The sequence below is a fragment of the Magnolia sinica genome, chromosome 5, assembly GCF_029962835.1.
Source record: "Magnolia sinica isolate HGM2019 chromosome 5, MsV1, whole genome shotgun sequence".
Lineage (NCBI taxonomy): Eukaryota > Viridiplantae > Streptophyta > Magnoliopsida > Magnoliales > Magnoliaceae > Magnolia > Magnolia sinica.
In genome coordinates, this window is record NC_080577.1 from 80,984,254 (window position 1) to 81,045,201 (window position 60,948).

The 60,948-nt window shown below is 36.3% G+C and overlaps 2 protein-coding genes and 2 long non-coding RNA genes across 8 annotated transcripts; 1 reads left to right on the forward strand and 3 right to left on the reverse strand.

The window, feature by feature from the left end:
* The first annotated feature begins 23,688 nt into the window (after positions 1–23,688).
* Positions 23,689–28,908, forward strand: LOC131247074 (cytochrome P450 71A1-like). The gene is made up of 2 exons (XM_058247517.1): positions 23,689–24,597; positions 28,285–28,908. The coding sequence occupies exons 1-2, from the start codon at positions 23,689–23,691 to the stop codon at positions 28,906–28,908; spliced, it is 1,533 nt and encodes a 510-aa protein (XP_058103500.1).
* Positions 28,909–30,157: 1,249 nt separating this feature from the next.
* LOC131246189 (uncharacterized) lies at positions 30,158–36,605 on the reverse strand. Of its 2 annotated transcripts, XR_009171232.1 has the most exons (8): positions 35,108–36,605; positions 34,910–34,952; positions 34,248–34,513; positions 33,549–33,585; positions 33,356–33,444; positions 31,564–31,649; positions 31,095–31,228; positions 30,158–30,338 (listed from the first exon to the last, which is right to left on the reverse strand). It is a non-coding gene; the product is annotated as an uncharacterized LOC131246189 (long non-coding RNA). The 2 variants fall into 2 exon arrangements; XR_009171231.1 differs by lacking the exons at positions 30,158–30,338; positions 34,248–34,513; positions 34,910–34,952; positions 35,108–36,605 and adding an exon at positions 33,725–33,854 and having other exon boundaries at positions 30,361–31,228.
* Positions 36,606–39,596: 2,991 nt separating this feature from the next.
* Positions 39,597–43,685, reverse strand: LOC131247362 (uncharacterized). 4 transcript variants are annotated; one of them, XR_009171677.1, is made up of 4 exons: positions 43,517–43,685; positions 40,922–41,031; positions 40,251–40,829; positions 39,597–39,995 (listed from the first exon to the last, which is right to left on the reverse strand). It is a non-coding gene; the product is annotated as an uncharacterized LOC131247362 (long non-coding RNA). The 4 variants fall into 4 exon arrangements; XR_009171678.1 differs by lacking the exon at positions 43,517–43,685 and having other exon boundaries at positions 40,251–40,589; positions 40,750–40,829; positions 40,922–41,066; XR_009171675.1 differs by lacking the exon at positions 43,517–43,685 and having other exon boundaries at positions 40,922–41,066.
* An 8,131-nt stretch (positions 43,686–51,816) lies between these two features.
* Positions 51,817–57,801, reverse strand: LOC131246190 (pentatricopeptide repeat-containing protein At5g50280, chloroplastic). Its single transcript, XM_058246097.1, has 2 exons — positions 56,713–57,801; positions 51,817–53,613 (listed from the first exon to the last, which is right to left on the reverse strand). The coding sequence occupies exons 1-2, from the start codon at positions 57,513–57,515 to the stop codon at positions 52,308–52,310; spliced, it is 2,109 nt and encodes a 702-aa protein (XP_058102080.1). The 5' UTR covers positions 57,516–57,801; the 3' UTR covers positions 51,817–52,307.
* Positions 57,802–60,948: the final 3,147 nt, after the last annotated feature.

Sequence of the window (60,948 nt, forward strand, 5' to 3'; positions counted from 1 at the left end):
TACGTGTCATGATCGTAAACACACTTCAAGTCCAGTGCATGCCGCCTAAACTCAACATTAATAAGGAACCGACTTAACACCTCGGGAGACAACGATCAAACCTAACCGAGTCCGACCTACTTCTCAAGCCTACTTTGCAGACTAGGAAGTAGGGGACTTATTGTTATGTGGAAAATGGACCGACCAATAAGAAAAGGTCAAGTCGAAACCTTATGTGCTCAACCGAGCCATGTAATAACAAAAACTCCAGACCCAACCTTCGACTCCGAAGCTAAAAGGGGGATGAGGTAGAGCTCGATGTCTTGTCAGTAAGCCAAAGGGATCACAAACCTCAATAAAAGGAACCCAACTGCCCGACTAAGAAAACAGGTCAGGATATCCCAGTTCAGAATACTCCAGGTCAGCTCGCACCGCCTCCTATCGAGGTCCGATCTCGCCCGCCCAAGATGCTGGCCGAAGATCTAGTAAGCCCATCGCAATACGGATCTGCTCGAGATCTCAGCTGAGAATCTGGGGCGGTTATTACGACTCCTAATAGGATTGTAATCCTACTACAAGATATCCTACTAAATAAGGAGACTCTTCCTACGCCACCGCCTCTCCTCAACTATAAATAGGAGCACCACTAATGGAGAAAGGTAAGCACAATCTCTAGCCTTAAACCCCTTACTCAACTAGACCCAGATTCCCTACCTGACTTAGGCATCGGAGGGCCCCCTGTATAAGGCATCGGAGGGCCCCCTGTGCAGGTACATGAAGGTTCAGGTAAGGCTAACCAGATTTCTACATCCACAATGGTCTATCAGTTACAAGATATAACCATAATCTAATAATGAACTATCACGCAATAATAAGGAATCACCCTTACCGGCACAGTTGTGAAGATCATCGATATAGCTGGATACTGACCTACTCTGTACGGCCTCCAATTCAGGATATGGAGAATTCGAACAGGAGGCCTTCTTATGACCCATCCCTTGTCGCTAGATAGTTACAGGAATTGCTTGAATGCCCATATCTGTTTGACTCATAAAATGATACATTACACATTAGTCACGACATGTATTGAAGATTTAAAATTTTGAAAATAAACATCAAAACACCTTTAATTAATGAAGACTACAATAAGTTACCTGTAGCACATATGCGCCTCCGCAAATGTTATAAGACTTGGGGCGCTCACCCTTTCTAACAGTAGTAGCCACTTCTTTCAAATACTAGTACCCCATAGTGCCTCAATGGTATATATTGAACTCTATTAAATTATTAACCATTTGTATGTATTTATCTACATAATTATTCTTACTTTGAGATCCAACTACCAAATTCTCCATATAAATCAAAAGTACCAATTTCATTGCATCCTCATGCTTATTTCTCCCGTGGAGCAGGAGAAAAGCATCTCTCAAATGGTCTTTCTTCATAGGTCCTAGCAGCAAATATTTCTCTCTGATAATCTTGATGTTCTTTCCACCTACTTTCTCTATTGATTGACCCACTTTAGAATCCTTTGATCTATAGAGTCCACACTTAAGTCACATAATTATTAAAAAGTCTATCTCGGTTAATTTCATAACGGTGTCCTAAATATCGAAAGTCATGTCACCAATATGCCCCTACATAAGGAAATGGATTATTTTACTATGGGCTTTCCACCTATCCACCAGAAAATCCAACAAATATTTGAAAAAACTCTTCCTAAACATCTATCTTCTAATAGAAAAGTTGGTAAAATCTTCTAACATGTACTCCTTACAAAACTTGACAGATACTTTGGGGAAATTGAATAAATACTGTTGCCTATTTTTTCAGGACCTGTAATCATTGGTTCAATAAGTACGGGTTGAAAAAATAGTAATGTGGGTAGAGGATGTCATCTACTAAGGGTCGAGGGTTAAGGTTATCATCCACTACAGGTTGAGGTTATCATCCACCATAGGTCGAGGGTTGAGGTTATCATCCACTAAGGGTTGAGGTTATCATCTACTATAGGTTGAGGGTCGGGGTTATCATCCATTACGAGTCAGGGTTGACAATCTGTTACAAAGGATCGAGATTAAACATAATATAAGGGTTGGGGTTGTCACCCAGACAGTTTTATAATCTCAATCCTTATTGGATGATAATCTCGACCCTTGCACCTTTAACCTCAACTATCTCCTTCACCCTTACACAAACCAACCTCGACCATCTCCTTCAACACCTCCATTGAAAAATCACTACTCTTCCTTATCAAAATCACTTGTCCGACTATAACAACCTTGACCGCCACCATCAACCCACAACCACAACAAAATCTATATGAAAATTAAAACAATAAACAAAATAAATCAATTTTAAATATGCTCCACTTATTGGTGGTCACCATCCAATAAGTGGTTCGATGTGTTAACAAACACAGAGAAATATAAATTCAACCATTCACCACAAAAGATAAAAGCATTCATCACAAACACAGAGAATTATAGTGGTTCGATGTGTTAACAATTGTTCTTAAACAACCACACCTATTCCACTCGCAAAATTACTCTCCACATAATCTTGGCTTTCACTGTGAATAAGGTTTTCTCAGGGTCACCTTAAAACCTAATACAGTTGTGATTTTACCGGGCTACCACAAACAAAAATCCTTATTGAGATTTTCTGTCTATCTCATAAATACCAAAACAAGAAATGAATGTATACTTATCTTCACCGTAAAAGAAGCTATAGCCGAAGAACCGCTTTTCTTGAATGTCCAATGTTCAATGTTCAGTCATATAGAAAAGGTCCAGGCTTCTATTAATTTTAATTAAGTTTAAACCAATGACTACTTAAGTTAATTCTCTTGAATCTCAAAGAAAGAATAGTAGAATTCACTCTCTTTAGAATCAGAATGACAGAGTCTGAGAATAAAGGAATTAAACAAAAGCTATAAAATAATTTATAAATACCGTACAATATCTTTAAAATAAATGGAGCTTCTCTCTCACTTGCAGAAGGATTTAGATAATCTTGAATGGATTTTCGGATTGAGAAAGAACCTCAATTTATAGGCAAAGAAGTTGAATCTTCGACTGCCCTGAGACAGTCTTCAACTAGCCCTAGTACCGGATTCTGTTCCAACGGATTTTCAGATTTGAGTGGGATAAGATTTATCCAATCTTCGACTAGTCAAAGGCCCTGTTTGACTGGTCGAAGAGCTTTATTTGGCTGGTCGAAGTTGGTCTTCGACTGGACGAAGTTGCCAAAATCTAAACTGATTCAGTTGTTAGACTTCAAGTCGAGAAACTTGGGGCTAGTCGAAGAACCTACTTCGACTAGTCGAACAGACCACTCGACTGGTCGAAGGTGCAACAGAAAAACAATGTTACTTCAGTTTGTACTAGGATTGGTCGAGAAAAACTTAAGCTAGTCGAACCAAGCCTTAAGCTGGTCGAATTATAAGCAATCACAAGTATAAAAATCCAAATTAAATAGTTTTTGAAAGCACCTAAACCTAAGATATTTCTAGGGTTTATCATACCTGAAATGACTGAACTTCTTTGTCTTGAAGTAGATTAGAAACTTCAATTTTTCTTTGGAGCTTGATCTTCTGCTAGAACATCAGTTAATCTTGACTTCATTTTGAGCTTGATCTTCTACTAGAATTTGAACCATGCTTGAACCTTGATCTTGAACCATACTTGAAGATCACTTGACAAGATCTTCTACTAGAAGACCAGGCTTGAACCTTGATCTTGAACCATACTTGAAGATCACTTGAGAAGATGTTTTAACTAAATGAAATTTTACAACTAAAGTATGCTTTAAACATTATAGCATTTACAATGCCCCCCTTTGTCAATTTCGTGACAAAACACATAATATTACAAACATCAGAATAATGAAGCCTTGTACTCTTGTTGTAGAAGATTTTTGAAGATTTCAAAATATTACTACTCCCCCTCAATTAGTACTTCCCCTGTATCATGACATAAACATTCCAACATTCCATAGCATATATAGCATTCCAAATAAACATAACATGCATACAGAGATATAATTCCTATGCATTCATGCATTCTCATTCTCCAAGTAACTTCTATCATTCTTCAAATATATATAGCATGCATTATTCTTAAACTAACTCTCCCCCTTTTTGTCACAAGTTGACAAAGGAAGAATCAGATAACTATCAAGTAGATTATAAAGATAATGAAAGAATCAACAAATAAATTTAATAAAAGAAGAAATAGGCACATGCAGAAGAAGTATATAGTAAGGAGATAATAGAAATCATCATATGAAACTGTTAAAGTTAGGGAAATAACATAAAAGAATTAAAGAGAGTGTAAAGAAATCATCCAAGAACAAAAGTAAGGATTAAGTTTACATCTCCAAAAAAAACATAAGTTCTGATATAAAAAAAATAGATGATCACAATCTGATCCAGATGATGAAGGAGCAGGCATAGACGTGTCAAGTTGATATAAACTCCGGCTGATGCGATGGAAGTACTTCTTCATGTACTTCATTGTAGATTTTTGCATTTGAACCAAGTTATCCTGTGAGACCTGCAATGCCTCAACCTTCTGCTCCAAAGATTTAAGATGACCATCTACCTGAGAAGGCTGATAGTCTAGACCTTCTGGATCATCATACTCATCTAGTTCAATAAAAATATTATCCATAGAAGTGTCTTCAGGTGCATGTGCTTCCTCCTCTTCTTCACTTTCGCCAAGAAGAGGTTTCAGGTTCATCTTATTCAAGTTGGTATTATTAAATGGTAGTTCCGATTCCGGTGCCTTAGACGTAGGACGGTGACATTACAATGCAAAGCGATACAAGCCATGAGGTAAGCAAACGGAATCGATCCATGACCAGGATGCAAATGAAACTGAATAATGATATAACAAATTAATGAAGGAAGATAGATTTGAATACCCGACATGACAGAATGAAGAACACGAGTCATAAAGGGAGTAAGTTCAGACTTATTCCCGGATCTAGGATAAACGTTGGACGTAAAAATCCTATGAAAAACTCGATATTTTGGGAGCATTTAGTTAGCAGGGAGGGCAGTACCTGACTTTCATTCGACATTAAAGTGACATAATTTACATGTAATCACTTGTCACTCAATATTAGTCATTTTATCAGTTAGATTGGCAAGAGGAATTGCATCTTCCGCAATGGCAATCTCAGTCAATGTCGAAATAGTATATCGATTAACTGTGAAGGTCCCTTCCACGAATTTAATCGTGAACGTGAGATCATCAAGGGACACGTCACAAATGGAAGCGTACATTCCTTATGTAATGGAATGGTAAGCCATTCCGCCCCAACCAAAGATGTGCTCCCAACCGATTTTGGTCAGAATTGGAATAAGACCAAAGAGTGCAATGTGATCAATATTGACTTATATCTCTATGATTATATCTCTTGTGTGAAAATCCTTGACGTGCTCCGAATCTTCTTTGGTGACCCGTAGGGTTCTCACACCTAATGGAGTTGATCTAGAAGAAGAGCTATCACGACTCTTTCGTGTTGTCATTCTCTTTAAACGATGCTCCATTAAGATTAGCACAAGAAAGAAATCAAAGAGAATGAATGGACTGAAGCTAGATCAGATTTAGAGCAAAACCCACTACAAAGAGGGTTTGAAATGTAAAATACAACTCAAAGATGAGATTAACTAGGAAAGATATACCCAATACTTGAAGGAAATTAAAAAATAAACACTTACAACTAAGATTGGGTGATGCGTTAGTCGAGTGAGGCACCGGCTAGTCGAGGAAGATGATGAAAAATTAAATGAAAAAGTGGTTTTCCTCTTTTTAGAGTGAAATCGCGTGTTCCTTGGCTGGTCGATCATGTACTCGACTGGTCGAAGGTTTGGCCAATCGAGTGTGTACACAACTGGTCGAAGATGCATAAAATCTGAATTTTTTATTTATTTTTCTTATATTTTATTTTTAATTTTCTTACCAAGTTATGCATTTAATTAAAATATTCATAAAACAACAAAAGGAAATGCATAAGCAAGATAATTAATTAATTAATTATACACAAACCAACATCATGCTTTAAATTGGAAAATCTATTTCTGTCGAGCGGTTTAGTCAGTATGTCTGTAAGCTACTTCTTAGTTTGAATGTACTCAAGCACAATACTCTTGTCTTCAATTAATTCTCGAACATAATGGTATCAAATATCAATATGTTTTGTACGAGAATATTAGATTAGATTTTTTAAAATATTAATTGTGCTTGAATTATCACAGTATAATGTCATTGTATCTTGCACAAAATATTCTTTTCATCTAAATAAGTTGAGTGCAAGCATTAACAGCTGCAATGTATTCAGTTTCAGTTGTTGAGAGAGATACTGAATTTTGTTTCTTACTGAGCTAGGAAACTAAACAGTTCTCTACATAGAAATATCCACTACTGGTAGATTTTCTATCGTCAATATTTTCTGCCCAGTTTGTATCGGTATACCTGGTAATTTGTACAGATGTATCATGCAGATACCAAAATCCCTAGTTAGTAGAACTTACGACACATCTGATTATCCGTTTAACAGCAATTAGATGTGATTCCTTAGGATTAGATTGATATATAGCACATATTCCAACACTAAAAACAATATCAGGTCTACTAGCAGTTAAGTATAGAAGACTACCAATTATACTTCGATATAAATGGGTGTCTACACTTTTACCTGATTTATCCTTTAAGAGTTTAAAAGTTGTACTCATTCGAGTATCAAACTTTTTTTCATTCTCAAACCCAAATCTTTTTACAAGTTCCAAGGCATATTTGGTTTGTAAACGAATATACTATCTTCAAATTATTTAACTTGTAATTGAAGAAAATAGTTTACTTCACCAACCATACTCATTTCAAACTTGATTTTCATTAGATCCGCAAACTCAATAGATAGGTTAGCGCATGTAGATCCATAAATGATATCGTCAAGATATATCTGAACTATCAGTATATGTTCATTATATTTTTTGACGAATAAAGTTTTATCAACAATGCCTATAATAAAATTGCGATTAAGTAAAAATTTAGTCAGTTTTTCCTACCATGCCCTGGGAGCTTGTTTCAAACCATAAAGTGCCTTTTTAAGACGGTACACATGATTTTGAAGTTTGGGGTCTTCAAGACCCTTCGTTTGTTCAACATATACTTCCTCATATAAGTCAACATTTAAAAACACACTTTTCACATCCATTTGATAAATTTTAAATTTTTTATTACATGCAATTAAAATAAATAATCTTATGGATTCAAGGCAAGCAACTGGTGTAAAGGTTTCATCGTAATCAATACCTTTTATTTAAGTGTACCCTTATACAACCAGTATAGTCTTATTTCTAATAATATTACCCATTTCATCAGTTTTATTCTTAAAAATTCATTTGGTTCTAATTATGTGTTTGTCAATAGGTTTGAAAACCAAGTACCATACATCATTTCTAATAAATTGATTTAATTCTTCTTACATGGCTATTATCTAACTTTCATCAGCAAGTACTTCATTTACATTTGCCGGTTTAATTTGGAAAGTGAAGCAGACATAATTACAAATATTTTCTAATTGTCTTCTTGTCTGAACACCAGTATAAGGGTTACCAAGTATTTGATTAGTTGGATAGTCTTTGACTAATCTTATTTCAGTATTCACCGATTTAGATGAAGAATCGAATATATCAATTATATTGACTTCATCATCATCTTGACTTGGAGTGGGTGTGATTAGTTGATCATCAATCACTACATTTATAGATTCCTGAATCACTTCAGTTCTTTTGTTAAGAACTCATATGCCTAACTGTTTAGAGCATAACCTAAAAATATTCCTTCATCGCTCTTAGCTTCGAATTTTTTCAAATTTTCTTGATCACATAATATATAACATTTGCTTCCAAAAGTTCAAAAATATTTACCTGAGTGCTTCTTATTAAACCATAATTCATAAGCTGTTTTATTTTTAGCTTTTCTAATGTAAACACAATTTGTAATATAGCATGCAGTACTAGCAGCTTCAGCCCATAAATATTTTAGTAGATTCATGCTAGTTAGCATTACACTAGCCATATTTAGTAAAATTCTTTTTTTTCTTTCAACAATTCCATTTTGTTAAGGTGTTTTAGGAGCAGAGAATTCATGTGATATACCATGATCATTATAGTACTTCTCAAAATTGTTATTCTCAAATTCAGTGCCATGATCACTTCTAATTTTGACCACAGATATCTCTGTTTCAGTCTATATATGCTTTAAAAAAATTTTGACTTCATCGAGAGTATCTGATTTCTCTCTTAAGAAGGCTACCCATGTATATCTAGTATAATCATCAACAATGACCAGAAAATACTTCTTTCCACCTCCACTCTCCATTCTAGTTGGTCCTACTAAATCCATATGGAGTAGTTCTAGAAGTTTGGTTATGGCTAAGGAGTTCACTTTCTTGTAACTACTCCTGATCTGTTTGCCAACTTGACATGCACCATAGACTTTTTCTATCTTTTTCAACTTGGGTAAGCCATGTAAGTTATCTCTTTTACTCAATTTATAAAGATCTCTATAGTTCACATGTGCAAGACATTTATGTCAAAGTTCAGTCTCGTCAGTTTAGACCATGTAACATGAATGGTTTGATGAGCAATAGTTATCAATTATATAGCAATTCTCAGATGTCCCACAACCATTTAATATTACACTACCCTTCTCATTCATAATCTCACATCCATGATCAGAAAATTTCACACTATATTTATTATCACAGATCTGAGATATGCTTAAAAGGTTATGTTTTAATCCTTCTACATAGAGCACATTTTCAAAGAGAGGTAGATTAGGAAGTTGTACATTACCTTAGCCTATTATTTTGCAGTTGCTTCCATCTCCGAAAGTGACTAAGCCGCCACTTACTTCTTTGATATTCGTGAATCTCGCCTTATCACCTGTCATGTGTCTAGAACATCCACTATCCAGGTACCATCTTGAGTAGCTAATACTTTGAAAGCTGTGTGGGCAACAAGACACGTAACCTTTGTAACCCATTTCATCACAGTTCTAGGTTAGGAGTATCTCTTAACTTTCGTTGCATTTGTGAGTTAGGATTTCTCCTTTTTCTATTAACTCCAATTTCATCTAAGTTGGATTTCATAAGCTCTTTAAGCAAGTCCACAATTTTTTCAGCTAAGGGTGATTTATTATTTCTTTGATGTTTATAGCTGATGGCATTATTATTGTTTTATGAACTTGAGGAGGTTTTGAGTTTTTGAAATCATTACGATTGAAATCTCTTAAAGTTTTACCTTTAGAGTTCGAGGATTCTCCTCTTACGAAGATATGAGCAGAATCCTTGGATTTCAAAGAATTATCTTTAATATAGCCCAGACCAAACTTGTCACCACATCGTCTCAATGAAGTTAACAATTTTTTAAGGTTTTAGTCACCAAGGACATATTTCCAAGTGTCCTTTGAACTCAGAAAGGAAGAAACTTCTAGTTTTAGTTTCTCGTTTTCTGTTTTGAACTTTTGCAATTCAGAAGATTTAAAATTTAAATCTAATTTTATTTTTTCAAAATAATTGAAAAAATGAGATTTTTCTAAAACTATTTTTTCAAGTTCTTCTTTTGGTTTAACATATTTTTCTTTTTGAATTTTCAATTTGACAGCAATTTCACAAGTCTCTCTGTATAGGGCATTGTAGGCATCTTGAACATCATCTTCATTTTCACTTTCAGGATCACCTCTGAGATTTTCATAGTCAAATATATTATAGCTATCTGAGGAAGTGACTCTGGTTATAGTCATAAGGGCTTTCACATCATTTGTATTTGCATCTTCTTGGTCTGATTCATCAAACTCAGAAATACTTTCATAATCAGATGATTCATCCCAAGTAGCTATCATGCCCTTTCTTTTTGACTTATCCTTTGTAGTTCATTTATTAGCCAAGTGCCCATATTCATGATAGTTGAAACATTGACTGTCCTTTGTTTTAGATTTTCAAGAATTAGATTTTCCTTTTCTTTTATCAAATGGTTTTTAAAAATCTATTCTTTTCTTATTTTTGAAAATTCTATAAAATTTCTTAGCTAACATTGTCATATCATCTTCATTTTCTTCAAAATCAGAATTAGTATTATTTTCTTTTGAAACAGATTTAGAAGATTGAAGAGCAATGGACTTAGCTTTATGAGCCATAAAATTCAACTCATATGTTTGAAGAGAGCCAACTAACTCTTCAACCTTCATAAGATCAATATCTCCTAATTCCTAAATAGCAGTAACCTTAGAATTGAATCTGTCAAGAAGTGATCGTAGTATTTTTGCACAAACCTTACTTTCTGGGATTTCATCTCCTAGATCCCACATGGAATTTACTATGTCATTTAGTTTTGTATAAAAGTCCATGAAAGTTTCATTTTCTTCCATACAAATTTCCACAAATCTAGTAATGAAGATTTGAACTTTTAATGATAATAGTTGTTCCTTCATGTGTCATTTCGAGAATGTCTCATGCTTTCTTAGTTGTATCGCATACAATAATTCTTTTAAATTCATCAGGTGATAGAGCGCAAGTTATGGCATTTAAGGCTTTAACATTAGCACTGCTTTCACTTTTCTGACCTGCAGTCCATAAATAGAATGCAGTTTCTCTCATAAATTTGGATCCATCCTCAGCTACTACTTCAGTCATAGGAGGTTTCCATTTAGTCACAGTAGCTTGCCACACACTTTCATCCAAGGATTTTTTTAAAATCCTCATTTTGGCTTTTCAATATGAATAATTAAAGTCATCAAAAGGATGTGACCTGGTAATAGATAAACTGTCAAAATTTGACATAATAAAGCTCTGGATCTTAACTCAAGGAGGTTAATCCAAAAAATAGAGCAACCCTCTCTGATACCACTTGAAAAGGAGAGATAAAGAAGTCTTAGTGGAGGGGTGTATAGGACTATACCAAATAATCGAATAACGTACTAAATAATAAATAAATCAGAGATCTCAATTGCTTAAGTATTGAAGCGTTGATTTCAATTGATTCCAAAGACAACCTTCACCTAAAAAGTTTAGGCAAGATAACCTTATTTCATGAATACTATTAAAATCAAAATCTCAAACTTTACAAGAGTAAATAAAATTAAATATTACAAACATTCACCTCTTCAACAAAAATGTAAATACAACCACTCACCACATAAAAGATAAAAAGCATTCACCACAAACACAGAGAATTCTAATGGTTCGGTGTGTCAACAACTATTCTAAAACAGTCAAACCTACTCCACTCTCAAAATTACTCTCTATGTAATCTTGGCTTTCATTATGAATAAGGTTTTCTCAGGGTCACCTTAAAACCTGATACAGTTGTAATTTTACCGAGCTATCACAAACAAAAACCCTTACTGAGATTTTCTGGCTATCTCAGAAAAACCAACACTGAGATTTATTGACTATCTCAGAAAAACAAAAACAAGAAATGAATGTATACTTAACTTCACCATAGAAGAAGCTGCAGCCAAAGAACCACTTTTCTTAAATGTCCAATGTTCAATGTTCAGTCATACAGAAAAGGTCTAGGGTTCTATTGATTTTAATTAAGTTTAAACTAATGGCTACTTAGGTTCATTCTCTTAAATCTCAAAGAAAGAAGAGTAGAATTCACTTTCTTTAAAATCAGAATGATAGAGTCTAAGATTAAGGGAATTAAACAAAAGCTATAAAATAATTTATAAATACTGTACAATATCTTGAAAATAAATAGAGTTTCTCTCTCCCTTGCAGAAGGATTTAAACAGTCTTGAATGGATTTTCGAATTGAGAGAGAACCTCAATTTATAGTCAAAGAAATTGAATCTTCGACTAGCCTAAGACAATCTTTGTAAGGGCTATAGTTTATATCCCTGTCTGTTGTCAAATTTGTGGTGCCAAAATTACTGTTATATATAACTTGCATAAGTGAAGTTCTCTCAAGGATCAACATTCATGAACAAGCTAAGCTCACAACAAGCAAAGCTCACAAGTATAAGGATCAATCTTGAATGCAAGAACTGCTCACAAGACAAGACTCAAGCTGTAAGACATCAAGAAGAGTATAAGGCAGTTTGTAAAGAACTCAAGACACTTTCAAGATTGAGCTACATCAAGATTTCAAGATTGAGCTACATCAAGATTTCAAGATTGAACTATATCAAGACTTCAAGGCTCATACTTCAAGGTCATTAGTTCCTAATGTTTCAATGTCCTTACTTCATGGTTGAGGTTTGACTGACCTTAGGTTGACCTTAGAAGTAGGTCACTTTGGATACATAAATCGAATGTTTATTTTACATAAGTTTGGTCTGTTCTTCAACTAGTCCTAGGCCTTCTTCGACTAGTCCTAGATTTGCTTCGACTAGTCTAAGAAATTCCTCGATCAGTCGTGAGTTTGTTACAAATTTCGGATAAAATCTTTTAGGCTTTGACTAGTCCAGGAATCTGTTCGACCAGTCGAAGGAACAGTGTCGACTGCATCTTCGACCAATCGAAAATCTTCGACTCAAAATCCAGCGATGTTTTTCAGGTTCTTCGACCAGTCGAAGGAGACCTTCGACCAGTCGTAGAACGATCAAAGCTTATCGCGCCTGATTTTTCAAATATCTATTATTGCTTCGACTAGTCGAAGAGCTCCCTAGACCAGTCGAAGATGTGATCTGCTCACCTATAAATAGTGCACGAATCTCAGAAGAAATAATCGAATTAATTAATCCATTCAACCCAATCTTCGTCGAACTTCTGAGAGATAATTCTGTGCTCCATCTAAGCTAAGTGTGCTTATTTAATATTCTCTTTCCTTAGCTTTATTTAATTGATTTTGTTTCTGCTATTCCAATCTAATTTGGTAAGAGGAATTGTTATTTCCTTTCTATGGAATCAAAATCAATTAAGGCAAACCCTATTTGGTTTAATTTAAAATCTATTAAAATTAGAACCATTGTAATTGAGTACTGGATATTGAACTTGGACATTTAATCATCTACTCTGATTTGGTTCTACCGGGCTGCTACAACGAAGGAGATAATCAGGTATTTTACATTTAATTGTAAATTCCTTTCTGTTTTGGTTTCATTCAAGATTTGCCAGAAAAATCTTGTTGTATTGGTTATCTGAGGAGAGCCAGGAAAACTCAGAAGTGGGGTTTTTTAATTGTGTAAGCCCACAGACAAAGACACAATTGTAAAGGTTTTGGGTGAACCTGGGAAAACCTATTTTGTTAGTGAACGCTAATATCCCCTATGTGAGGATATTAGGAGTGGAGTAGCATTCTGTGTGGCTGTTATTTAACAGTTGGTGAACACACAGGCGAACCATTATAATCCCTTGTGTTGTGAGTGAATGATTTATACTTCTGATCTTTAATTATTCTTTTGTGGGATGTATGTATGGTGGTGAATGTTGTAATCATTTAATTCAAGCATTGTGAGAATTTTGTAATAGTTTAGAATTTATTTTCTGTTATTCCCTTATCAGCTTGATATTCAATTTCCTTTAAAAGTTGTTCCAGCAAGGTTGCCCTGCCATTTTTATGGGGTATGGTTGTCCCTAGAACAATACATTTGTGATTACAATTTATTTCAATTCAGTTTGTATTTATTTCTGTATTCCTCTTTGGTTTGAGATTTGATACAATGATCTTTCTAAAAATAAGGTTGTCCTACCATAAACTCTGGTTTTTGGTGTAAGGTTGTCCTTAAAACAACATTTGTATCAACCTCTCAAGATCTGAATTTTGAGGTTATTTTACTTTCTTGCATTGTGATTTATTTTGGTTATCATATTCTTTTTAATTCTGTTGTTATAAGTTTTATTTGGCATTGTCCTATTCACCCCCCTCTAGGACATATAGCTAGGCCTTTTCAAGTGGTATCAGAGCCTAATAGCTCTTTTTTAATTCTTGGATTTAATTCCTGAGCTAACGATTTAAGCTATTTAAGATGTCAAATTTTGATAGTCTTTTAGTCACAAGGCCTCCACCCTTTGATGGCTCCAACTATGCCTATTGGAAAGCTAGAATGAGGATCTTCCTCAAATCAATGGATGAAAATGTGTGGCAAGCCACAGTGACTGAATGGAAACCTCCTATCATGGAAGTTACTGGGGTTGATGGTTCAAAATCTATAAAAGTCACACCATATTACCAATGGACCACTCTTCAGAAAAGTGAGAGTAGTGCAAATGCTAAAGCACTAAATACAATTACTTACGCACTATCACCGGATGAGTTCAAAAGAATCATTTCTTGTGATACTGCAAAGCAAGCTTGAGATATATTAGAAATGACGCACGAGGGTACTACAATTGTCAAAAAATCTAAAGTCCAACTCCTCACAACCAGATTTGAAGAAATTCATATGGAGGAAAATGAAATGTTTATGGGCTTTTACACTAGATTGAATGACATTGTAAACTCAATGTGGGGTCTTGGCGATAAAATCCCAGAAAGTAAAGTGTGTGCAAAAATATTATGCTCACTTCCTGAACGGTTCAATTCTAAAGTAACCGCGATCCAGGAACTTCGTGATACGGATAATATGAGGGTAGAAGAACTAGTTGGTTCTCTACAAACCTACAAGTTAAACTTTAAAGCTCCTAAAGGTAAATCTATCGCACTAAAATCTTCTAAATATAATTCAGAAGAAAATTCTGATTCAGAAGATGATATGGCTCTTTTAGCTAAGAAATTTTACAAGATTTTCAAAAGCAAGAAAAGGGTTAATTTTCAAAAATCAAATGACAAAAAAAAGTTTAGACCCAAATCTCAAAAATCTTTGAAAGATAGTCAATGTTACAACTGTCAAGAATATGGTCACTTAGGAACAAACCCAAGAAGAAGGGTATGTTGGCTACATGGGATGAATCATCTGATTTTGAAGGTTTTTCTGAATCAGAAGATTCTGAAACTGAGTCGGGCAATGAAGTTAAAGCTCTTATGACTCTAGCCAAATTCACATTTTCAGATAATGACTCAACAAGTGAAGAAAATCTGAGTGGTGAATGTGAAAATGAAGATGATCTTCAAGACGCTTACAATGCCCTATATAAGGAAAGTTGTAAAATTGCTATCAAACTTAAACTTCAAAAAGAAAAGTTTTCTAAACTCAAAAAATGTTTTGAATCACTTATCTTAGAAAAATCACAAATTTCAGATTGTTTTGAAAAATTAAAATGTGATTTGGAATTCAAAAACTCCCTAATTATTGATTTAAAATCTGAAATTGAGAAACTTAAAACTGAAGTATCTTCTCTTCTGAGTCTAAAGGACACATGGAAATATGCCCAAGGTGATCCAAAGTTAGAGAAACTTTTATCCGGATCAAGAAAATGTGGCGATCTATCCGGGTTGGGCTATGATAAAAATCTACCTCCTAAACAAAAGTATACTCCTCCTATGTTTGTTAAAGGAGAGTCCTCAAACTCAAAAGGGAAAAGTACTTATCAAGATTTTTCTAGAAATTCAAAAACTTTTCAAAAACCTAGAAGCAGCCATGTCAACTTTAATCAGAAACGAAATCCACTAGCTGAAAAGATAGTTGATTTACTCAAGGAGCTCTTAAAATCTAACTCTATAGGTCATTCCTACAAATATATACAAAAGAAGACCAACTATGTTCCTAAACCCAAAACAGTTATGAAATGGGTTCCTAAAGTTACATGCTTGGTTGCTCACACTGCTTTCAAAGCAACAAGTCATTCAAAGTGGTACCTAGACAGTGGATGCTCCAGGCATATGACAGGTGACAAAGCTTTATTCACGGATCTGAAAGATATGACTGATGGTTCAGTCACATTTGGTGATGGTAGCAATTGCAAGATTATAGGCCAAGGTACGGTTCAACTTTTTAATCTTCTTGTGTTTAAAAATGTTTTATATGTTGAAGGCTTAAAACATAACTTGCTTAGTATATCTCAAATATGTGATAATAACCATAGTGTTCGGTTTTCTAATCAAAGCTGTGAGATACTAAACAATAAGGGTTCTGTAATATTAACTGGACGTAGAATGTCTAAAAATTGCTATATTATTAGCGAATCCAGCTCATCTAATCAAACATGTTACATGGTCCATACAGACGAGACTGATTTATGGCACAAACGTCTTGGACATGTACATTATCGAAATTTATATAGATTGAGCAAACGAGAACTTATAAGAGGTTTACCCAAACTTCAGAAATTAGATAAAATATGTGGTGAGTGCCAGATAGGCAAACAAACAAAGAACTCACACAAAAAGGTGAATTCAAATACCACATCAAGACCACTCGAACTTCTCCACATGGATCGGATAGGACCTAGAACAGAAAGTCGTGGTGGAAAAAGTATATCCTGGTAATAGTTGATGACTTTACCAGATTCACTTGGGTAGTCTTCTTAAGGGATAAATCTGAAACCCTTGAAGAAGTAAGAAAAGTTTTCAAAAGGATTCAAACTGAAAAATCTTCTCAAATCAGTAAAATTCGTAGTGATCATGGATCTGAATTTGAGAATAGCAATTTTGAGAAGTTCTGTACCGACCAAGGAATATTACATGAATTCTCTGCTCCCAAAACTCCACAACAAAATGGAATTGTAGAAAGAAAGAATAGGATGCTTCAAGAAATGGCTAATGTCATGTTGAATAGCATGAAGCTCTCTAAAAATCTTTGGGTCAAAGCCATAAACACAGCTTGCTATATTATTAACTGAGTCTACACTAGCAAAGATAATAATAAAACGGCTTACGAATTGTGGTTCAATAAAAAGCCTACTGTTAAATACTTTCGAGTTTTTGGCAGCAAGTGCTATATTTTACGTGATCGTGAAAATTTGAGAAAATTCGATACGAAGAGTGATGAAGGTATTTTTCTAGGATATTCCTTAAATAGTCGAGCTTATAGGGTTCTGAACAAAAGGACTGGTGTGATTCAAGAATCCATTAATGTTGTCATTAATGATCACTTAAACACGCCAATTTTTAATTCAGATAATGATGAAGTACTAATCATTGATAAACCTGATACTTCATCGAATCAGACTGATTCTGAGTTGAGGACTGTTAAAGATCATCCAACCACACAAATTCTTGGAAACCTTCTCATGGTGTTCGCACCCGTAGACAACTTGAGGATATATGTAATTATGTATGTTTTACATCCCAAATAGAACCATCTAATGTAAAAGAAGCTCTTGCTGATGAGAACTGGATTGTTGCGATGCAAGAAGAACTCAACCAATTGTAAGAAATGATGTTTGGTATCTCGTACCAAGACCTAAAGATAAACACATCATTGGAACAAAATGGATTTTCAAAAATAAGTCTGACGAGTGTGGAAATATAATTAGAAACAAGGCTAGACTAGTGGTACAAGGTTATACTCAAATTGAAGGGATTGATTTCGATGAAATTTTTGCACCAGTAGCACGTCTTGAATCTATCAGACTATTTATATCCATTGCATGTTTTAGAAAGATAAAGATCTACCAGATGGATGTGAAAAGTGCTTTTCTAAATGGTGATTTACATGAAGAAGTCTATGTTGAACAGCCAATGGGTTTTGAAGATTCCAAAAATACTGATTATGTGTATCGGCTTAAAAAGGCACTTTATGGATTAAAACAAGCACCTAGGGCATGGTATGAGAAACTAACGAAATTTCTTTTAAGTCATAATTTTCAAATGGGATCTATTGATAAAACTCTATTTGTTAAAAAACATAATGATCATATCTTAATGGTGCAGATTTATGTTGATGATATCATTTATGGATCAACTTGTACTGACTTGACTACTGAGTTTGCAGATTTGATGAAATCACAGTTCGAAATGAGCATGGTTGGGGAATTGACTTATTTCCTTGGATTGCATGTAAAGCAACAACCTGAAGGAATATTCATTTCTCAATCTAAGTATGCTTTGAATCTAATCAAGAGATTTGGATTTGAGAATGGCAAGAATTTCGATACTCCTATGAGTACTACCCTGAAACTCTCAAAAGACTCTAATGGTAAAAATGTTGACTCAAAACTTTATCGGAGTATGATTGGTAGTTTGTTATATTTAACTGCTAGTAGACCTGATATTTCTCTAAGTGTTGGTATTTGCGCAAGATATCAATCTGATCCAAAAGAATCTCACTTGATTGCTATCAAGCGAATTATTAGATATGTCGCAAGTACTGTAAATCTCGGTCTCTGGTATCCTCATGAGACCAGTGTCCAATTAGCTGGGTATTCGGATGCTGACTGGGCTGGTAATCTAGATGATAGAAAATCAACCAGTGGTGGTTGTTTTTACATTGGAAATTGTCTAGTTTCCTGGTTTAGTAAGAAACAAAATTCTATATCACTTTCAACAGCTGAAGCTAAGTATATCGTAGCTGGTAATGCATGTACACAGCTTGTTTGGATGCAACGAATACTAAGTGATTATAGAATTAAACAGGATTCTATGTTATTACATTGCGATAATTCCAGTGCGATAAATATTTCAAAAAATCCTATTCAGCATTCTCGTACTAAGCACATTGACATTAGATTTTATTATATAAGGGAATTAGTAGAAGAAAAAGTTATATCTCTAGATTGTTTACTTTTCAAGCTTTAAGCTTTGTATTATGAATTTCATTAAGATTTGGAGTTTGGATTTTGAAAAATCTGTTTTAAGTAAACCCACTTCTCAATCCTTTGCAACTTCTTAATTCCTAGATATTCTTGTTGCAAATGGCTTCTAGAGGTAGAAAAACTACTTCCCGTGGTCCTTCTTCTTCCTCCAGATCGTCCATTATCTCTAAGCGTCATCTTCTTGTTCTCAATGATGATCCATCATATGTTAGGGACATTAGATTACGTAATGTTATTGTTGAACATCCTGTTGATGTTAATCATATTGCACCTTTTGACATCCTTCCTATTCTTGAAGCTGTAGGTTGGGTTAACTTATTACATTGGGGTGGGCCTGCATACCGATCCATTGCCCAATCCATGTTTACATGTATTAGTGCTTTCTCACAGGATAATTTAACTTTTAAAATATCTACTAGAGAAGGGCCTTTTGACATTGATCGTCATTTAATTTCAGCCCTTATGGACATTCCTGTGAATGATGAGGGTATTCTTATCCATACCTTAACTGATAAACTCTCAATGTCTGAAAAACGCATGCTCACTAGAGACTTGTGTAACATGGATGTTCAATGGACACAAAAAGGGAATGCGCTTCCCGCAAGGTATTTGTTACCCAAGTACAGAATTCTCCACAAAATCTTTGTGTCTAATCTGTATCCTCGTTCGGGTAATAAAACTGCTTGACTTCGTTTATGGTTCGTGTTATCCATGCTATTTCCAATGGTACTCAGATTTGTTTACCATCCTTAACCTGTCATTTCATTCTTCAGTTTAGACTCCATCCTGGTCATAGTGACATTCCTTTTGCCTATTTAATGACTATATTGGCTACACATATGTTAGTCGATATGCCGGTTGATGAGGCACCAATCCATCATCTGATCTTCAACAATACTAATATCAATAAGATGAAGCTGGATCTACTTCCTGAACAAGGTGGTGGTGGTGGTGGTGGTCATGAAGAAGATGGTGATGACATTAATATGGATGACATTTTTGAGGAACTGGATTCTAACTCAACAAATGATCTAGATTTTGAACCATCTGATGTTGATGCTCGTCTTAGTGCATTAGAGGATAAAGTTGAGAATATATATGTAAAGATGGAAAACATGTCTGTTACTCATGATTTACAATTCAAGTACATGCGCAAATATCTTAGGCGATTGAACAAAGGCATGCACCAACTTGATCCCTCTATTCCTGCTCCGTCATCTGGTTCTGGTTCTGACTAGTTTATATGAGACTTCTGGTCTGTAATAACTTTATAACTTAGCACTTGGTTGACTGATTTTGAGTTGGATACTATCTATGTTTTATGCTGGATATTTATTCTATGTGAAGCTATGCTGAGTATCTCTATCGCTGTTTTGCTATACTCTCATAACTCCTCATGTTTACTCTCATATATCCCTTTATTTAGTTCTCCTTTATTGTTGTTTCCTTTGTCATATTGTGACAAAAAGGGGGAGAATGGTTTGTTCTTAACGATGTGATTGTGAGAGGAGTAGCATTGGTTATGTTACTCAGGGGGAGTATGTTTGAACTAGTTGAATGAAACTGGTTGAATGTTGAATGTTGAATATTGAATATTGATTTGCAGGTAAGCCAGTTTATATGACCTGGTTCATAACTCTTTAACCAGTTGTTTTACTTTATATTTATCTTGGTTATGTGTTTTGTCACTAATTTGACAAAGGGGGAGATTGTAAGTGCTATAGTTTATATCCCTGTCTGTTGTCAAATTTGTGGTGCCAAAATCACTGTTATATATAACTTGCATAAGTGAAGTTCTCTCAAGGATCAACATTCATGAACAAGCTAAGCTCACAACAAGCAAAGCTTACAAGTACATGGATCAATCTTGAATGCAAGAACTACTCACAAGACAAGACTCAAGCTGCAAGACCTCAAGAAGAGTACAAGGCAGTTTGTAAAGAACTCAAGACACTTTCAAGATTGAGCTACATCAAGATTTCAAGATTGAGCTACATCAAGATTTCAAGATTGAACTACATTAAGACTTCAAGGCTCATACTTCAAGGTCACTAGTTCCTAATGTTTCAATGTCCTTACTTCATGGTTGAGGTTTGACTGACCTTAGGTTGACCTTAGAAGTAGGTCACTTTGGATACATAAATCGAATATTTATTTTACATAAGTTTGGTCTGTTCTTCGACTAGTCCTAGGCCTTCTTCGACTAGTCCTAGAGTTGCTTCGACCAGTCTAAGAAATTCCTCAATCAGTCGTGAGTTTGTTACAAATTTCGGATAAAATCTGTTAAGCTTCGACTAGTCCAGGAATCTGATCGACCAGTCGAAGGAATAGTGTCGACTGCATCTTCGACCAATCGAAAATCTTCGACTCAAAATCCAGCGATGTTTTTCAGGTTCTTCGACCAGTCGAAGGAGACCTTCGACCAGTCGTAAAACTGTCAAAGCTTATCGCGCCTGATTTTTCAAATATCTATTATTGCTTCGACTAGTCGAAGAGCTCCCTAGACCAGTCGAAGACGCGATCTGCTCACCTATAAATAGTGCACGAATCTCAGAAGAAATGATCGAATTAATTAATTCATTCAACCCAATCTTCGTCGAACTTCTGAGAGATAATTCTGTGCTCCATCTAAGCTAAGTGTGCTTATTTAATATTCTCTTTCCTTAGCTTTATTTTATTGATTTTTTTTCTGCTATTCCAATATAATTTGATTAGAGAAATTTTTATTCCCTGTCTTTGGTATCAAAATGAATTAAGGCTATCACTATTTGGTTGAATTTAAAATCTATTAGAATTAGAACCATTGTAATTGAGTCTTGGACATTGAACTTGGACATTCAATCATCTACTCGACTTAGTTCTACCGGGCTGCTACAATGAAGGAGATAATCAGGTATTTTACATTTAATTGTAAATTCCTTTTTGTTTTGGTTTCTTTCAAGATTTGCCAGAAAAATCTTGTTGTATTGGTTATCTAAGGAGAGCCAGGAAAACTCAGAAGTATGATTTTTTAATTGTGTAAGCCCACAGACAAAGACACAATTGTAAAGGTTTTGAGTGAACCTGGGAAAACCTATTTTGTTAGTGAACGCTAATATCCCCTGTGTGAGGATATTAGGAGTGGAGTAGCATTCTGTGTGGCTGTTGTTTAACAGTTGGTGAACACACAGGCGAACCACTATAATCCCTTGTGTTGTGGATGAATGATTTATACTTCTGATCTTTAATTATTCTTTTGTGGGATGTATGTATAGTGGTAAATGTTGTAATCATTTAATTCAAGCATTGTAAGAATTTTGTAATAGTTTAGAATTTATTTTCTGTTATTCCTTTATCAGTTTGATATTCAATTTCCTTTAAAAGTTGTTCTAGCAAGGTTGCCCTGCCATTTTTATGGTGTATGGTTGTCCCTAGAACAATACATTTGTGATTACAATTTATTTCAATTCAGTTTGTATTTATTTCTATATTCCTCTTTGGTTTGAGATTTGATACAAAGATCTTTCTAGAAATAAGGTTGTCCTACCATAAACTCTGGTTTTTTGTGTAAGGTTGTCCTTAGAACAACATTTGTATCAACCTCTCAAGATCTGAATTTTGAGGTTATTTTACTTTCTTACATTGTGATTTATTTTGGTTATCATATTCTTTTTAATTCCGCTGTTATAAGTTTTATTTGGCATTGTCCTATTCACCCCCCCTCTAGGACATATAGCTAAGCCTTTTCAATCTTCGACTAACCCTAGCACTGGATTCTGTTCCAACAGATTTTTAAATTTGAGTGGGATAAGATTTACCCGATCTTCAACTAGTCGAAGGCCCTATTTGACTGGTCGAAGAGCTCTGTTTGACTAGTCGAATGTGGTCTTCGACTGGTCGAAGGTGCCAAAATCCAAACTAATTTAGTTGGTAGACTTCGAGCCGAGAATCTTAGGGTTGGTTGAAGAACCTCCTTCGATTGGTCGAACAGACCACTCGATTGGTCGAAGGTGCAACAGAAAAACAGTTTTACTTCAATTTGTACAAGGACTAGCCGAGAAAAACTTAAGCTAGTAGAACCAAACGTTAGGCTGGTCAAATCATAAGCAATCACAAGTATAAAAATTCAAATTAAATAGTTTTTGAAAGCATCTAAACCTAAGGTCTTTTTAAGGTTTATCATACCTGAAATGACTGAACTTCTTTGTCTTGAAGTAGATTAGAGACTTCAACTTTTCTTTGGAGCTTGATCTTCTCATAGAACATCAATTGATCTTGACTTCATTTTGAGCTTGATCTTCTACTAGAACTTGAACCAGGCTTAAACCTTGATCTTGAACCATGCTTGAAGATCACTTAAAAAGATCTTGTACTAGAACTTGGACCCGGCTTGAACCTTGATATTGAACCATACTTGAAGATCACTTGACAAGATATTTTGACTAAACGAAATTTTACAACTAAAGTGTGTTTTAAACATTATAGCACTTACAACATGAGATTGCAACATTTTATCATGGGTTGGTTAACTTGATCTTTATATACGATTACGTTTGAGGGTACTGCATGAAAATGAGCTCGTAACATGGATGGACAGTGAAGATGAGAGACTTAAATCACAATGGACACCACGAAATTGAGTTATGTAGTACAATTCCAAAGCCCCAAACATGGATAAAATTGTCTGAATTTTTTTTTTCAAAATGTGTAAGAAGATTACTAGGCAAATTTGTTTAAGATTACTGATTTTTGGGGTATTTGGCAACACCACAAGGCTAGTACGGTGAAAATCCTTTTCAATTATTATTACCAGCTTATACGTACCATGAACGGAAATAATACCCTTGTTTGATTTTCTCACTTTCGGTTGGTGGGAATTTATTGGACATGCGGTTTTTTAAAAAAATCCAATGGCCCTATTGACAGAGACAAGTGTTTCTATCAACCCCCAGTATACATTACGGATGCTCTAGATGGACAGTCAATGTCCAATATTCCAGTAGTGTGGGACCTACTAGGCCTCGTATTATTTAGAAGAGCTTAGTCTCTCTCTCATCCATCACTCCATCCATAGAAAATATGGCACTGTATATTCCCTCCCATTTTCAATGGTTTTCTTTTCCGGCCATTATACTTCCTTTTCTCCTTTTACTGCTCCTCATGCAGAGAAGTAAGACAGGAAGAGCCTTGAAGTTCCCTCCCGGTCCCTTCCACCTTCCCATTCTTGGCCACCTACTACATATCAACCTTAGCTTGCCTCACCAATCACTATGGCTACTCTCCACAAAACATGGACCTCTCATGCATCTACAGCTGGGCGTTAAACCGACTGTAGTTGTTTCATCTGCTAGAATGGCTAGAGAGGTGTTGAAATCTCACGATCATGCATTCTCTCATAGGCCTTCTCTCATCTCCAACAGAACGCTCAGTTACAATTTCATGGATGTGGCTGTTTCACCTGATAATAGCGATTATTGGAAAGACATGCGCAAGATCTTGGTTCGCGGGCTCTTGAGTGCAAAGACTGTGCGGTCGTTCCGGTCCATTAGGGAGGAAGAGGTCGCCCGAATGATCACGTCAATTCACCGTTCTTCTTCTTCTCCTCTGCAACCTGTTAATCTGAAAGAGATGCTGATTACTCTCACCAACAACATAGCCTGCATTACAGCTTTCGGTAAGAGTTATGAAGGAGGAAGTGAGAATGAGAAGGCCAAAATGCGTGGAGTTCTTGCGGAAGGGGCATACTTGTTGAACCATCTCTTCATTGCAGACTTCTTGCCGTGGATGTGGTGGATCGATGCCGGCGGTGGATTGTATGCCAAGCTCAGAAAGAGTTTCTTGGAATTGGATGACCTTTATGAGCAGATCATTAAGGACCACCTTGATCCCAAGAAGCCAACGCCAGAGCGGGAAGATTTTGTAGATGTCTTTCTTCGACTCCAGAAAGATTCACGTCTCACCAGAGATCACTTGAAGGGAGTTATGATGGTCATCTTCACTTTCCTTTCTTTCCATTTTCCTTCATTTTGTTTCGTTTTCTTATGTCCCGGCTTAGCAGCAGGCATCACCCTTGGCCTAAAATGTTGACATGGTCAGGTGATCGCAACTGTCCACGTTCTTAATGCTATGCTACATGGACGGGTTATTAGAGACCAACACTCAAGACCGGCCTTGACATGAGGGAAAAGAAAAGAAAACTCAAAAGTTGTTTTTTTTGTTGTTTGGACCTTTTTGTGTTGTTTGGATGGCAAGGAAATAGTTAGATTTAAAGGGGCAATTATTAGCATTTTTCCTAATTAAATTCTCATGCATAAGATAGGAAGTGAAAATTACAAAAGGAGTATGAGATTTTCATCTGCTGTCCAAATAATACCAAAAAGTGATATCCAAGGGAACTTATGTTTTGATAGTGCTCATGAATTTATACAAATTCATTGTTGAACAATCATTACACTCTTCTTTTCTTTTCCCAAAAGGAATTTTTGAGCGGAAAAAAAAACATTGTGTTATTCCCAAATGCTCCATGTATTAAAAGGATTAAACAAATGTCTTACCTAATCACCCGACACCATTAAAAAAAAAGTTGGGATGAAATTGCCCCTGGCTGCCTTTTCCATTAAGCCAACATGCGACAGCTGTGGAGGACTTCAGATGGGTTAAACATTGTGGGGCCTACTATGGTGTTTGTCAGAAATCCACACCACTCATATGTTTTGTCAAATCATTTTATAACATGAGCCCAAAATGAGGTAAATCCAATGCTCAATTGGGCGACACAACAGAAACCAGTGGAGATTCTACACCCACAATTGAAACATTCATGGGGCTGCGGAGGCTTTGGATTAGGCTAATATTTTATTCTTTCAGTCCATCCCCATGGTAAGGAGTTTATGAGCATTCGGGCCACTTTATGAACAGTTTAGATTGCATATAAACATCGTAGTGGAGCCTAGAAAAGTTTAAATAGTAGGCAATTCCTTTTCACTATTTCCGATCATGTGGTCTAACTGAGTTTCAAATCTGTCCAATTTCTTTCTTATGTCTTGACATGATCTTTCAAAATGAATGGATGGAGTGGATTTTCTACAAATGTCACAGTGGACCCAACATAGCTTACGGTAGTAGAAACAACTAGGGTTGTACACGAACCGGGCTATCCCAGTTAACTCACTTGACTCGGCCCGACCCGGAACTGAGTTCGGGTCAGGATGGGCCATTTTCTTCGGCCCGAAACTGAGTTCAGGCCGAGTTCAGATAGGTCCCAGTTCGGCCCGACCCGGCCCAACTCAATCAAGTGGTGTATGCGTGTGTGTGTGTGTGTGTGTATTTCAAAACCCTACCCGTCCCTTTCTCTTTTACCCTTCTGGGATAGTTCACCGCCCATCTTTGAAGTGACAATGACTCATCCACCTCACAAACGTATAACTTGAATGGCGTAGATTCATCTAAATACAAAAAGGAATTATAATATCCTGACTAGTTAGATTTTTTGTAGAGTCTATAGTTCAACTATCTAAACCATTGATCGAGGGCCTTGTAATGGGACGCGGATTACCTGCCAAAGCCCTTCCCATGAACTTGTTGTAAGGTCTGAAACTGGCCCGAACTCGCCCGATTGCTGACCGGACCGAGTTCGAACTGGACATGTTGGCCCAGTGACCAGGCCGGGCCGGGTTCGGGCGGGGTTTGGCTAGTGACCAGGCCGAGCCGGGTTGAGCCCAGTTCGACTCGGATCGACTCATGTACACCCCTAGAAACAACCTCCAAAAAACTTCTTTCAAAATCGGCGTCAATGTAATGTGACGTGACGCACATCAGGTAACCGGACCTAACTAGAGATGGATGGTCCTATGGAGCTCACTATGATGTATATATTTTATCCACGACGTCCATCCATTTTGAAAGATCATTTTAGGGCATAAGCCCAAAAATAAGGGATATCAGAGGCTCATGTGGACCACACCATAGAAAGCAGTGAGATTGAAAACATGCCATTCAAAACATTTTGGGGGCCCTAGAGTTTTTGGATGTAACTTATTTTTTCGCCCATAACATTAAATTAAACTGTAAATCCAATGGATGGAATGGATTCGACATTAATCCACGGTATGACCCATGACCCTTAATACATGACAACCTCGACCCTTACCATGTTATAACCCCAACCCCGACCCTTAACCCATTACAACCACGACCTCGACCCTTGGCACATGACAGTATCAACCTTTCACATGACAACCTCAACCCTTACCAAGTTACAACCTTAACCCTTACACCAAGTTACAACCTCGACCTTTACCACGTTACAACCACGACCCTAACCCTTATAACATGACAACCTTGACCCTTAACACATTACAACCATAACCTAACCCTTATAACATGACGACCTTGACCTATACCACATTACAACCACGACCTCGACCCTTAGCACATGACAAGCTTAACCCTTACCACATGACAAGCATGACCTCAACCCTTATAACATAACAAGCTCGACCCTTAATATATATTATAACTACAACCTCGACCCTTATAATATGACGATCTTGACCCTTATCACATGACAATGTCAACCCTTCACATGACAACCTCGACCCTTAACATATGACGACTATGACCCAAATCCCTTAGAACATGATAACCTCAACCCTTAGCACATGACAACATTGACCCTTAACACATGAGAATCATGACCTAAACCCTTAAAAAATTATATATGTTCATGTCTTCCAAGGTAATGCATCACAAAATCTAAATTTTATCTCATTCGTTGTCTTCCACATGATAACCACAACTATCTTTATCTATCTCAAATCCCTTCTAACAATCACTTCTCCGCATGACAACAACAACCACCTCCATCCCTCTCTATCCACGACCAAAAGTAGCTTTCATCTAAGAAAATGTTATTATAAAAAAATAAATTAAATAATTCATTTAAAATGTCTTCCACATATGATAAAGATAAAGAAGTTGATAGCGTTAAACGTACGTCGTAAAATACAGATAAAAGGAGTGGTGGCGGGTCATTGGAAAATATTTTTGAAACGGAAGAATAAGCCCCAGGAAAATATAAAGCAAGAAGAGAAAGAAGCTCTGCACAGACACAAGTTCCAAGGACAAGGGCAATTTAGTCCAAAAAAATTCAAAAACCTTTCAGATGACTACCCTCGAAATATTAGAAACTTTCCACCCATTTAAAGATTTTTACCATACCTCGAGGTTAGTGTGGTCAAAATCCCTTCCCAAAATCCAAAGAAGCTCTCCAAGAAATGATGATTCTAAGCATTAATGTGCACGGATGAGCTTAGAACATTTAAAAGAAAATTTTCAATGGAATACACTCAACCTTATAAATCAAAGTTTAAGATCATCAATGGGGTGTGATTTTAAAACATAGCTTATTCATGGAAATACCGAGAAAATGGACATTTCAAATCAGTGTGCCATCTCAGGATGGGGACACTAATGGGGTGATACATGAAAGTGCTTCGAGAGGGCATAGGCAAAAAAAAAAAAAAAATCACTTTTCCCATCCCTTATGCATGCATTTAAAATGGAAAATGTCGATTTGCCATTTCTACTATCTTGAATCCACGAGACGTCATGCCTTCTCTGTCGAAATGTAGACCTTTTTGTTTGTGATAATCTAATTCATGCCTTTGATATCAGAATATTTTATTTGGTGGAACTGATACAAGCGCTACGGTGGTGGCATGGGGAATAGTAGAGCTGTTGAGGAGTCCACGGGCGATGAAGAAATGCCAGGAAGAGGTTAGAAGGATTGTTGGAAGGAAAGGCAAAGTAGAAGAAGACGACCTTAACCGACTTCAATACATCAAGTCAGTGATAAAGGAAACAATGAGACTCCACCCGCCACTAACGATGTTGCTTCCACATGAAAGTACACAGCACTGCAAGATCGACGGATATGATATTCTCCCCGGCACTATTGTCATCATCAATGCATGGGCAATAGGCAAGGACCCTGAATCGTGGGAGAACCCAGATGACTTCTTGCCGGAGAGATTCATGAATAGCTCAATAGACTACAAAGGGAAAGATTTCGAGCTCATACCCTTTGGAGCAGGCCGGAGGGGCTGCCCTGGGCTTCATTTTGCAGCTCCGACCATGGAGCTTGCTTTGGCAACCCTTCTGTACTGTTTTGATTGGAAAATGCCTGCTGGGATGAGCAAGGAGGACATAGACATGACGGAGGCTCCTGGTATTACAGTATTCCCAAAATCCAATCTTAGCCTCGTGCCTACCAAATATGACTATGCTTTTATGGACTAAACTGTGGCGCAGCAACTGTTTACTGCAAGTTGGATTTTTGTGTTGCCACGGTTTAGCAAATTGTGTCAAAGGCCATATAATAACACTTCTTTTCTATCCATGTGCACGCCATCACTCCCGAATAAAGCAAACGGTATAGCGTGATGGTAGAAAGTGGCAATCTGATATTATGTATTTCCTTTAGTTGATATTTCTACATCATGGTTCTAAAACTCTTTGAGTGGGTCTAATTTCGTCTCGACTCAGGAAGAGTTATCGACTTGACGCAACTCACAGTTACTCAAACCTAGTCACTCCGTTTGTCAGTGTTATTAATAATAAAAGTTAAGTGAAACTGGATGTATTCGAACCCAAAACCTCACCCATGATAAAACTATCACTTTATACAGAGCTTTAACTATTTTTTTTGTATCTATTAGCATGCTAATTCCAGACACCCCATCCAGTGCATGAGAATTGATCACAAAAAGCTTGAGATAAAAGCTTCATGAATACCCAAAACCATATCCAAATGTTACCTAAAACCTAACCAAAACCATACCTAAAACTATACCCAATCCAAGCCCAACTCCACATCCAAAACCTTATGGGAACTGTAGCAAACCTGAACCCAAGGACCCAGCGTTGCAGCTAGATTCGTTGGAGCACTCAATAAAAACTGCTGATGTTTCACCGGAAAGGCGGCAATCTTAAGTGCCACCCACCAGCTGGCATAGTTGGAGATTTTGGAGGGGAAGTTGCACTACAACAAAAAAGACCTTTATCGGCAGTCAAAAGTGCCGGCAAAGGTCCGGCGACACCTTTGCCGGTGGTCCGAAAAGTGCCAGCAAATAGGTGCGTCGGTAAAGGTTTTGCCGGCGCAAATCATCCTTTACCGACGCTTTTTTTGGTCACCGTAATTGAGCAGCCTTTTCCGACGCCCATTCTACTTTTACTAGAGCATTCTGTTGGCTACCGGTAATCCACTAAAATAGCGTTGGCAAAAGTCAAAAAAGGGCCGACAAAAGTCTGTCCAAGTGCTGGTAAAAAGCACGGTTTTTAGCCACATTTAATCACGGAAAAATGCCGATAAAAAAATCTATGCAAGCGTCAGTAAAAGTCTTTTGAAAGGCCATAAAGATTTGAGAGGCCTCGATTAAAAGCCGTGCAATCTGCGGCGCAGGCCAGTAAATTTTATTTTTTTTAATTCAATTGGAAATATATTTTTTTAATATTTGAAACCTAAAATTTGTTTCAATAAAATTAAAACTGAAAATTAAACAAATAAATATATTACTTCACAACTAAAAAATGATAATATTTATGACAATAACTTGAAAATGTTCTTCAATACACTAAAAAAAAATTGTCACGTTGTCCACTCCTAGCATGAGTGGCGTCAAAAGGCTCATGTACTTGTGGGCCTAAATTTAGGCACAATTGATCAAATCCTGCACACGTAGAGACAAAAGTCAAAAAGTAACATTCAATGATGATAGAATCAATTAATTAAAAAATAAGTCATTAATTGCAAGGTTGAAACAATATAATAGAGCTTATGGCCCACCATATGAACGATTTGGATCATGAAATGGGTGCGATTCATTCTTTACTGCCATCGACATTGTGGCCCAACATATGAGCGATTTGAATCACGACCCCACGTGTACATTTTATCGGATTGAGCAAATTATCAACTGAGCTTGTATATTTCCTCTAATTACACCCATATGATAGTTCACCACCACTTTGAGAATGGTGGTGACTCATCCTCCTCAAATGTGGAGCCCATGTACTACCCAAACCATCCAGACCATCCAACCATCCAAATTGTGGGGTACATTATGGATCGAGCATATCTCAAATACCATAATGATCAACAATCCAAACCATCCAATTAATGGTACTTATCAAATGTATGGTTAAGAATAAAACAGTGAGTGGCCCTAGTTCCAACTGAAAAAATCAAATCAGATGGTTCATCATCTCCTTATTGTTACTTTTGGGTTATGCTCCATCCATAATTCGGTCAGAGATTTGAATGGCCTGGATTGTCGTAGAACTATGCCATGCATGCATCTCTCTCTCTCCAATTGAAGTGGAAGCTATGATGCAATCCATACTGAAGTAAAACAATTTGGTTTTAGTGTTTGTTAATCTTGTTTATCAACAGATTAGCTTTCAAAGAGACTTGAGTTATGATGTACCTGAACAGTGACAAGGTGCAACAGTACCCCACAAAGGCCTATGGCCATCGAAGTGGCTGCGATTACTGCTGGGCCCGTTATAGAAATCTAACAGCCATTGAAAATGCCGCTACAGATCTTCCACATGCTAGGATCTTTGGTTGCAGGGCCATGAACAGACGTGTTCATGAATTAAAAAATAATCTTAACTAAATTAAGATTTGATAGATGATCACAACATTTTCCTCTATACATGTTTCATACATGTAATTCGAACCAAACCCCTCAAAACCACATGGATTGGTGGACATCTCTTAGAGAGTTAAAATCGAAAAAAAAAAAAGATAAAAGAAAATTAATGGTTCCAATTTAAGAAACAAATACCCATTAATTAGAAATCATTGTGTCAAACTAATTTGATTGTGATGTGCCATATCTGAAGTGGGGTCCACAGAGTGGGCGGTTCAGATCAAGCACTTATATAAATTACTTGGACTGAATATTGCCATTCCCAAGCCTGCATTGGATAATATTGATATTGATCCTTTTATTATGGAAGGTATCTGGATGTTAAACCTGTAATTTAATTAAAATGAGATGTATTAGATCATAAATAAAAGCACGGTTTCAAAATTTTGAAGAAAACATGACTAGACTTGCCTGAGTCAACTCGACTCGACCAGATTTCACCAAGACCCAAAACTCAATCTGGTCATGATTCGGTCAGAACTCAAGAAAACCCCAACTCGACTCAAAACAACTTAGAGAAATTGAACACAACTCAACTCAATTACTTAATAACAAATAATTAAAAGCTAAACAATAGTAATCATACAAAAAAGATTGAACCCTCTGTCTATTATTGTTTCTTTTTCTATTCTTCTTTTCTTATGGTTACCGTCACTTTTGAAATGAATGTAATGTTTGAAGTTCTAACCCTCCCCTTTCTTTCTTTCTTTTTTTCTTTCTTTCTGACAGATGACAATAGATTTTATTATGATACTAAACAAAGAGATAGGGCAAATGGAGAAAAAGATATATCATGCATTGTAGCGTCTGAAGTGAACAAAAATTCTACACTGCCCTTGGCCTTTCAAATTTTACATGTACTTCAGACACAAGATTAGAATTTCCTCTTCTATTCATTTCCTAGCATCTTCCCAAGAATAGTATCCATACATTCATTACGACAAGCGGTCAAAAGTGCCGGCAAAGGCTAAAAACGCGCCGGCAAAACCTTTGCCAAAGGGGTGCGTCTGCTGGCCACCGGTAATAACTAGAAATGCACCAGCAAAAGTATTTCAAACACGACATTTAATCACAGAGTAGTAATGATAAAAATCTATGCAAGCGCCGCTAAAGTGAAAGCGCCGGCAAAAGTCAACAAAGCGCCAGAAAGTCTTCCAAAGGACTACAAAGATTTGACAAGCCCAGGTTAAAAGCCATGCAATCCACAAGGCCAGTAAATTTATTTTTTTAATTCAATTGAAACCTATATTTTTTAAAATATTTGAAACCTAAAAATGTTGCAATAAAATTAAAACTGAATATTAAACAAAAAAATATATTACTTTACAATTAAAAAAAATATTCTATTTACAACAATTAGTTGAAAATGGTCTTAAATATATTTTTAAAAAATCATCCATGTGGTCCACTCCTAGCTGGCGTCAAAAGACTTTTCTGCTTGTGGGCCTAAATTTAGGCACAATTGATAGAATTATCAATGGCTAGATGGGCCATTCAATAGACAACATTCAACAATTTAACCAATCAATTTTTTTTCCATAACAAATTGAAACAAAATAAGTTTTTTTTTTTTTTATGGTTCAACAAATGAACCAACTAGTTTTAATACTATGAAATGTTTTTTGCAGTTTCATGTAGGTGAAGAAATCGCAAATGTTAACTTTTTTAGGGTAAATTCTAAGAAAAAAGGTTCAAAAGGACATGGGGCTAGGAAGTTTGGTCAAATGCGTCCCACTATATCACAATGTCATACGTTGGGGCTTTATCCTTTGAATTTGGATTGTCTTCCAATGATCTAAACCCTTTATACTGGAAAGCTGAAATGGAGGGGCCCAATCAGAGTGTGGACCAAAAACCAAATTTTTGGAAGACAAATCTAAGGATGTCAACTTTTTGAGGTTTTCAAAAATATTGGAAAGCTGAGATGGAGGGGCCCAATTAGGTGCAATGATCAAACACTATTTTCTGGAACTAGCAAACATTAAAAAATGGAACCTGAAATTAAAGATACAAGAAGACTCTTGTGAACTTACCTCCAGCAGTTTTGTGACCACCGGTAAAAGCCATATGAGAGTCAGCTCCTAAATTGTACAAACACCTTATAACAGTCTGAGAAATGAGCCTGCTTATTAACAACAACAGTAATTATAAAGTCCTGATGTATTACAATTAAAGAATTAATGAATTTTAATTCAATTGGAATAAACAAGGACAATTGGGAATTACCATGGATTTGCATGATGACAATGTAGTTTTGAAGTCACTGAAAAATGAAACAAGAATTAAACATATCAACATAACCAAAAAAAAAACATTACATTATGACTAGGAAAGGATATATAATGTTCTACCGATTTTTAAATAATCAAACTGCTTGTAGAAAAATAAAGATATGGTATTACATGATAGTCACTAGATTCATACTTCAATGACCAAATCAAATAAGTTGTTTCTAGCTGAAGTATAACCTGCAAAAAACAGAATTGTCAGAATTGGTAGAACAAAAGATGGCAATAGTAAACAATACCATAACTCTCATGTTTTTACCGATAGGTAAAACAACATTCATAAAGCCAACCGCACATAGCTGGGATGAGGTTCTGGTGATTATGATAAATTTTAATGCCAAGCAACATGGAAACTCAGAGGATTTCACCATGAAAACAAACTAAACTAATAAGAATTATATACCTCTTAAAACATTAAGGTGCAGCTGATAAATATACTATCTTTTTCTTTTTCTTCTTTTCTTTTTTCCTTTTAAAAAAATAAAAATAAAAATAAAAAAGATACTTATGCTATGTCCTGACTCCTGAATATACTTCTATCTAAATGCTTTACCTTGAAAGCACCCATCTAGTAAATACATCTAAACATGATCAACCAAGCGTCTAAAGTCTAAAGCCTTGAATATATAGAATTGACCTATACCTATGGTGCCTGCTTGGTCACTGTTCAGAGAATTGGGTTGTTAGTTCATGGGGATTTCAAGTCCAACATTCTTTATCTCTAAATCAGACTACAAAGCTATATCCCATAACCTGATAGTGCCATCTGCAGGGCATGTTGCAAAAGAAACTGCACCACAGCTACCTCTAGCAACACATCCAAGGGCAGAATCATGCATATTTTTGTAGGGAATACTCTTTGCATCTTATATGCATGAGTCATGGGAAACAAGTACACAACACCTGCTAACATGAAAATACAACAATATAAGATACATTAGATTATAATCAACGTAAATAAGCTCCTAGACTAAACTACTCGAGACAGTAAATTTCAACAATGAAAAAGCCATCTGATAAAAAATTAAAAATAAAAACTGTGGCTTGTTTAAAAAGCATGAACATCAGAAGAAAAAATGGACATTAGAGATGACAGTAAATGAGAAAATCCAAGTGAGCAACAAAAGAGAAACAAACACAGAAAATGCTATCTGAGATGAACCAAAATCACAAGCTCTTAATGTTTCATGTTGGAAATATTGGATTAGTTCTCTACTAAAAGAAGGAAAACATAAAGCCATTTCTAATCCACAACACATGGCCAAAGCTCAAAATGCAAAAACCTGAGATAGTTCTCACCCTGGATAATATGGAGTTGGAACCAGCAAACCTTCTCTCGTGTCTGCTAATATAAATATAAATGAAACATGAGTTTTGAGTGTTTTTACATTATCTTCTTAGATAAGATAAATATAAGATGATTATATGAACTAAAGAGAAGCTTTAGGTGCTTTTAAAGAAATAAATTCAAAGTGTGGAACATATAAAAAAAAACACCTGTCTGAAAGTTTTGAGTCCATGGTAATCTTGAAACAAGGCATTTTTTCTAAAACTAGAGATCCCAATCCCGCACTTAGATGCTTCTGGATGCTGTTCCAAATACTCTGTCAAATCAAATGAAACCTGTTCAAAAGATAAAACACAACATTTAATCCAAGGCCCAAGATTATAGCTACACATGTACTTTCATTCATAGGGAAATAAAACTCCTTGATTTTAATCAAGAAACCTAATAACAATGATTGAGCATAACTCATAGGGAACTAGCATAAAGCACTCAACGTCCAATGGTGCAGATTAGCTATAAACTTTAGAAGTCAAACCAAATTCGGACGAATACATAAGTGAAGAAAAGCAAATTTGCATAGACTATGGTTTGTCACTTCCTTTCACTTAACATGGACAGAGCTGTTGGATTAACTATAAACTGTAAATTAATCAAATTTGCACGAATGCATTAGAGACAAAAACAGATCTGCCTAGACTATGGTTTTTGTCACTTCCTTTCACTTGATATATCAGTGACTGGCTCTTAATACATATGGCAAATGTGTATAAGCTTCAAAACAATAATCATGTACACTATGGAAGAACCATATGCCAAAAATCACCGAGTTGACAATCCTAACCATTCTATTGGAGGAATTTTCAGAAAAGAAAATTGGATGATTACCATAAAGTAAATCAAAATTTCCATTAAGTACATTTTTTCCCTAAAATCATGCTTGATTTTCTCTTGGTTGGTTCTATCAATTTTTCCTAACTTTTCAACAATTTTTATTGCACTTTATTATGGCCATTTCTTTTAATATTGCTGAAACTATTTTTTTTTCCTGTGAAATTCGAAAACATCGTTTTGAAAACTCGGTCCATATCTTAGTTGAAATTGCCTATTGAACACCAATCTACCCCTGGCCTCTAGATTTTGAGTCTCAGTTCTCTATCATAGTGATTAGGCCGTATGTTGACTTGTTGAAAGAAATGAAATCTAGGTCTATCTTGTGGTGGGACGCCTTGATTGCCCTAGTATAAATTTAGGGATTGTTTGGCAACTTGGATTTTGGGGCATTTGGAATTGAAATCTGGATGCAGGCCAAGATATTGTGTTTGCCAAACTTCTCAACTCTTTTCTAAAAGCTTAGCTTGCAAGGATTTGAAATCTTCTTTAGCAGTTACATTTTCCAAAATGGTTACTTATGGAGAGCAGTACATGCCTTCTCCACACCTCTAAATCCAGTTTTCCAAGAGAGTTTCTAGATTTCATAGATTGAAAATCCAGGTTACTAAACATTAGTGGCAGAATGAAAAGCTTTGGAGTTGTTTGGATGTTTCTTGAATCCCACATATAAACTCTTTGAGTTTCTAAGGTGATCTGCTTCATTCTATAATGTTTGACTAACTGGTAAAGTGTTTATTTAGTAAACAGTTTTCTGTGTTTGGGTACTGGTAACATGCTCTTGTGAACTAGAAATTATTGTTATAAATTTGAAAAAAAAAAAAAAAAAAAAAGGCGTTGTGTGGGAATCTAAAATACTTTTGTGGATAGTAAAAAAAAAGGTGTTGAAACTACAGATAATGCCTCGTTATGGAAGAAAATGGGCATTTATTATGTGAAAAAGCTTTGCGGTCCATATCTCTCCAATCCACTTCCCCACAAATAAGTATACAAGGGCATTTATTTTGTGAAGAAGCTCACACTACAAGAAAACTGACCTTTACCGGCGGTCAAAACTGCCAATAAAGACTGAAAAACCACTGGTAAAAGATTTACCGGCGGTCAAGAAAGTGCCGGCAAAGGGTACGCTGTAAAGGATTTACCGGCAGTCAGCATCTTTTACTGACATTTGTGTTGGACGCCACTACATGTAGGCTTTACCGGTGGTTACACATTTTATCGGTGCTTTTCCAAGCCCCAGGAAATCCCTGAAAAATGACGGTAAATGCCTTTCAAGCACCAGCAAAGGTCTATAACTTGGTGACGCACATCAAATGAATGGATTCTTTAGAGCATATCAACACCATGGTGGGCATCCGCATCCCAACAGTTCCTTATGTACCATACGTTGTGGTACTCGAATTTTTGAATCCACCCAAGCATTTTAGACTTGCGTATGCATTTGTCAGAAAGTACATCCATGGGACACAACATTGACGCAATCAAAGCCATATATCTAAGACAATGGACACATTTGGATAGTGTAGCCTGAAAATCACATAAGAGCTGGTGATCTGGACATAGATTGTTGACATTTTTCATCTTAGCCATTCATTTGATGCCACTTTTTTTTTTTTTCATTTGATGCCACTGAGTGCAAGGTTAGCATTCGGCATGCCACCTTGTGTTGATGTGGCACGCATGTGCATGCCAAAAAAAAGGCCGATGCGTTGGTAGGATGGGCTATGGCTTACAAAGCAACTAAGCAAGCAAATGAAAAAAAAAAAAAAAAGCAACACTGGTCAGGTGTTTCTTATCTTATCCGTCTGCTTGTTTTTCTAACATGGTGGCCCACCTAATCGACCAAGGATCAAAGTGGTTTCTCAAAAAAGACTTGGCTAAGTGCTTCAGCAAACATAGTATCAAATTGGTCCACCTAAACTTGGGTGGGGCCCTTGCTTTACTTAGCTGCAGCAAGCATTTGATTACATAATCCGATGCCTATAAGCCCAGCAAAGACCATTCTCACTCCCCAATGTCAACTGAGGAAAAAAAAAACAAAAACAAAAGCTCATCATCACACTTCGCATTTTAAACTCGCGAAACTACGAAGATAGCTGAACACACTACAAGAAAAGGGGGCTTTAGCCTCGGTTCAAAATTGAGGCTAAAAAGGTTAAAAACTGAGGCTAAAGCCTTTAGCCTCAGTTTTGCCTCAGTTATCCAAATGGAGGTTGAAACCCCCATGGCTAAAGGCTTTAGCCTCAGTTTTAGCAACCGAGGCTAAAATGACTTTTATAACCTCGGTTCTTCAAGTGAGGCTAAAAGACCTTTTTAGCTTCGGTTTTCTCGAAATGAGGCTAAATCAAAATTTTAGCCTCCATTGTTTCCAACTGAGACTAAATCCAAATTTTAGCCTCGGTTGCCTCCAATTGAAGCTAAATCTATTTTTAACCTTGGCTCTCAACAACCGAGGCTAAAGCCTTTAGCCACGAGAATTTCAGCCTTGGTTCTCAACAACCGAGCCTAAATCCAAGCCTCGGTTAAAATTGAGGCTAAAAATGTTTAATTTTTTTAAATATTTATTTAAACTACTAATCCATTCATTCAATCCACTCATGAAACAATCAATCATGGAAGCCATAATACCAACAAAATAGTTAACAACTCAATCAAACAATCAATCTCACTTGTTTACCATTTAAAGTTTTCAAAATAAACTCAATCAAACTATTACACAACATTAGGTTCTACAAATAATAATAAAAAGTCACAACCCAAGATTTGGGTATGACTTTTGCTTGGCTGATGAACAACTACAGCTTGTTCGGTTGTCTAAAAGCATCTGCAAAGAAGAAGAACTTGCCATTAGCAATAATTTTGTGTGCGACTGTCCATGTGTCAAATGAACACAACTCCTCGTGCTATCTTCCCTATTACAACCCGAGAAAGTGACTGAACCCAAAAACGAAAACAGAAATAACTCTGCTTTTAACCTTTTGGAACATCAGGTCAATGGAATCTTGCAATGGTTAAGTGAGATGTGTGCAGGACCTTCTTGAACACATCTCACTCAAGTTTATTCAATGCACACACCATGGTTCTTCACAAATTGTTTGATTACACTACAAGAAAAATGACCTTTACCGGCGGCCAAAACCGCCCCTAAAAGTCCAAAAAACCACCGGTAGAAGAATTAGCGGCGGTTCGGCACGTGCTACTAAAAGCGCATCAGCTTAACTCGCAGACACAGCCAAATAACTGTTGCCATGCTACAATATCTTAGCCGGATGGTTGGAGAATGGGATTGGTTTTCGATACTGAAATCAGAACCTGTACAGTGAAATCAACATATATATGCACCCATCAACCACTCTTTGAACTGCTAAACACACCCTGGAACATACATTTCATGAATAGTTTCTAACATCTTACATCAAAAAGTCATTCAGGCCACATTTGGCTCATGAGCATTTCACAGGCATAGAAAAACAAATTTATGACTTTGGAATTTCTACTCTTAGGCTCTTAGTAGGTTTCTGTAAATTATGAAATATGAAGAAAAATCTCTTTAGTGGCAACCAAATGTACTCTAAACTAATAACCATTAAAGCAGAATAAAATTATATACACACAAATACAAATAGGCATTATAGCATATGCAAGGTTAACAAAATCTGGTCTATAGGTTGGACATTGTGACAGGCATGGAGCACCACATGTATTAGAGGAATGATCAGAATTGTATGATGATCCCAAAGTTTGCTAACACATTAGATTTTGCTAAAGTGTTTAAATCTTTCATGATTATTACAGTTATTTTTTGTTCTTATGATACTTTTAGCATAATATTTATTATCTAGTTTTGGGATTTTTAACATATCGGAAATCACAAATGTACAATAGACCAATGAACTTTTATTCATAAGACTTTGAACACATTGCTGCTCCTTTCCACTCTTTTGCAAATACCAAAAGTCTAACATAATCAGTGATCCACTTTCTCCTACAAAGCTCAAGTGTCACTGTTTACAAAGGAAGAAATCAATATTTTGACATGCAAGTACAGCCAATACCCAAAGGATAAGATACAGGAAAAGTTTTGCTAGCTAGAATTGAAGAACATAAATGAAAACCAACCAACCTGGAATTCCAGTGACACCAACAATATCGCCACGTTTGGTACCAGAATGGAATCTAGAAAATTCAGCTTCACCAATGTCTAAGTGCCTATTGTAAGTAAATAAACAAAATCAAAATGCTTCCATAAACAAGCTATGAAATCATAAATTCTACAACAAAAGAATGAAATCTTTTTGTTTGGTTGTTTATCTTGATTACAATGAAATCTTCACACACACACAAAATCCTTTGAAATGAAAAATTTTGCAGAACAGGAAATAATGTCTTCCGTAGAAGTTAGGTTGGTGTAATTATGTCTGTGTTGTCTATATTTACTCAACTCCAACCCAGGTATTTAATTACCTTTGTTTCAACAATAAGGAGGCTCCTTATCTGTATGGACTGGTGCACCAGACAATGTCTCCTCAACAAGTAGACCAGTAGAAACTGCACAATACCAATAAAACAGTTAACGGTCTATTTAATGTTTTCAGACTACAAATGCACATGAATGTCCATTTTCCATGCTACAAATGTTTATAGCAATACAACTTTCCATGCAGCCACATAGCCTGATATAGCCAAACAGGCAAAACCGTACATCAGTTGGGACTGAAAGTGGGCAGGCATGCTTTGATGCCCTTCGACATCTGAGAACCACAATAGAAGCCTCTACTAATTCTTTAAACTTCAGCATTCCAACTACCAGAGCAAACATCAAACATGCAACAATAAGGATACCATCCAAATACACATATAAACCATACAGTAAATACATGTGAATGGGATCTAGAGATTCACAATTTGATGGTAAGTAAAGCCTCATACACATCATTTATTAGTAGTCATGTTTTGTCTGTACCTGCCGTTTATATATTTTTTTCTTCCATAGTTCCATGTGCCATCAAACGATATGCATAAACTGGCTTTGTTTGCCCATACCTGCAAGAATGCACCATATTAAGCCCATTCTTCAAAACAGAGAAACTTGGGAATTAAATAGAAAGAAGAAGCATCATTATGCAGATTTATACCTGCGAGGAATAACCAACAATGACAAAGGAGTTGTGGTCAGGTGGGACTGAAACCCAGCTCCCATCACTGAGAGAGATTTGAAGGCCTGATGTATTGTTTGATCTCAGAACTGATATTATCTGAGGGTCAGTGTGTTCTCCAAAACCAGTTGCAACTCAATGCTTTAAGTTCAGGTCATGGAGGGTAGTGATTGAGCCTAAAAAAAGAGTCACTCTCTTCATCCATCAGAAGCTTGCTGAAAATATTCCTTGGTGTGCATGTGCCAGAAAATCTGATTGGTAATGTACCTTGTTATAACGTATTATTAAAAAGTATAAGGTTACATTAGTGCACTTTATTTCTTACAAGGCAATGTTACAAACACAGAACAAGTTAATAGTAGTGATTTCTTTTTTTCGAACAGCGACATTGCAACTAATTGTGAACTTGGGTCCTGTTTGGGATGGTGGTGAATCCTGACTCCTTTGGATTCTTTTATCCAAACAGATTTCAATCTAAAAGATCAGGCATTTGGTTTATCCATAAAGTTTCATGTGGAAGCAGAAACACATTAAGATGGGCGCCTTTTCCAATTATTTTTGCACCGTCTTCCACTCAAAAGGATGGGTTCTTCCGATCTGATTCAAGCAGTACAAACATATCCTAAACATAATGTTATCACCAACATAATTGGTAGTGCAACAAAAAAGGGGGGAAAAAAGAGAATTTATTTTCTCTTATAACCACAAGTATGCACATGTTTTAAACCCAGGTGGACTGAACCGTTGGACCAGAACAGCCACCAAATGTTTCAGGTCAAGAAATCCAGTCAGTTAAGTGGATGACTGTTTTTTACTGCTTTTGTATTTTTATTTTTTTTTTAAAAGCATCAGTCAAAGTTCAATTCCCTACCTCCACTTGAAAATCAAACGGCTGAACCACTACGCCAATGACATATTATTTTTTAGTTCTTTCTATTTTTTAATGATTACAAATAAGAATATTTTTTAGTTGAAATGGGTCAGAACGGGCGTGACCGGTCAGGAGAAAGGGCCAAGGTCCAGTCTGGTTTTAAAACATTGATTATGTATGTTTGCATGGTTGGCACCTCAATGTCTTTAGAAGTGGAGTCTGCTAGTTACATGGATATTGAAGATGCACAAAAAACAATACGTTATAAATATAGCACTATTCGAATTGAAAGGGAAATGGCTGGCACCTCAGTGCCTTTAGAAGTGGAGTCTGCTTGTTACATGGATATTGAAGATGCACAAAAAAAAAAAAATGGGTTATAAATGTAGCACTATTTGAATTGAAAGGGAAGTCTTGCAGAATTTTTTTAAAATAGAAAATAGGTAAATGGTAGAAAAATAAGGAGAAGGAGATCTGAAAATTTGAATATAACATGGCACCATTGGAAAAAGTATTGGACATTATTGTGATGTTCTTGGGGCTTTGGAGATATGTTGAAAATATCTTTTGCTAAATATCATTAAGCAAGATCAATTAACAACTATAAACTGTAATTAGATGTTCGACAACTCAGTTGATCTGTTCATGTAAATGCATCTCTGATGAACTTAGATACAATTATAAACTGTAATTAGAGATACTTATCTCTTTCCTTCTTTTCATATCATGTTCAAACCACTCTGTCCATTTGTTTCTCATGCTCACATTAGGACAAGAGTCCAAAAATCAGGCAAATCGAAACTTAGTCAATAAATCTGTAAATTAGGGGCTTTTTTAATTACTTGTACAATCACAATGACTTCCACAACACCAACTACACCGGATTGAGAAGATGCCTTCTCTATGTAGAGAACGACACCCGTCCCTAATCTACAAATGGAAGAAATGATATCCATAGCAAATGACTAGTAGCATGCTTTTTTTCAAGAAGATTTTTTGTTTCAAATGAAATAAGTCCTACTTCCTCATGAATGTCACAAAGAAATCAATGTTGTATAGCAAAATTGCTACATGCTTTACATTTTCAAGTCATGATGAGCATTAGTCGAACATATTTCAACTCGTGACAAAGCCTAACACAACTAGCTACGATAAAGGTTTAGTCTTAGATGATGATGACGACTTAAAAAATAAACAAATAAATAAATAAAAATAAATCAACAAGCAGTACATTCATCATTACATGGATGTAAGTAGCAATTTCTAACACAACAAGGAATACCCATTTCCATAGCTAGTTGGAAAAAAAAAAAACCTGGTCTTTGCTATTTTTATGTGGGGACTGGATGTTAACATCTAGATGATGGGATCAAGGGATAATATGCCCTTCACTCCCAATGGTTTAATCGTTTTCAAATGGGTTCATCCGAACATGACATCAATATTCTATAGAAAAATCAAGCTACTTCCTATTATACAAGCTAGGTCCTACACTCAGTACTACATGCAGAAAATGTCCATGCTTCAGTATGCTTTGTGATGGACAACAACCCATACACCAAAAACACCCACAACAATTAATAGGAAACTTCACATTCATCTATAAAAATATGAATCGCAAGGAAAACAGAACAAAAAAGAAAAAGAAAATGTGAACTTGTGAAGATGTCAAGGCATGATACACAAAGCTCCCAACTCAAGACTACAAACCTGCAGTCAAACAAGGAAAAGCTACATGAAGCACTCCAAATAGCGAAGAAAAAGAAATGTATTCATGGACTAATAACCAATTAGTTCCAATGTCCACTACCATCCCCCCGTCCATCCCAAAGAGTTGAACTAGTTCACGAGCAATGGATGGAAGATTCTTTTCTTTTCTTTTTCCTCATAACAATCAGTCTGAATTCACAATATCTTGTAGCCTCAAGATTGAACAAGTGTGGACTATGGCTCAGTGATCCATACCATTGGTATGATGGTTGTCATTGTCAATGGGAGATATCCCAAAGTTTTCCCTAACTGATAGGCATTAGCAAGTAACAATGCTCTTAAACTAAAACCATGATAAAACTTGAAAAAAAGAAAAGAAGAATGAGGAAGTTGCCACATTCCACTAGAACCAACTATTGAATGATGATCCTAGTGTAAATGTACAGACTATGAACACAAGTCTGCAGCTATCACAAGGTAAGTGAGGATTGCCCATGGGCAAAATAAACATTAAAACATCAACAACCAAGTCTTGGTAAATCCTAAACAACTTGTAGCTGCCTGCGTATCATCCATCATACTATGCTAGAGTATGGCCGCCGTTCCGTAACTTGGGGATGCTTTTTAATCAGTAAATGAGTTGACTCAGAGTGTTTGCAACAGAGAAACAAGACCTTGTCATTAGACATTGCAAAAGCTAAAACTGCATTCAAATATCCCTACCCAAAAAATAATAAGAAAATAGAAATGAACAGAGACAGTGTAATAGGCTGCCAAGTGTCACCCCAGCAGGCCTCATTTGATTAGGAAGCATAAACTATTAATTACGGATGATTAAGGTGAGTTGGTGGAGGTGGGAACAGATATCCAGCGCTAGGGTTTGTGTTGGCCCTTGGATCTTCGTAATCCATTGTAAAATCCATCATCACCCTTCCTTTTTCCTTTTTTACCTAAATGCCAAAAAAAATAAAAAAAAATCAATATAATGGCCTGAAAATTCCGATGAGAAAAAAAAAAAAAAAAAAAAAACCCACCTCAATTTGATTGAAAGAAGCTACTTTCTCAAATCTCATCTCCTTCTTCCGGATCCTACAAAACAGAGGGCTCAATTTGCTGTTGCTGCTGCTTCAATCTTTGCTGCATTCTCCCAACCTTCTTGAAAGTATTTTCTAGGAACCCAACGGAAAAAACAGCAAATCTCAGGCAGGAACCCTAGAAAGGAGCGGCGAAGAAGGATTCAAGCTCTTTTACAGAGATTGAAGCTGAAGACGAGAAAAAAGAGAGTAAAATCTACGAATCGGGAGCAGAAACCCTAGGCGAAAAAGCGAAGAAAGAGTTCGAGGTCTTGACAGGTTCTTCAAAGATCGAAGAAATCAAAGAGATTTGTAGAAAATTAAATGAAAAAAAAGGAGAGATGATCGAGGTGTGAAAATCCCCGAGGAAAACCCTAGAAAGAGAACGAAGATCTCTCTCGCTCGCTTGCACAGCGAGTGAGAAAAGGAGTTAGGGAAAAATTATCCATGCGCGCCTGTCGAATTTATATTTCAGAATTAGAATTTTAGCGTCAGTTCCTCATGCAACCGAGGCTAAAAGGCAGACGTTTGGCCTCGGTTCCTATGCAACCAGGGCTAAAAAGTCCAACTTTATTTGATAATTCTTAATTTTTTTTTCAGAATTTTCAATTAGTTGAAATTTCTCAATTTTAAAAAGATTTTCAATTTTTTTTCAAGATTCTCAAATTCAAAATTCTTATTTTTTTTTTTAATTCTTAATTTTTTTTAAATTCTCAATTAAAAAAAAATCATACTTTTTCATAATTATCATTTTTTTATTCTTAATTTTTTTAAAAAAAAAATTTCTTAATTTTTTAAAAGTTCTCTAAATTTTAAAAAATTCTTAATTCTTAAAAAATTCAAAATTCAAATCTTTTTCAAAACTCTCAATATTTTTTTTTCAAAATTCTTAATTTTTTCCCAATTGTCTCCATTTTTTTCCAAAATTCTCAATTTTTTCACAATTGTCAAAAATTTTAAAAATTATTAATTCTTTCAATATTCTCAAATTTTTTTTTGTAATATTCTTAAATGTAGACTTTTGGCATTGGTTCTAGGATATAAAGTAGACTTTTGGCCTCGGTTCCCATGTAACTGAGGCTAAAAGTGGACTTTTCACCTCGGTTCCTATGTAAATGAGGCTAAAATGTAGACTTTTCGCCTCGGTTCTTATGCAACTGAGGCTAAAAGGTAGACTTTTCACCTTGGTTCCTATGCAACTGAGGCTAAAAAGTAGATTTTTCACCTCGGTTCCTATGCAACTGAGGTTAAAATGTAGACTTTTGGCCTTGGTTCCTATGCAATTGAGGCTAAAAATTAGACCTTTCGCCTCGGTTCATATGCAACTGAGGTTAAAAAGTAGGTAGACCTTTCGCCTCGGTTCCCATGCAATTGTGGCTAAAAAGTAGACTTTTTGCCACGGTTCCTATGCAACTGAGGCTAAAAAGTAGATTTTTCGCCTCGGTTCCTATGCAACTGAGGCTAAAAAGTAGACCTTTCGCCTCGGTTCCTATGCAACTGAGGCTAAAAAGTAGACCTTTCGCCTCGGTTCCTATGCAACTGAGGCTAAAAAGTAGACCTTTCGCCTCGGTTCCCTAAAAACCAAGTCGAAAAATGAACTTTTAGCCTTGGGTCCTTAGCAACCGAGGCTAAAAAACACATTTAGCCTCCATTTTTTCAACCGAGGCTAAAAAGTTGAGGCTAAAGGCCTACTGAGGCTAAAAAGTAGACTTTTCGCCTCGATTACTATGCAACTGAGGCTAAAAAGTAGACTTTTAGCCTCAGTTCCAAAGCAACTGAGGCGAAAAATGAACTTTTAGCCTCAGTTCCTTACCAATTGAGGCTAAAAAACACATTTAGCCTCCATTTTTTCAACCGAGGCTAAAAAAATGAGGCTAAAGGCCTACTTTCTTGTAGTGGCATAAACGATGTTATAACTTACTTGACAACTGAGAATCATGGCCCCAATAGTTCCACAATCAGTGCAATACATCAATCCATGATGATCGTCGTATGGCCATCAGACATACTTTTGGCATAACATACAGGGATGCCCAAACACTGCCTTCTAAATTTCAATCTTTTACATAGAGGCAGTCACAAGTATCTTCAGCTCACAGCCGTGTGATAGCAAGAACGATCCTCTGCAAGGAAGAGAGAACATCGAGTTCAACCATACAACAACAATTCCCCCTCTTGAGATGGGGCACAGGTGTAAGTCAATCCTTAAATAACTGAACTGCATTAGAGCAAGAGAGGCATGTAGCTGAAATAATCAAACTATAGGACAACAATTGCTTTCTATTTTTCTATTCTAAAATAGAAAAGGCGGGCAAATCCCCGTAACCAAGCTGTAGAAAATGGATAAAGGGCCCATCCTTTCTATTTTTCTACTCTAAAATATTCTTTGTTTGGTTATTCCAGCCATTTCTGGAATAAATTGGGTAGTGAGATTTCTTGTGCATGGCAACCAAGGTTTGGATTAGGTGAGTTCACAACATGGCCCTTTTGCAATTAGTGAAAATGGTGTTTGGGTCTAATCACCCTAATCAAGAGTCCTAACTCGACTGAACTATAAATTATCCACGATAGTAAAATATACCAAAAATAGAAAATGCTAATTTAATCCCATAAAATTATTCCTAAAATGATTAGAAGCAATTCCTAAGAAGATAATGATTACTAAAACTCTAAGATGAAAAAGATATATCCGATCCATCAGCAACTTGCACTTACAAAAATTTTCAGCTTTAACAGGTCAGTTAGTTGTAACACTTTTGGTACTTTTAGTTACTAAATTATTTTTTAAATTTTTATGGTAATTCATCATCAAATTTACTTCAGCCCCCACCAAATTTCATTACATTTCGAGTTCTAGAAAAATTTTAAAATTTCAGAAGCACCAAATGCCTGAAACCAATGATTTTCTATATAGTTTCTAAAATGTCCTAAAATCAACATCATTTGAATTTGATTTTTATTTTTATTTTTTTCTATAAAACTAGACTCATCAAGCTTCATTTTGGCCTTTAAATCACCTCAATCGAAGTTGTATTTAAGGAGAGAATTTTTGAAGTCAACATATTAAAACTTTCAATTATGTACATTGTTTTACAAGGCTACTTGATTCAACTGAACCCTGTTGTCCAAATTTGCTTGGTTGCTCGATGTTTTCTCAGTGCAACCGAACCTTGCTATACATAATCCCCAAAATTCGTACTTCCACTCAGTCGTGTGGTTTTGGTGAATCCAATATCACTCCTTTTGGTCTCAAACATGTGCAAATACACATACGAACATGCACTCAAATCAAGAAATCAAAAGTAATGCCCAAGGACATCTAATTCTCAAGTTGGCAAAAAGCTGGGGCGTTACACATGAGATGACCAATATGTAGTGTGAGTGCGTCCAAAGACTCACATAGTCATGGCCAAGGCACTAAGGTCCATACACCACATCTCTCTCTGGTCATAGGCCAACATGCCCAATCTCAAAGTGCCTAAGGACAATAAGCCCATAATAATAAACATGTTCCACACACAATTAACTAAGCCAATGAATAGATAATCATATATAAAAGTTTACGGAGCATCATAAACATTGGTTTTCAAAGGCACTGCCACAATACAAACCTCCTCTCTTTTGCTAGTAGGCTAGAGCCAATTAAATCGACCCTCTTGAATCTCTACATCTTTTATTGCAAGCCTTTCTACCTTCCAATTAATACTTTAATGTATTGGAAAGGCCAACAATAAGAAAGTTTTTTTTTGGAAAATTTGAGGGTCTGCTCAATCGGCTGAGAGCAAATTTGTCAACCCAAGTATGAGGGGGGCCATGGAATTATATCCTTAAAAACTCCACCAGAGCATGCCCCATTAAACAACTTTGGAAGATAATTTGCAAATACGAAAGCATTTAAGAAAAATGGGTCCAAGAGAAATGCATTGGTAATGGATCTATATTGTGCTAAAATCCCCCCATATACGTCATGAGCTTGGCGCAGTACTCTCGTTGTTCGGAATATTGTCAAGAGACGTACTAGATTCTTAATTAGAAGGAGAAATCTCACTTCCTTCTAAGTATGATCCTTAGCTTGGCAGTGGCAGTCTCATTGATAATTAACAAGTAGTCTCTAAATTGGGTATAGGACCTGATACAAGGTTAGCACTTTTATTCGGGAAGCCGAATGGAAAACTCTCTACCTAGCTTCTCTAGACTTAATTGAAATATTTGAAATCTTTGATTAAATGAGATGGATCTGCCTTATCTTGATTAAGGATGAAATTGTCTAAACTCTATCCCCAAAGGGTTCTATACCCTTTATTTTGGTGATTCAGGCTTATTAGCCTCTTGGTGTTGATATCATTTGGGCTGATATGGTCTGCTTCAAGGGAAATATTACTAAGCACTCAATTACTGTTTGGATGGTTTTGAGTTGCTTAAGACTAAGATATGTGGATTAGATTTAATATCATCAACAATGATCAATGCCTCCTCTGTTCTTGTCAACTAGAGAGTTCAACATATCTTCTTCAACTGCTCGTACACCCGTTGCGTTTGGGAGAGGATTCACTGAAAGTTGCATGTCTCTAGTCTCCTTTTCCCTCCATTGCTCAAGCAGTCAATCATCTTGTGAAAAATTCGGTTAACCCTGTTAGTAACTTGCTAAGAACATTGTTTCTATGCCCTTGCCTGACATATCTAGAGGGAGCATAGCAATCATCTCTTCAATAATAACTCCCTTCCAAAGGAGGGTATCCTTGGACAAATCTTAATGGAGGTAAGATCATGTGCCATATTTATTATAGGCCCTTCTATAGCAATGGTTACTCTAGGACATATTTTGGTGGCTTGGAGCCTCCTTAGACCTTACCATCTCCGCAGACAACCCACATGTGGTGGGCCTAATCCTTCAGGTGAACCTTGTTGAACCCTTTTCTGCACTAAAATTAACTCTACCAAGGTTGGGCTTCTATGATTCACCCCCACCTTCAGAATCGTCTAAGGGAGTTATCTCTGAGGTTGACAATCAAGGACCTGAGAATAAAAATCTTCCCGTTTTACATTATGGCTAAACGGACTCATTTCTACTATGGATTCGTGTCTTATTATATGACCTAAATAGACTTATTTCTACTAAGGTTTCATGCCTTGTGCTTGAAGTGCATAATGAAGATTGTCATGGGGTGATCAATGGTCCTAATAGCTCTTGGTGCATGCAACCATTTGCTCAAACCTTGCACATTCAGCTCCCCTCTTTAAAAAGGAATATGATAGTTGTTGGTAAGCACAAGAAAGCCCTCATCACAAATCTAGCAAATGCCCCAACAATACCCCTCCCATCATAGCTTCAGCAGCATTGACTTGTTTATCCCCATTGATCTGCATCCCTAGTCCTTTTCACCCCCTCCTGACGCAAGGACATGAGGTCGAGCACCATCTTCCTCAAGGGGGTAACTGTTTCAAATCCACGAAACTTATTTGGACTCCTCACAGAGAAACCTCGAATCCACAAGGAAAATAGAATAGAAATAATTCTAAAATATTTGAAATAATTTTTATTGATGATTGTCTAATATCTATGTACCTGTTACACCATTAATATAGAAAAAAAAATTTCATAATTACCAAAAATAGCAAATTTCTAATTCTAATAAAAATCCTAATTCCACTAAAACTCTTCTAAAGCCTAATTTCTAAAAATAAAAATTCCAAATAAACTTTTGCTAAAACAGCCGTAGCATAATTACAAGTTATTTCTAACAAAGGAAGAAAATCTAAAACTCTAAAAATAGGAAAATATTAAAAAATCGGAGTTACTAAAAATTGTAATATTTTTCTAAAAATTCGTTTTTGAGCTGAAATAAGAGTTCTTTTTACTTGTCTTCCAAAAATAAAAATCAGCCACACCCATTAATCAAGTGAGTCTAACATGTTTTCCATGGTGTGACCACCTGATGAGTAGATGGGGCAGATTTTTGCAATAGGTGATCCCCTCATGTTGGTGGCTGCCTATCAGAAGGGCTGGATGCCATTTTCATTGCATAGGTTGGGAGTTATCCATTTGTTAGACCACGACTTCTGGTCCAATGGGTTGGAGTTGAGACTGTGTGCAGGAGCACTATAGGGTTTTGATGGTGACATTAACAACATCCCCAAAGATTTTGAATGGCACATGCAGTGACCTATCACCCATCTGAACAATTCATTCATTCATATAAATAGAAAACAGACCGGCAGAATTGAGTAGAAAAACAAAACAAGTCCAATCATCATCTTAAAAGATCTATTAGATAGATCCCACTTTGAACTTATGATTCTAAAGTAGCACATTGGTTTGAAGATTCTAGTAATGTGATCTATGGCTCTTAAACAAAAGGCTTTTGTAAGAAATTAGCCCATTCAAAGGGTTACGATCATCCAATTGGAGTAATTTTTTGCACCATGGAATGGAACTATGGAATGAACTATCCTTATCAGGCGTCCCCACCTTCATGAGGTGGGGCCATTAACAACGTCCCCAAACCTTCTAAATGCCACATGGGATGCCCAACGTCAATTTGAACCATCCATCCATTCACACACCTTAGGGCAAGCCATAGTGCAAAGATCACCCCGATTGGATGACCCTGAACATCCAATCAAAAGCATGGAAAATGCTATGTCAATATGTAGCGGAGAAACAAAATAAGTCCAATCATCATCCTGAAACATCTATTCAATGTATCCCACTTTGTATTGTTTATGATTCCAAAGTAGCACTTTGGTTGGTTTGATGATGCTAACCATGCAATGGTTGTAACAAATTCTTTGGTTAGAATAGTCCAAAATTCACAATTCTTGTGTCATGGCTTGCTCCCAATGATACTATTGAATGAACCATCCGGATCCATGATCAGAAATCACGTGTGTCATTCAAGATGGGGACGTTGCTAACAAGGATGTTAGGAATATCACATGTGCGCTCTAATAGCACTAAAGTATAGTGCTTCAACAGTCAATCGATCGATCTGAACAGTGTTAATTCCACAGTACATTTCCTGGGCTACAAAATATCACTGATAGTATGGTTGATCATCCTTGATGTGGCCTTATTTTCTATAGCCGACCCTTTTCCAAGCAATGAAAGGGATGGCTATGATTGCCTAAGAAAAGTGATTCTTTGGAATCATAAGCAATCCATGACTCTCCCTAACAATTTGATGTATCAAATTGTCAATTGGACCTATTTTTCTGTAAACAATGTTAATGTCCAGATTGAAGTCCATTGATCAGAATGGTTGCCCATGAAATATGTGCAGGACATAATAAACAGTCTGAATGTAACTAAGTGCACTATTAACTTATACTGTTCTGAGAGCACTGGCACACATGCTCGTATGCCCGCAGACACACACATAATGGTTTGGACTGTTTCACACAGCAGTTTAACTGTTATGATCCAAACTGCTTGGGAACAGGTCAGGCCCCATTCTGGGGACCAAAACATTGAGCCAGACCTGATCAAAGGCAAAGCAGGGTATGATACAATATGTGATTTTGGGAAGACTTTGTGGCTTAAAACTTCACTGAGGTTCTCTTTTTCCTTCTTTTTCTCTGAGACCAAAATGGCAAGAGCATCAAAGACCCATGCAAAATGGATCACTCTCCCACAGGTAACAAACATTGCACCCACTTACACATCAATCCATCACCTGCCCGTAGTAACTGCACCTTGAAGACAACATAAACATCAAGCGTCGCTAAACCTGTTTGTCATGGCCCGCTTTTTCTTGTTCTTCCACAACTCATCTTTTTTGCCTCTCTTGGGTTTTAACAGCCCCATGTTACTGTTAATTATGCCCAGTATGGCACTCCTATCCCTCCTATTCTTTGTTTTAGCTTTCGCCTCCAAAATAGCCCTAAGCTTCTCGTAGGATTTGGCATCGGGCACTTGCCTGCTTTTCACCATCTGTTTGTGATAGTAAAATGCCCTCCTAAAATCGCGGACACGGACGTAAGCATAAATCATGGTGGAGTAAGTAACAGAGTCGGGCTTCAGATCCAAAGCTGCCATCTCCTTCAGTAGCTGCGGCAATTTGGAGTGCTGCCCGCCCCTCGCATATGCATTCATTAACATATTATATGTCATCACCGTTGGCTGCAAACCAATCCTCCCAAATTCAGAGATCACATCTCTTGCTTCAACATAGTGACCCTGTTTCGCAAATCCATCAACTAGAATATTGAATGTCACTCGTGTACCTTCGATTTTATCGCTGATCATTGATTTCCAGATATCCATCAGAGCTCGGGTGTCGTTGGCTCGCCTGAATGCATCGAGCAAAGCAGTGTATGTTTCTATAGAGGGCTTTATGCCTTCCCTTTTCATATTATCGAATGCAATATAAGCTTTCTCATGCCAACCATCTACTGAATACGCATGGATAAGGGCAGTATATGAATGAGAAGTCGGCTTTATCCCCACTTTCTTCATTCTCAAGAAGGCATCCGCAGCCCTGTCACTCATTTTCCTCTTCCTACCATATGCACTTATCAGGCAGGTGTATGATTTGACATTTGGTTCCAAACCCAAACCCTGCATCTCCCAAAGCAGATCTTCAACAATCTCGGGCTGCATCCTTCTGCTGTATGCATCCATTAAAATGTTATAGGTGACAGCAGTTGGCTTCAGCCCCTTCTTCTTCATCTCAATGAAGAGGGCTTCTGCTTCTTCAATCTGGTTTGATTTACTGTGAGCATCTATCAAGGTGTTGTATATGATTGCATTCGACAAGATGCCCCTCTTCTCCATTTCCGACTGAATGATGAGGGCTTCCTTCCTCAGCCCCTCCTCACAAAAAGATTTTATAAGAGCGCCTAAAACCTCCAAACTCCATTTGACTCCTTTCCAGTTCATTTTCTCAAAGAACTGCCACGCATCTTTTGCACTGCTACCACTTTTCCTCATGACGGTAATCAAAATAGAACATGTCACGTGATCTGGCTGAATATTATTAGTCTCCATTGCGTCATACACCTTCCAGGCATCACTGTACCTGAAAAGAGAAGCTATCCATTAAAACTGAAATCCGTTTAAAAGTGCACGAGCTCTGGAAAGGTGACTTGAGTACATAAACTAGTTAATTTTTTACCACAATATTTCCAAACTTGAAATAATGTGGACACCATACAGTAACAATAAAATGAATAGTCAATAGAGAAATACCAGCCAACTATTATCTCTACATTAAACAAGAACATAGTAACCAAAACCAATCCATGAAATGGCTGTTGCAAACTTGTAGATTGTTTACTGATTGAAAGGAAAAGGTTGAAACATGTCATTAGCTGGTATTTTAACACATCAGAGAGGCTTCAATTATACGTTAACCAATATAGAAAGAAATTTTTCTTGCTAATTTTCTACTCAGAATGACTTCAATAACACTGTGAGCACCAAGAGTCCGTGTCTACATTATCTTCCACCACTACAAGATGGTTAGAAGGAGTCTTCAATCATCAAAATACCAAATTTTGACACCTATTTTGCCCATTTGCAAATGCATTGTAACATTCCCACCCACGATAATTGGATGGTGGGATACATATGTACATGACTCTTGGTGTACACAATGTGCATAGTATTGATGGTTCAAATAACACCAACTCCACCTGATAGCAACATGCCGGCCAGTCTCTATCCTGGGTAAAGGAGGTTAGGTGTCAGGGAGCAATTCATCATTGAACTTTTGCCAAACAATCCAAAGATGCAGAAGTCAAGTGTTTCACCATCCATCCATGACATGGTATACTACAATAAACCCCACAAACATTGACACAGCACAAGTATCAAACTTGAAACTGTGGGCCAGTGTGGAACATTTTAGTGGTGTCTAAGGTGGTACCCAGCATGAAAATGGCCATACAGAAAATCAGGATGATCCACTCAACCGTTAGACCACCCTCGTACATAAAGAGAGAACGATTTTGATTAAATATCCAACAGTCCAGATGCAACTTGTATACATAAACCACATGATGAGTGGACCAACCTGATTTTTTTGTATATGATCATTTTCACAATGGGAGCCAGCTTATGCACTGCTCAAATGTTACACCCGCTTGTTAGGATGGTATGCATGCTTTGCATAAAGGTGATTGTGAAGAGGGGTATGTGAGCTAGCAAACCTCATACAATAAGAACCCAAAATAATAAACTAAAAATGGAAATTGTTATTGACAGATTGCCACTTCAAGAGTGTAAACCTCCATGAAAGATATTTGGATAAATTCTTCTTCTTCCCTCTATCTTACCTAGTTCCCTTGTAATATTGTAGTGGTCCTAGCTTAGAAAACCTAACTATGAACAATCCTAGTTAGTTCCTAGCATAGAAAACATATCTATGAACAATCCTAATTCTTATACTTATCTAATCAATTGCTGGGCTTTCTATATAAGTCCTCTGCAAATATAATGTATCGCCTAAATAATCGCAACAAGATCTTTCCAAATTGGGATCATAATATTCCACTGCGCCCAATGCCCATGAAAACAAATTTATCCTCGAGATTGCTTCAGATATTCCCCTCATTCCCATACAATATCTCTGTCATCCTGTTGGTTCTTACGCTGTAGTAATCCCGACATTTGTCTGTCTCCTTACCAACTGATACACCTTGTGATAAATTCTGATATCTTTTTTTGGATTACTTATTTTGAATGATTAAACTTGCTGCCTCAAAGCTCATGGTTTGGCTTCTTTTCATCTAGTACGAGTATCATCTTCTACCAGTTTAGTCGCATAATGACAATGCGGCAAGATGGAAACAAAAGTTGCCCTCCTCTTGCTTAGTTCTTGCTTCCATTTCTTTATCCAACCCACTTTCTTCCTCTACCCATGGCATTCGAATACAGTGATTCAACCCACTTCAAGACATCCTCAACAAATTTTGCAGAAATTGAGGCAAATCAGGGGATAGCATGCTCCTGGGGTGATTTTACTGTCAAAATTTAAAACCTTACCAGATTCTTGTTTCATGAAACTAAGCATTGCTTTAACTCCTCCCATATGAGTAATTGTTCCTTAGAGCTTCCGCTATTCATTTCCACACTCAAGATCTTCCATTGTCACTTTTGTTGCCATGAAGTAACTGCACGTCGGAATAAATCACAGAAAAGGATCATTATGGCTCAACAAAAGATGATAAAAACCCAAAATAGTGAAAAAGAAATAGGATTACTTTGTGATGGATTGTCACTTCAGGAAGGCATAGCTCCTAACAAGATACTCGGATAAATTCTTCTTCTACCCCTCTACCCTATCCTTGGTCCCTTATACGTAATATTCTCAAGGTACCTAAAAATGGAAACCTTAATTAAGAACAGTAATGATTCTCAAATATTGGACTTATCTCATAAATAACCCTTTGGAGCATAGCATACAAAAGGCACTTAATGTCCCTCACCATAGCAAATAACCTTTTCAACCTTCCATTTCAAGGTCATTATCTGAACTGTTAAGAGTGTCCATTACATGAAAGTTCGTAAAGCGTCCCCGGTTGAATTGCTTTGATCAAGGGATGTCATGACATGTGTCCAATTTGTGTACAGTGCACAGACTTATAGAATTGGTGTTTAAATGATAGACTTTCCAGAACCAAAAAAGCTGCCTATATCAGGATAGATCAATGAATAATACAGACATAAAACTAAGAAAAAAAAATTGATAATAATGTTACTATAATGCATGCTTCACATAGTTCAATGAAGTGCATACTGAAACATCTTCGCTACGCTCTGGGAACTTGTTTACAGCAACCAGAGCCATTGATTCTGGACCGGAGCCATCATCAGACTACAGTGCCTGTCCAGTCAACCAACTGGAAATGGAAGGCTAACAAGTTGAGCAACCAATAAACAATGGCACATAATCAGCAAGGAGAACTTACTACAGTCAGATGGCAGGCATTGTCCAACACAGCAAATTTTGGATTATGGCCATCCACATGGTGGGCCACCTTATAAACAGTTCTGATATATAAAAAAATAAAATAAAAAAATGTTTGCTGCATGTCCAGTGGGGACCGCACTTCATTGAAGCATGTTCCCACAGTATTATCAAAGAAAAAGCTGGGATAGATACCATAATTCTCACCTCCCACAGCACGACAAGCCCGAAATAGCAGCATTATATACACGAACATCCCTGAATTCCTTCCTGGTCGGCAAATTTCCAAACAGAACCATAATCTTCTCCCCCAATCCCGCCCGGCCCAATACCGGAAACAGAACCGAACAAGCCCTAGGCGTCAAGATCGACGGTTCCTGCAACCCCATCCATTCATAGAAATACAAACAGCTCGAAACCAAGCCTTCCTCTCCCATCAAACCCAACACCTCAACGCACTCCGCCTCTCCAATTCTCCCCACAAAAGGACTCAATAACTCCCCCAGTGTCGAATTCACCGGAAGATTCCTCGCAATTCTCAGAATCTCCCCAGTTATGCCTCCCTCTTCTTCTCGCAGTCCATCGCAGTGGCCTAAATTTGAAAACCTAGAAGAATCGGGTTCTTGTCTGGCAACATCAAAGCCGGTTTCTAGAGTTTTGGAATCGGCGATGCGCCAGGAAGAGCGGCGGTTCTTTTGGAGATGGAGACGGCCTTCATGGTCGGGGTCGGGTGTTTGGGAAAGGGATTTGAAGAATTTCAGAATGGGATCTGTCTCTTCTTCTGCTTCTTCTTCTTCCTCTTCTTCTTCATCCTCTTCTTCTTCAACTACTTCTTTCTCGTCGAGAAGAGTTAGGAAGATAGGGTTTGGAGAATGGGAGAGAGAAATTAGGGTTTTGGAAGGAGGGAGGACGATGTGGATAGAAGAGGGATTAGGGTTTTGGGAGAAGATGGGAAGGGATGGAATGAGTGGTGATGGCGATGACAAGAGGCGGAGCAGTTTCAGCGCCATTCCCTCTGCGTGGGATGGAGTGTGGCCGTTGAGGATAAATGCGCGGGACTGGAATATGGATACTTATGCTAACGTGCACTCATAGTGCAGGGCTGGCAACGGATATCCGTTTAACCCAACACCTCCAACGCCGGAAATCGGATTAAAAATGGGATTCGGATATGGATTCTTACCATTTCATCCACCAAGCGTGTGCAGTCGGGATTTCTTTGCCAACCTTATTCTTCGCAAGAAAGGAGGCTTTCAATCGTGTACCATACTACCTCGACGTTCACACTATTGTTCGAAATTTTGTATGTTAGCACTATCGATGGGTTTTTAAACGGGTTGGATGCGGGTTGGATACTGCAATACCCATACCTGATATACAGCTCAGGCCCGTTTGTTAAATCTGAAATCTGAAGCATGAATATCAAATTTGAAGTCAAAGAACTTGTTTGATAATATGGCTAAAGTCTGAAATTAAGTACTGAATTTAAAACAACATGTTTGTTAACAAACATATTAAATGTCCAAAATCCATTAATTTTACACATTTGCCCCTATCTCCTGATTAGAATTGTTTTACATTATAAAGAAATTATTTTTTATCAAATGAAAATAAGATTATTCTATTTAATTCAAATAAACTAAAGTAATTAAGAGAAAATTAAAATATTATTATTTATTTTAAAAAAACAGATAAAATATCATTATTCATAAAAATAAAAAAAAATAAAAAAATAGATAAATTCCTTAAATTGCCCCACGAATATTTCAAATCAGGATGTTCAATCCTCACGTTTTGGGCCCACCTGATCATTAGATCACCTCAGTTTCGATCCCATGTCCTAAAATAAACTCACAAAACCGATGGCAGGGTGGATTTCTGATTGCTTGCCTCTAACTGCGGAGGTTCGTAAGTAATATCCTAAAATACAGGATCGATCTCACAAGGAGATGAATTGTAAGAAGCAGAAAATCAAATGCAAAACAAACTAAGTACTAAAAAAAAAAAAAAAACTGATGATTTAATTTTAGGAGTTTTGAATGGATGTAATTCAACTGAATTAAAACAACACCCAAGCTTCAAAGTTCCACACATTGCTTAGTGCTCCAAAATCATGATGACTTGGATAACACAACTAGGATCCGAGCATTATGGTTGACCTAATCGGAAAATAAAACAGTTTAAATATTTTAATAAATTATATAAAAGATTAGAAAATCATATATTTGCACCATTGATATATATTCTCAAGAGTCAGTGATTTTAAGAATTCAATATCAATGAGATAATGAAAATCAAAGAAATATAACATGTTGAGAACCTTTCCTATCTAAGAAATCTAATTGATCGAAGGTAAGCCTATCCATCAATGTGGATCTCATATAATGAAAACATATGGATCTCACATTAGGATAAAAAATTAAACCTAAACAATAGATAACATGCATACACCATTTTTCTCATTATTAAAACAATCAATCATCATAACTTAAAGATTTATTAAACTCATGTGCTTTCCTTCTAGCTTGGGCTAGAAGGAACTTAGAAAAACATAATTAGAATAGAGAGAGAAAGTAACAAGAAAGAAATAAATGCAAATAAAAAAAATCTAAAAGGAAAAAAACAACTTATAAAATTAAAAACCCTTTAAAAACTCTAAATCTTGATCTTGAATGCTTTTAATAATACTTATGAATGCCCTGGGAAGCCCTATTTATAAGTGAGGAACTCCAATTTTCATAAAAACTTGGAAAACTCTAGAAATCGCCTCAAATTTACATAGTTTTTCAAAATAGACTTCTCGTTACACAGTTTTATTAAAATAGTCTTCACGCTGCGCAGTTTCTCAAAATAGACATTAAAGTTTCAGAATACACTTTTTTCAGGACGATTTTAGAATTCTTTACTTCAAATATTCGATTCTCTTCATTCCTCACTTGGTTTTTTTTGATATTTTGCATGTGAATTCTTCAATCTTGATCTCCTAAGATCCGTCCCTTGCCTTAGTGATTCTTGAGCATCAAATCCATACTTTTAGCACCATTTTTCAATCTAAGCTCTTAAATTGACCTTGCAACACATACATGAGTAAAATAGAACATTAAGCTAATTCATGTTCATAAAACTAAGATATAAATGGAGGAAAGCAATATTTAAATTTCAACACACTTCTCAACCAACATTTTACTAGTCCCAAGCAAAATAAGCGAAGAAAAATAAAAATAAAAATAAAAAATAATTTTAGAAACAAAATTAAAACAAAAAAAATTCTAATTATACCATTTTCGCAAGTAATCTCAATTGCATTTAGCATATGCAACAAGCCTTTAAACCCATAGGTTTTCCATAGTAGACAAGTTATAGTCTCGTGAGGGTTTCCAAAAATGTTACCCACAAACATTGAAAACATGAAAAATAGTTCAACACCTGAAAATTTATACAATTATGCCCCCATTCATCATATGAATTCCAAAACAAAACAATACTTACCTTAAGTCTGAAGTTAGTTAGAATCTCAATTTCCTAAACCATTACATCCTTCAGTTTAGAGACCTAATCAAAATTTAGAATAGTTATGATCCAATATCCTTAGGTGCTCCATGACACTAGTCCAACTTTGATAAATATGCATGTTCCTTATCCTAACTCATTTGAATCATCCTAAGAATATAAAATCTCTAGTTATCTCATTTCCTTCATGACATTTCTTTTTTTATCATCATATCCTCATTATTGTAGACCACCCTTAGATAAAGATTTCCACTAGGTTTGCTTCATAACATGAGGTATCGTACTTGTAATAGTAACAGTAATGGATACTTAGGTATCCTTACTCTGGATTACTGACACAATTGTTATGATCATTGCATTCATGTTCTATAATAAAATTTTCTTTTTCCACCACTTTTTTTTTCCTTCAAGATTCTCTCTTTTAAGCATGTATCAATGGTACTATTTCATTCAACCTTATTTGAATCAAAAGTTGTTATTCTAATTCATATATCACATTCCTCACTTAGTTAGCTAGGGTGTATTGTGAATTCAGTACATCAAATTACAACTCACTTTAAACTAGTGATTAAATAATTGAACTCAAGTCTATAATTTTCAGTTATCAGAATTCTGACTATTATCGACCTAAACTAAGTATTAACTTTGTCTTTAGAATTTGCATAATATCATGTTCACATTCTTGTATATATTATTTTGAAAATGTTAAAAAAAAAATTTCCCATAAACCTTTAAAAAAAAAAAACCTAAAAAAAAAAACCTCACATGGATGACTATCCACATCCTCCAACTTAAAATCTACATTATCCCCAATATAATGATAATGTAATGCAGAGAACAATAAAAATAAAAGAAATGGTGGATAGTACCTACCATGAAGAACTCACCTGCTAGGTGACACTTAAAAATTGAATATGCTACAAATCCTACACA

Excerpts from the sequence above, each read along its gene's own strand:
- LOC131246190 (XM_058246097.1), bottom strand. The coding sequence starts at position 57,515 with ATGGCGCTGAAACTGCTCCGCCTCTTGTCATCGCCATCACCACTCATT. Across the intron at positions 53,614-56,712 it reads GGCTTGTCGTGCTGTGGGAG|GTACAGTGATGCCTGGAAGG; the intron begins GTGAGAATTATG and ends TTCTCTTTTCAG.
- LOC131247074 (XM_058247517.1), top strand. The coding sequence starts at position 23,689 with ATGGCACTGTATATTCCCTCCCATTTTCAATGGTTTTCTTTTCCGGCC. Across the intron at positions 24,598-28,284 it reads ACTTGAAGGGAGTTATGATG|AATATTTTATTTGGTGGAAC; the intron begins GTCATCTTCACT and ends CTTTGATATCAG.